We start from the raw sequence: 72089 nt of genomic DNA, 5'->3' as shown, positions 1-72089 counted from the left end.
AGCTTAGAGAAGAACAAAATTTTTTAAATGACAACATGGGAATGACATTTGACTCCCGATATCTCTCGTTCGATATCGAATTTTAAAATTTAGCCTCCGTTAAAACACGCCATTTTATTACTTCTGTTAACGTGCAAAATTTCCTTCAAATTGTCGATTTGTTACTTAGTTCCTCAGCTACTCAAATTGACAATAAATTTACTGTAATGTAAAAAGTTTTCTTTGCGTAAAATCCCATAATAACATTCTATATATAAGCAATAAACATCGTTTTAAGAAGAATTTTTACCAAACTAGAAATGATAAAAATACATAGAAGCAAAAGTTTGTCCTTTTCAGCTAAGCGATTTTCCTTCTTTTCAGTCAACATAGAGTTGTTAGAAGTTACTGTTCTGTGAATGTTTCGCTTCTCTATAACTCTCTATTAAAGTATAGACAAAGCTTTGGTTTTTGCCAGTAATTTATAATCTTAAATGAAAGGAAACTTTAAATGCAAAGTACAAACAAATTATAAACACTGATATAGTTGAGGTACAACAAAAACAATGCAAAATAGCATTAAACGAACTCATCATAACTACAATTTATTTATCTTCGTTCCTATTTATCTGTAAACTTTGTTACGATTGATTTCTTCAGCTGCAAGTATATCCTTTTTGTATTTTTAATTTGCAAACGTCTTTCGTGCACAACTGTTAAGATGATGCCAGTTTTTAGACTATTATCATTAGTTACCATTCAAATTGCTAAATTGATATAAGATTACAAGATAAGTGAAGAAAAAACTCGGATGGTCAGTACAAGGCTTTTGTTTACATAAAACATATCCCAAGCAGAAAAACGTGGTATTTCTTGAAAAGATTTTACGTACATTCTAAACATATAGTCCATAGTTTTATCATCGTGCGGATTACACACTTTAAACAATGAGGAATAAAAGTTCTTCGTTTATTTCGAAACACGAGTAGTGGAGAAGCAAATTTTGATATAAAAGTAAACTGGCAAGCAAGAAATAGTAAATGATTCTAAATATTGAATCCAAGTTAAAGAATCTAACGAATACATGAGATATTGAACAGGTATTACAATATACCCTACAATTAAAATCGTCCACTAAAATAATAGAAGTGAATAAACGTTTTGAATAACGTTTGCACTTTCAATTAATTCGCTGGCTCTTGAGATGACACGATAGTTGTTTCGTTTTTTGTCATTTATTTTCAGTTCATTTTAATTTAGTTGCTTGAAAGCATTTTCTAACTCCTGGCAAACGATATCGAAATTCGTGAACAGCAAATTCTGTGGCATGATAAAGAAAAAATTAAATATTGAGCCTGTAAAAATAGCAATACAAGTTATAAGAGTATCGTCTTTGATGAGTTCTCGAATAAACAATGAGAATATTTCTTAGAAGAAAATGAAACCAAACTAAGCCGATATTTATGGTTAATTTTCCATAATTCACTCCGCTACTTGACGATATCCAAAATAATATACCCAGCTGCTTAAGAAGCGTTTGTTTGTTGAAGTGAAAATGATAAAAATTGGTGATAATAATAATCTTTACAGCAATAATAAATATAGCAAAACATACAGAAATAAAGTTATATTTTCTTATTATTACAAAAAAAAAATGTGCAAATATCAAGAAATATTATTTCTTTCATTAATATCAACACTACAACACCATGAAACCGAAATCCTTTTTGCTGAATTCTCAATCCGTAAATACATAAATTTCATAATAATGGATTCCAGTTCTTTAAATACCTTTCTGTTAGGTTCATATTCGGCTGAGGAATATCTCAAACTGTTGAAAAAAGACTCAAATTCTTCGTTATAAAACGTTAAATTTTGCAACTTTTCTACAGCAACATTCACATGGAAATAACAACGTAGGTTCGAACGTCTTTGTAACATAATAATTATATATATAGTTTCTTGAGATAAAAAGTCGCTTCCGAGACATATATATGAGATGAATCGATAATTATATAACATACTGTTATGAAAAACAGATCAATAATATTCATTATCCTAGTTACATATTCAGTTTACAATAAGGCCACTAATAATGTTTGCTTCCAACAGATCAATTTTTAAAAAACCAACATTTATTAAATATATACATTTTAATTAGTTGCTTTAAATATCTCAGAAATATGCATCCTAAAAGTGTTCTGGGCATAAAATGTTCTGTGCCAAGAGAGAAACAAAATGGCTCTATTGAGTTTTTTTATAAACGGCGTTAGTATCTGTGAAACGAAGAATGTCTTAATACTTGGAAATGGATGCGCTCATTTTTTATTACATATTGGAATGCTAAGATATACGGAATAAATAAGATATTTTTATTTAATTGCTTGTAAATACTATAAATTTAAATATGAAACATTATTTACTCATAAATGACGTTTAATATCAACGATTGTATTAACTGTCACTTTAATGATTTAGAAACTAAAACTAAAACTACCACTTTACAAAACGGTTTTATAAATAAACTCTGCCAAGATAAAATATAACCAAATCAAGAAATACATTAATCAACATTTCCCAAATATTATGTTTCATTTGATTTGATTTTATTTTTAATTTCAGTTTCAGTTTCTGTGTAAAAACTAGAGTTTTGATTATTATTTTATTATTTTTAATTTTAATTGACTGGCTACCTATTATTAGTACATATTAAATTGAATATTAATATTATAATCTATATATATAATCGAGACGAGTTGATAATAATAATAATAATAATAAGCCTGATTGACATAGTTAACCTTCACTACAAACAAATACAGTCACTGCGAGAGTATAAAAAACAAGAAACATCACAATTACATAAAGCAGTAACTCTAGCAGACTAGAATAACACACCATTAAACTTACACTCACATCATATGGACACAACACAACATATAAAAAGCATAGACACCATTAAGCAATCGTGGGCTCGAAAGGCACTCCATGGCAGGCATCCTTATGATCTGGCCCAGGATTTTGTTGACAAAACTGCGTCAAACAGCTGGTTAGCTCGGGGATTCCTCTTTGGGGAGACGGAAGGATTCATGATCGCCATACAGGATCAGGTCATAAATACTAAAAACTACAGAAAACACATACTCAAAGATACAACACTCACAAATGACACATGCAGAAAATGTCATGTTATGCCAGAAACTATACAACACATCACCTCTGGTTGCAAGCTCTTGGCACAGACAGATTATCTACACAGACATGATCAAGTAGCAAATATAATACACCAAGAGCTTGTAAAGAAACACAAATTAGTAGACATCCACGAGCCATACTACAAATACATTCCACAGACAGTATTGGAAAACAACACGCACAAAATGTACTACGACAGAGCCATAATCACAGATACAACAATTTACCACAACAGACCAGACATTACACTCAATGACAAACACAATAAAATCACATACATTATAGACATATCCATTCCAAACACTCACAATATACAAAACGCATGCACTGAAAAAATTAGCAAGTACACAGAACTCGCCCAGGAAATAAGGCATCTGTGGAGGATGGATAGGGTGCTTATTCTACCTGTCGTTCTCTCTTCTACAGGTGTCATACCACACACACTACACAAAAGCCTGGGCACATTAGAATTGAATAGAAACACATACATCACACTACAGAAGGCCACTATATTGAATACATGTCATATTGTGAGAAAATTCCTGAATACAGACACACACACTGATACATTTCTTTAATTTCTGTTTTGGTTACTATGCCTTGACTTTGGTTCGGCATAGTACACAGCCACCGGTGTTAACCGAGTATATCTCACTTAACCCAACATGATAATAATAAGCGCAGAGCCCAAACGATTAGGAGTTGAAAGTTGAAATTTGGTACACAGTTAGGGTACGTCATGAGAACATACACTAAGAAGAGATTTTTCGATATTGATTTTTCGATTCGATTTTTCGATAACCTCATCCCCCAGCGGGGACGAGGTTGTTAACACTTCCCCCTTGCGGGGGAATTATTAACAATGGAAGTGTTAAGAGAAAGCGACGTGCAAGATTTACAGGCACAGATGCGGTTTTTTGCGATTTTGTGGAAAATTGAACATACATTTGGACTTATGTAAAAATTCTCTAATAAGCCTGGAAACACGGGAACCAAATTCTTCTATTCTGTGAAAATGGGTAAAATTGGTTATAATGTAATAATCTTAATCTTCGCAATCGTTACCTTTTGCCCGAGCAACGCCGGGCTTATCTGATAACATTTAAAGATAATAGAAGTCTTTAAACATATTAAATAAAATAGAACTAATTTATATTTTATTTTTTGAATTTTCTTTATTTAACTTTTCGTAATTTATTAAAGATGGTTGTTAAAGACAGATGAAAGTGTTTGTTCTTATAGTAAATTTGGTTCATTTTAACTGTATTACAAGTGTTAGTTCATGCTTTTAATGAAATCTTATCCAGTTTTGGAGTATTTATTAAAATTATTTTTTCTATTTTTCCAAATTTATTTCTGTAATAAAACAACAATAGTAATAACACGCGAATTGATTATGGCATAATTGTTATTGTCTGAAATGGTCTGTGAAAAATTATCTTTCGATTTTTTGTTTAAAGAAAGTATACTTGGCGTCTAAAACAGATTCATAATTTAAATTTATGTAATTGATGTATACTATGGGTTTGAATATTTTTTCCATCGGATTCGCATCAAAGTTTGTATATGGACTACGCAAAGGATGCCAAACCAATTATTTTTTGAGGTTTGTAAAATAAACTTTTGTGTTTAAAATTTCGATATTTGGCTGTAATTTACATAAAGGTTAGGAATCAAATTGAAACTGTTTTTAACTATTATTTAAATATTTATATATTTGTTGAAACTTCTTTTATTGTATTTATTCCTAGTATTATTGAAATTGTTTTTAATCGTAAAGAGAGAAAATCATCCCAGTGAAAGATTTATTAATAAATATTTGCAATTTGTAAAAGATAGTCAAATATTCCAGACCTTATAAAAAAAGAAAATATATATAGAAATTCAATTTAGTCGTTGAAATCTCTATTATATATAATAATAAAAGAGTATGAAAACATACAGAAGAAAGGTTTAAACACGGTTCTATCAACATCGTATCGTCGTCTTTGGAAGGAAAAGACAAAGATTTGCAGATTTCATATAGAAAGAAAAAAATGAAATAGTGTAAAGAATTAAGAATACAATTTAAAGATAAAATTTAGTTTGTTGTTTAAAGAAATCGGCATAAATTTATTACCGATCTTCTTATTGTTATAGTGACGACTGTGAAAAAGTATTTGCCAAAATATAGGCAGCAAATGTAATTTCCCGTATATTTTATTGTTCATACTTTGAATGCCGTTGCACATGCTGTAACTAATTGAACAATTTAGCCTGATATTATAAATAATACGATAATAATTATTATGATAAAAGTGAATATTTTAGTAGCGACACGCGACAGAAAGAAATTTTAACATGGAATAGATTAATTAAACAAAAGAAATTAACTCTTCCTGAATTTAAATTAACCCCCTCCCTCCGGGATGCTTTTCTACACATACTCATTCTTCGGGAATCCTTTGAAATTTTTATGTGTAGAAAAACATTTCGGAGGGAGGGGGTTAATTTAAATCTATTACATGTTGAAATTTCTCTCCATTGCGTGTCGCTTTGAGTTGAATTTTTGTCAATGTTAAGACTAACGAAATTTTTTTAAAAAATTATTTCTTTATTTTTCACAAACAAAATAAATATATTGAAAAATATAAAAACAAAAAACATTATATTTTGGAAGTTAATCTAATCTCAAAACGTTCCGATTCAGCAAAAAGTTCCGATTTAAAAAAAAAAGTCTTCTTTGTCATTCAGCGATGGAGTCTCGTCTTTTTATTTTAATATCGATTGAAAATAAGAAAAAATGGGGAATTGTTTAAAATCCGTGTCATCTGACGATATTTCCCTTTTGAGGGAGAATCAAACTACAAGGGAGTCGTCGTCGTCTGCTGACCAACATTCGCTTCAACCACCCTATGACAACCAGGAATCGGCTGTAACTGTGCCTGTTTATTATCCATCACCTAATGTGAGTCGACCAGCTTCACAGTTAACTGAAGAGAAACAAGTTAAAATTGCCAAAAGAATTGGTCTTATTCATCATCTTCCAACTGGTATTTATGACGGAAGCAAGAAGAACAGAGAATGTGTTATTTGTATGGGAGAGTTCATAATAGGTGATCCTGTATGTTTCTTGCCATGCATGCATATCTATCACACTGACTGCATTGACGATTGGCTGATGAGATCATTTATATGTCCATCCTGTATGGAACATGTGGATGCTGCTCTTTTAGCCACTTACCAAAACAACTGATGAGTAAAATGCTATAAAAGTGATATTAAAAATATCAATCATTTATTTCTTAATGTAAACCCATAGACCACATGATGACACAGTCTTCAGAAAAACAAGCAAAACTTACCACTCACGATGCGAAAAATGTCTCGTTCAAATACTGGCGCGTCCTTAAGTAACCTCTCATGGCGCGCCAGTGCTGCCAGCTAAAAATGCATATCAAGTAAAATAGTATCGGAGTATCCCAAGACATAGCCAAATATTGCAGCGCCACAGCACTAGCGGAAATTCGAATTTGCCAACTGAAACGCTTTCGGTTGTTCGGTTTTCGGATGAACGACGCTCTACTGTATTTCTAACGCGACTTGCCTACAGATGCAGCGCTACTAGCGAACACCGTTCCAAATGACATCGCTGTTCTATTATAGTTTAGGCCAGTGTTTCTCAACCTTTTTGGACCAAACGCCCCCTTTGTAAGACCCGCTTCTTAATTCGCCCCCTATAAATTTTAACTGATAAAAATTGTACGATAATCCCTAATATAAGGTAGATTACATTAGGCGTTAGTAAGATATATCCAAAGAAATTTGAAAGGAACAATAGTAGAATAACATTTATTAGTTATAAATTTAATTTAATTTACAAAAAAAGTAAGATACATAAAGTAATGTGTTTTAATTTTAACATAACAAAGAAATAATAAACTAAATGAAATTTTAATGAGAACCTTGAGGTTGGCGATCTTGACAAAGTTTAATAATATTGGGTTCTAATTTTGACAGATATAATCTTAAGTCACCTTGTTGGCAATTGTTGAGGCGATTTCTTTGCTTAGTCAGCATTTGAGAAACCGCACTAAAACCCTTTTCCACTAGGTATGACGTTGGAAATTTTTTAATTTATTTAATTTTTTAGGCTCGTATTTAATTATTTATATTGTTTTCATTATTTATATGTGCAATTTATTTAAGTAAAAATTATTTTATTTATTTTTTATTTCTATTATTTCTAAACATAAATCCGTAGTAAATTTATAAAATATTTGAAAAAAAATTGACCTGGAATCAATTTTTCAGCGACCCCCAAATATTTTTCATGACCCCTTGGGGGTCGCAACCCCCACTTTGAGAATCACTGATCTATGATATGTCCATTTTATTTTATTTAAATAAGCCTATATTAAAAGTGAAATGTTCTGTCATCGCCAACCGAAACTAAAACTACAACTTTACAAAACGGTTTTATAAATAAACTCTGCCAAGATAAAATATAACCAAATCAAGAAATACATTAATCAACATTTCCCAAATATTATGTTTCATTTGATTTGATTTTATTTTTAATTTCAGTTTCAGTTTCTGTGTAAAAACTAGAGTTTTGATTATTATTTTATTATTTTTAATTTTAATTGACTGGCTACCTATTATTAGTACATATTAAATTGAATATTAATATTATAATCTATATATATAATCGAGACGAGTTAATAATAATAATAATAATAATAAGCCTGATTGACATAGTTAACCTTCACTACAAACAAATACAGTCACTGCGAGAGTATAAAAAACAAGAAATATCACAATTACATAAAGCAGTAACTCTAGCAGACTCAAATAACACACCATTAAACTTACACTCACATCATATGGACACAACACAACATATAAAAAGCATAGACACCATTAAGCAATCGTGGGCTCGGAAGGCACTCCATGGCAGGCATCCTTATGATCTGGCCCAGGATTTTGTTGACAAAACTGCGTCAAACAGCTGGTTAGCTCGGGGATTCCTCTTTGGGGAGACGGAAGGATTCATGATCGCCATACAGGATCAGGTCATAAATACTAAAAACTACAGAAAACACATACTCAAAGATACAACACTCACAAATGACACATGCAGAAAATGTCATGTTATGCCAGAAACTATACAACACATCACCTCTGGTTGCAAGCTCTTGGCACAGACAGATTATCTACACAGACATAATCAAGTAGCAAATATAATACACCAAGAGCTTGTAAAGAAACACAAATTAGTAGACATCCACGAGCCATACTACAAATACATTCCACAGACAGTATTGGAAAACAACACGCACAAAATGTACTACGACAGAGCCATAATCACAGATACAACAATTTACCACAACAGACCAGACATTACACTCATTGACAAACACAATAAAATCACATACATTATAGACATATCCATTCCAAACACTCACAATATACAAAACGCATGCACTGAAAAAATTAGCAAGTACACAGAACTCGCCCAGGAAATAAGGCATCTGTGGAGGATGGATAGGGTGCTTATTCTACCTGTCGTTCTCTCTTCTACAGGTGTCATACCACACACACTACACAAAAGCCTGGGCACATTAGAATTGAATAGAAACACATACATCACACTACAGAAGGCCACTATATTGAATACATGTCATATTGTGAGAAAATTCCTGAATACAGACACACACACTGATACACTTCTTTAATTTCTGTTTTGGTTACTATGCCTTGACTTTGGTCCGGCATAGTACACAGCCACCGGTGTTAACCGAGTATATCTCACTTAACCCAACATAATAATAATAATAATCAGTGCAGAGCCCAAACGGTTAGGAGTTGAAAGTTGAAATTTAGTACACAGTTAGGGTACGTCACGAGAACGCACGCTAAGAAGGGATTTTTCGAAATTCCTCCCCACGGGGGAGAGGGACAGGATTAAGTCTTAACACTTCCATCAACAATAAAAATGTTAAGTAACAATGTAAGGGTTACGTAACAATAAAAGTGTTAAGTAACAAGGGAAGGGTCAACAATGGAAGCGTTAAGAATGGAAGAGTCAACAATGGAAGTGTTACGTAACAATGGAAATGTTAAGAGCACAAACGGTTAGGAGTTGAAAGTTGAAATTTGGTACATAGTTAGGGTACATCACGAGAACGCACACTAAGAAGAAATTTTTCGAAATCTCTCCCCACGGGGGAGAGGGACAGGATTAAGTCTTAACACTTCCATCGTTTATGGAAGTGTTAAGAGAAAGCGAAGTGCAAGACGCAGATGCAGTTTTTTCGAAATCGAACATATTTTTAGACCTATCTAAAAATTCTGTAATAAGTCTGGAAACAGGGAGGACCCAATTCTTGCATTCTGTGAAAACGGGTAAGGTTGACTATAACGTAATAATCTTAATATTCGCTAAAACGGTTAGGAGTTGAAAGTTGAAATTTGGTGCACAGTTAGAGTACCAGATATAAATTCCAAAGTGTTAAGTAACAATGGAGAACAAGACAAAGCGACGTGCAAGATTTACGGGCTCTGGAAAAAAAGAAAAAAAAAAAAAAAAGAGTAATATGTTAAAATATATTCGATTTTCACATTTAAACAGATTAGTTCGGTTTTTCTCGACCTTTCTTCTTTAGAACATTCGATGAAAATCGAAGGATATAATCAGAACACGTCGTGAAAATCGAACAATATTAGAACATTCGATTTTCAAATTCGACCTTTCTTTAGAGAAACTTAGTTCGTTGAAGAAATTACTCTCTTTTTTGTGACTATAATGTCTATAGTGACTATCTTAATCTTCGCTATCGTTACTTTTGCTCGAGCAACGCCGGGCCTACTTGCTAGTATACAATATTACATTAATAAATTTTCGTTGTTTAATTTGAGTTAAGCACCTTTAAACACGGATTCGTGGATGACATTTATATTACGCGAATGTCATTTAACCGGTTTTTAGTAATTAATTTGATTTAAATTCAGTTATGACGACTACAAAAAAACGGAAGTAGTATCTTACCGAGAAAAGCATTGAAATCTGAAATCTAATTTGAATAACAACGTCATCGAAGGTTCGTGTCGTGTCCTCTAATGACGCCTGGCGATCTCGGGGCCACTAATTTCTGAATCAGTATTCCCCTCATTGATTGGTCGGGTCTTTGACTTGCTTTAACACAAGAAGTATATGGGGTTGATCCTCTGTGTCTCTTTAATCTGTGGCCAGCTTATGCGAAGTAGCTTTTTCAGAACTTGGCGCAATGGCTGCACCTTTGATCGTTGGGCATGGTGATTATACCCGCAAGAAGCCCAGGTTAACTATATATAAACTTTCTATGCAAACTGAAAGTCACTTTATTTCAATTCAAAAATTTTCTTTTGAAATGTGTTGGTTAGATGTCCGGCACGACTCTATTGCTAACGAGAAATTTGATGTACAAAGCTAAAACATTACTAATTAGAGGGGGATAGTATATATTTTAAATTAAATTAATTAAAAAAGTATGATTAATAATTTCAGCCCGACCGACATTGTGACGATGTCACAATAAATAATTGCTCGTTTTCTATGCGCAATTGCGTGAACGTTGCTCATATTCACATTTCCTGTTATAATAATTGTGTTCCACTATGTTACGAAGTGAAGAAATGCCTACTTTTATAGTTAGTTCTAGAAATTAAGTTTCTAAGTTTACGCCGACCTGTTTATATCTTATTTCACACTTTCAGGCAGAGTTTAGCGAAGTGATTTCACAAATGAACATCGGCACATTATAATTACAGTCAAACTTCACTTTTCGAATAATTAGCTTTACGAACAAAATTTTGAACGCTTAAAAAAGGCATAAAGATTAGACTCAAATTTCTTTTCTTTAATTCTAATATTACTTTTAATCTCTTCAGTAAGAGCTGTATTTTCTAAAGTATTGTGTAGAGTACAGTAAGTCCTCTCCTTACAAACTTAATCCGTTCGTACAGGTCGTTAGCAAGTCGAAAAGTTCGTAACTCGAAAAAACAATGTTTGGCGCAAAAACTCAAATACAACGTTGTTTTTACAATTATGTAAAGTTTAGGCTACTTGAATGATGTTGAATTAAGATTGTTAAAAGGAAGTATAAATTCACATGTACCGTACATTATTAATTAAAATTAGTCATTTAAAACAACTACAAATGTACGTATGTATGTACTGTTAATGTTTTTAACGTAAAACTTCAAAAATAAACTTGACTGTACTGTACATAAAAAATAACCAACTGCACTTTAATAGAAAACAAATGACACCACACACGACTGCAGTCCAAACTCAACTAAGAGCCTCTCACTTACCTCTCTCGCTTACAGTACCTAGATATCAGAGTAGCGACAGACGAGTCATCGCCACCATGTTCTGTCGACTGTCATCACGTGGTCTATGGATTTACATTAAAAAATGACGATTTTTTTTAGTTTAATAAAACATTTTTACGAATAAAATGCTTTATTAAACTAAAAAAATTGTTATTTCTTAATGTAAACCCATAAACCACGTGATGACAGTCGATCGACAGAACATAGCGGCGATGACTCGTGTGTTGTTACTCTGATCTCTAGGTACTCTACTCACGCTATGGTTAACCCGCCATCTGTCGGCTTTGTTCGTAACTTCGAAAGTTCGTAAGTCGAATGTTCGTAAGTAAAGGACTGGCTGTATTTCTAAAGTTTAAACAAATTAAAGCATCGATGCTTTAATTTGTTTAAACTTCCCCAATAAACCTCTTATCGATACAAAGTATTTTCATCTTGTATTTTTGAGAGAAAGGTTTTTCCACTAACTATACAATTCTTTTCGTTTTCGAAAGTTGGAAGATATTTATTTACAAATATAATAATATCACTTAAAGGAAATTGGTCAGTTGATTAATCGAAAGTTCACTAGTATAAAACTAACTCCACGAGTAACAGGAGTATAACGCCTTAAGTAACAGAAAAATAGAATGATTATTAGTTTTTCGACGATTAGAAAACTTTACCTGTCGTGAGTGATCCAGAAATATTTCTTAGGAAGAAAGATACCCATTGGTAACTGATTAGATAAAATTCTTGAAGTGATAAATTAAAAAATTCAGACCTACTGACAGTGGTTACTGGGTAGTGCAAGGTGGGAATTTTTAATTTATCAATCAAAGAGTAAGTCTTTTCAAATCCAGTTAGTGAGTTCAAATCTGCAAACGAAATTTTCCCATAAATTGGAAAAAATGAGATAGTTTTGGCATCATTACGTAAAGCAGTTAATAGCTATAACAAATAATACAACAATATTATAATAAACAGAAAACCTTTTATTAAGCAATCTTGAACTGTATTTTGACAATCTTCCTCTGTATTTAACTAAAATTAGTTCATATAAAAGAAACTAAAATATTCTATACCACTGGAGTACAAAACCTTTCCGTGAAAAGTAAATTAGTTTATATAAACCAATTAATATGTTTATTTGTCTATGCTCAAACCCTTCATTACATGTTATAAAATATATTCCTTTTTCTTCTTTTGTATTTATATATACAACACGAAATGATGAAAAATACGACAGGCATTAAGAGTAAAGCATGAAACATAGTTTGTGCCGCAATTATAACGATTATTTTAACGAATACTTTACTCAGAAACACAGTTTTGTGTAAAAGAATCAACACACCTATACCGGTTGAGAATGCGCCCTGAAATATCGGAAATCCCACATTATATAAACTATGCTGTAATTTACCTTTTATGGTTTTATCTGACGAAGTGAGAAAAGAATAACATATGTGAGTGGGGTAATTAACACAAAACCCCATACAAATTACAAAACAAGACATAGTGGCAACGTCCAAGTCGACACTCCATAACGACATATAACCAAGGGTTTGTATCGTAATAGACGAAATGCACAGGGCAACAACAACCGTATAGATAATATTTGGGTTAAAAGAAATAAAAATAACAAGATTTATTAACGACGTAATCCAAAAAAATTGAAAGACCACTTCTCTAATAATGATACTTTGCTCGACAGCAGGCGATATCATGGTGTGTATAAAAACGTCAAAAGGAAATTCTTCTGCCATCTTTTGTATATCTTTAATTAATTTCGACTCCGTGGTTCTATCCGAAACATTTCTTGCTAAAAGAAAGAAACGACTGCAAATAATATTGGTATAATTATGATTGAAAACGATATCATTCTGGTAATGTTTGGCTCCCGAAAATTTCAGAAACACTTGTCGTAAAGCATCGATGAAATCCTGTTTTGTGGATAAATCGTATCCCATGAAAGAGTATTTTGCTGCAGAATGTTGTTGAAAATCTTTATAAAACTTCAACCAAGAAATGTCCATATCTGCCACGTTCGGGTGGGACTGGAACTTCTTAATCATGTCGTCTAATGATTTCTGAATGACTTCGTTTGAATAATCCAAAGTTCCGTTAATCACTATGTGAATAGTAAATGGATATTCAGTAAAATATTTATAATATATTCGAAAAGCTCGGGTAATATCGGAATTTTCGGGATAAAAACGAAAAACATCAAGACCTTCGTTCAAAGAAGTGACTCCCCATATACCAAATGATAAACTAATGACATAGACAAGTAATATAATAATTATGCTTGACGAATAAAAAAGAAACGACGCAACTTTGTCCTTGAAGAACTTCATGAAAATATCATCTCGCATCTCTTCTTCATAATTATTTGTTATGCCGCATTCTGAAAAATGTAAAAAAGAAAATTATTGCATTTATTACGCAAAATGAAAGAAAATTTAATTTGACGAAACTGTAAAAAATTACAAAATTTCTTATAAAAATAAAAAATTCCAAACTATTAGATTATTGGCAATTTCATTATCATATTAATATTTTGAAGTTTAATGTTTTGTATATCACGCGCACTTAATACAATAAAGCAATGATGAGCAACTTTTTCTGGCTGCAACCTTTAATGAACCTTGTAAGCGTCTGACCTGTCGGGTGTATTTTTTCATACTTGCAGATTTTAAACAGGCTAAATAACAAAAACTCCACAATATGTGGTCCTATAGGCTTATAAAATATACTAACGTATAATGAAATATAATGTAATTGAAAAAAATGATAGGAGAAATTGGCTCAGTACCGGAAAGAGTTACTTCCTCCAAATCCATTTTGATGTGATATAGGTTCGAATTTTTGTAATGACATTTCAGTAAGCAGAGGCACACCAAACAGTTTTGGCGCTTGAGAAAAAGCTCATAACTAGCGCTCTTGTTGGTTCGCATTCAAGACACCTATGTAATTAACTTATAAATTACTGACAGATTAATCATAATATCAACTTTTCAATGCCTTACTTGCAGCGGCGAAACTGAAGGAAGCGAGTGTGTTCACTGTTGCTCATTTCACTCTCTTTAATTACGCCACTGCGAGTAAGGCATTCAAGCCAAAACCTTCTGTTAGTCAGGTCAATCGCTAAGATTGTATCAGTGTATGGATATATCAATTCGGCTTTAATTTTTTTTTTTTATATATCAATGTAATAAAATATACTTTTAAAATACGTACTACAAAATATTTCTCGAAGGGTTACTATACTCTTGAAAACTGTAATGCCTGATACGCCTATTTATACGTTACTTCATTTATAAAGTATTATAATTTTTAAGTATATGATAACCTTTCAAATAAATATTTGGTACTACGTACTTGTTAAAGTATATAGTATTATACAGATTATGAATGTGCATTTCGTGTAGCATCCCCGCAGTGTTTATTAATTTTACGACTCTTACTTATCACAACCAATTTACACACACACATTAATGAAGTGTGAAATACTGGATGAAAATCCACTAATATTTAATAATGAAAGTCGCTTCCATTAAATTTTTCACTTTTTTTGTTTGCTTTTAAACCAGGAATTTTATAACGTGCGAATGAAATAAATTTGATTCCTATATAACTAACTTTTCTTTACCTGAAACAGATTTACAAGGAATGGGATTAAGACCTTTTCCCTCTCTGTATCCACTCAATGCCAGACAACCTCCGAAAAACGTCAGCTGAAAGAAATACGTAAAACAGATGCAGGTAGCAGCATAAATGCCAAATATTCTAATTCCCGGAAAAGGGCAATTCATTGCAATGCAATAAGAACAAAAGTTGGTTAACGAAGTTATAGTTATGGATACTGCTGCATTGGAATATGTATCCTGCATTCGCTTTTCAACTGGATCGCGAGTATGAGTTGTTCTCCAACACGCAATCACTACGAAAGAATCGTCCACTTCTGTCACTGAAAAACAATTTCAAAACATTAATCACAAAATAAATGTACACATTATATAACTTATTTTATAACCTACCCAAAACAGCAAATGGGAGAGCAACGTTATAATATGTGGTTTCTACACCACACGCAAATAGTAAGCCAAACGAGGCAGCTACAGCCATTCCGGCTGACACGACACTGGCTACACCCATCCACGGTTTGCTTCTAATCCAACTATTAGTCATGTTGCTCAGCATGCTGAAGAGACATACTACGATTATGGTGACGCTTATAAATGGTATTATCTCGTGCATATCTAATAAAACATTATCATCGGTGGCACTGAATGGTTCGGAAAAAGTCTCGACATACTTCAAATTACACTCAATTATTCGTCTGTAAAATGCTTTACTCCATGCTTTATTCCAATTCGCTTTACTTGTGTTAGTATCGTCCAATGGATATGTTAAACGCATGGCGTATACTTCTTTTATATAACCGTTATCGTCAACGATGACACCTCCTAAATTGAATATCATTATCTTATATGAAAACGTTAAAGGATCCATATCTATGGGATATTTGAATTTAAGTCTCCTAGAAACCACATCATCCGAATGATTTAACAAAATAGAAATAGAATTTTCGAAACACTTTTCATAGACTCGGCCACAAACATCGTTGTATCCAATTTGTCTTCCATCAATATACACTGTGACGTTATTTGCTATTTCGCTTAACATTTGAACTTCGAGTAAAATATTCTTCTGTAACATATTTTTGTCTTCTTTGTGTTTTATGTAGATCGTAGGTATGACTGGACGATGAGTTATCCTTTGTAAATCGTAAAGTTTCGAAGTGTTAATTGGAAATGTTTTTTCTATAAATTGTCGTATTTCAAAAATATTACCTCTGTCAGCACATAACAAATAATTGGCATCATGAGTATACTTCATATTGAAGAATCCAATACACAGTAAAGAACAAACAACGGAAGGAATAACGATGTAATGATACGGATGTTGTGCAATGTTTATTCCAAGTTTGCCGAAACACTTGCGTAAACGTTCACTTAAACACGAAAAGTTTGAGTTTCTCTCCATCTTTTAACGTTATACTAAAAATATAATTATTTTTAAGAATGCATCAAATTAAAAGTTTATTTAAAATTATAAATTAGAATAAATTATGCTATTTAAAATACTTCCAATTTATTTTTATACGTGTTTAATTCAAAAAGTTTGGAAAATATTGAATTTTGTTTTTACATATTTTAGTAAATTTGTTTTAAAATATGCATTTTATTTTAATTCAAAGTAAAAATATTTATACTATAGTTTAGTAAAATTTTTAAAATTCGCATTTAATGCTGCATCACACGTTTAGCTATAAAATAAAAAATTAATATGTAATAAAAAATTTTACAACAAATAACTAAACAAACGATAGTACATATATGCCATTCCCTTATATTAAAAATATATACGAAAAATATAAAAATGTCTTTAAGAAATATGGAACAGTACTTGCAGCCGATCTAAAAAATAAAATTAGAAATAAAGAAAAACATGAAGAAATTGGGGTAATATATAAGGTAAAATGTACATGTCATTTACATAGGTGAAAGCGGAAGACAGCTCCGAGTTAAAGTTCGAAAACACGAGACAACTATACGATTAAAGAATAACCAATTACCATGCACAAACCATTGTAATCAATACGGATTGATAAAAATTATGTTAAAATAATTTATAAACAAAAAGATATGTATTTACGCAGATTTAAACAACGTGTAGCAATTGTAAGTGCACGTAATACGTATTAATTTGAATAATGGTATAAAGTTAGAGGACGCGTGGATGAATGTAATAAAATATAAAAAGCGTACAAATAGAACAATGTTGGTAAAACGACGATTCGTTTTGTACTGTCTTCGTTTTTTTCTTTTTTAGTCTTGTACTTACCTGAACAGGGGTGTCAAAAACACAAAATACTAACGTTTAAAACACATTATTATTATTTTTGTCAATGATTAAATGCGGTTACAAATAAAAAAAAATAGTTATGTACTTTTTAACCTTTTTAAAGTTTCAATATTTTTCTAAAAGTTATTTAAATTTTTAGCTTGTTTTTTTTAATATCAAAGAAAAAAATGAGTTGTTTGTGTTGGTCGTTTTCTCATTTGTTAACTTTAAAGTATGTCTTTTTATTTTAAGCCTAAAGAGGGGTTAACTAATGTACAAGTAAACAATTAGCCGAAATGCATTGCTTTATAAGAATAAGAATTTTTCTGAGTATTTTTCGTGTTAATTTGCTAGATTATAATTTGTAAAACATCTTGATTTTTCTTTTTTACATAAAATCTGATAGATTCATTTCCGTGCTATAAATTTATAAATCTTTAAAAATTGAATCTATTTAGGTAGTGACTTTTCCCGTAGAAAGATCCATAGAAAGAAAAGAAAACCCAGCGACAGATTTCCGGTTTATTTACAGGACTGTCACCAACGGCAGTGACAGTGGTGTATAGGAAAGTTGGAATAGAAAGCATGTAAGACGAATCGGTTCTCTTTCACGCGAACTTGGCAAAAGGCAGGAAAAATTAAAAATTTTAATATTCTAAAATCCATAAGCAAATATCACACAACATGCATGCTTGCTAGAATAAAAAAATATCGAATGACATATTTGTAGTTGAAAATTGTGACGTTCTGTATGTGAATTTTACCATTGTCGTATTGTGTTGAAGCTAAACCGAGTTGTAGAAATGTCATACTCTACGTTAGATACCTGTATATACGATTGTAACTTTTGTTTCCAAAATATTTAAAGGTCTCTCTTTCTAGAGACGAGGATCGTCGTTATAAACGTTGGAAAATAGGCAGCTGGAAAATGTCTACAGAAATTCAATGGATGAGTGCATGCTTCATGTGTTCGGAATGGTTATAATGAAACAGGAATTCCGTTCAGAAGATTTCTGTTTATTGTAAGAGTGATACAAGAAAAACAAGTAAAATACCGTAAATAACAAAATAAATTCTTACCTTGATACTATTCTATCAATTTATGCGTTATTTCGAATAAATGAATGAGATCGTATATCTTATGCGCTAAATGTCGACTTTCACTGCGATGGTCAACTTGTATACGAACGGTTTATAAAACGAAATGAAAGGTGTTTTAATTGCTAATCGAAATTTCCTGATACGATTGAAGTATTGCTTAGGTTTCTTTTAATTATTACGTTTGATTTTTCCTCTCGCGAAAGTAATAAATTGTTTACTGAAAAACTAGTTTTTGTTCCATTAGAAAAGTAAACATCTATAAGGAAATACAGTGAAATTTTGTATGTAAATTTATATATGATTAATGGTTTAATGAGATAAAATATACTCCAATTTGGTATCTGAATTAATGTACAATAATTATGTACTAATTATTATTCACTACTCTCTAATGCAGATTACGATTAACTTATAATATACTACGCTATAAGTATCATACATAAAATTCTCTATGAAATTTTCCAAACAAGAAACAAATATTAACATTATTTGAAGCTTGGAAAGACTTTTTCTACAGTGATGCACTCGGTCATCCACACAGAGCCCGTTAGGACACGTCTATCTATACGGATGCCATTCGGAGTCCGTGCCAATGAATAAGATTAAGAGAGAGAAGAGAATGTGCGTCTGCCGCTTAGCACTACAATGTAGCAACGTAGTCACACAATAACGTCGTCACGTAGGTAGTGTTTATATAATTTTCGAAGTTCATCCCCATATTTGTTCAAGTTTTTTTGCCCATTTTCTGTTAGGCGTACGCAATTCTTACTTTGTATTTTTCTCCCACACATTGCATCAGGCGCGCTAATTTGCGTCAGAAAGTATGAACGTTGACACTTTGATGCCAAAGTATCGCTAAAACGAAGTCATAGACCTACATCTTTATTACATTGTTGATAACAAACTGAATTATACGTCATACAGAAGACATACTAGCGACAAAGTGGCGCGAATTTTACGATATCGCATTGTCGTTTGCGCTGGTATTTCGAGCTTGTAACTCGAGAACAATTTCATACACTACCCATTGTTTATTACATTTTTAGATTCATTATCGTATTAAACGGAAAATAGCAAGTTTTTATCAAAATCAATCAATTATATACGAGAACGAGTACCTTTCCTAAGGCACCTAGAAAGGAAATCGCAAAATTTTCGCATCAATTATCGGAGACAATTCAAGGTAATTGTGCTTGTTAGATATAATCAGTCATATATTATTTACACATGTCCTGAGTAGACATTTCTCCTGACATTTAGATGAAACGTGTCAAGAATAAGAATAATATTAATTATCATTAAATTTCTCTAAAATAAACGAAATAAAGTAATTGTTTCAATCGTAATTATATTTAATTATCAACTTTTAACATCTTACTGAACGTCTTATATCTTTCATTGTGTTATTTAACATACAGGAATTTGAGTAAAAAATAACATTTACGAGATACTATTTTAAATATTTTAGATAGTTATGAAGAAAAAATCAAATTATAATGTTAAAGATTTAAATTTATTTATAACATTACACTTTGTTTTACTTTTTTGGTAACAAAAAAGACAGACAAAATGTTCGAACGATGATTTTTTCGTATGCTTCACTTATTCGGAATCAACTAAATAAAAAAAATGAAATGAAAACACTAAAATATTTTACTTTGTAACGACGTTTTCGCTTAATTTACAATACAAAGACGTAAAATGTATATGATAAACGACTTATCAAATGATTTTCAACTTTTTTTCCACTTGTCTAACACGCAAATAACACTAGTCGGTTCACGTAGAATATTCTCCCGGATGGCATTACAGAATAATAATTATTTGAAATAATTCTAGCTAAATTTACGTTTTATCTTTATTTAAATTAAGTTATATGAGAAACTTTAATAATTAAATATTATCTAAGAATCGCTAAGAATTTTTGTTATAACTGTTAACGTTTAAATGTTTAAACACGTTTAAATTTTAAAAAACAAATTTAACATTTTAAATTTTAAATCAAAAATTTAATTTTCTCATTAAAAAATTACATCACTGTTTTGTTCTACAAATTTCTTCAATGTTAATTTAATTGAGAACGTTGAAAAAATACGAAAAATAATGAAATGAAAGTAGAAAAAAAATGTGAATGTGTTTATTATTAATTACAATAATTACTTATTCTGTTAAATCGTTGAATTTTTAAAAATTTACTTTAATAATTTTATTTTTTCCTATAAAGTTCTGCTTTTTAATGAAGTAATAAATAATGAGCTAAAAACCAGTTCTTCGAATGAAAAACAACTTATTTTCGTGAGAAGTGCACATTGGTATACTTAAGCAATATTTCATTCAGACAAGAGAATTAAACAGACTTTGGATTTCTAAAAAAGTCTCAAATAAAGTAACAATTACGTCGTTCTTTAATCAAAACGAATAGAAACACCACAGTAAAAGATATCCTTTACTTAAGATGACTTTTACTTAAGGTATAAATATATTTTGTAATTGCCTGTATTTTACTCCTTATCTTCATTAATCTTTTATAATACCAGGAATAGGAAGGTTCCTGATTATTGCGAAAGAGTAGGCGAGAAGTAAGTTTAAACACTCATAAAAAATAGAAGAATGATCAGAATAAAATGTCTTCATGATAAGTATTCTCATCACGGAAATTTTAGTTACCAGGTGAAAAATTAGTTCCAAATATCATAGATACGTAGCATTGACATACCAAAGTTAATGAATAGACGCGCAAACAACAACGAAAATAACTTTTAATATGATTAAACTTAGTATGAAATAATTGTTGATATTATCTCTACGTTTCTTTGTGTCCCTGTATGGAACGGATGTAGATGATAGCTCGGGCTAGAAGGAACAATCGTGAACACTAACAGTTAAATAAACATATATATTTCTTATCCAAATTTTTATTATTATTATTATTGTATGAAAGGTTAATTATTATTATGAAAAGATAATTAATCGATTATTTATCAGCTATTTTATATTAAATAAATTGTTTTTCACTTTGAGGTTTTCTTATTTTCTATATTTTTATTTTTAAATTTTATACAATAAACTTAAATAGAATAATTCAAAAATACATTTTATAACGGTATAATCAATTTTTCAAAGGGAATAATTACAAAAATCTACAGCTAAGTAAAGGCATAGAAAAGTCGAAACTTATTTAAGATAATAAATTAGGAGAATTGAAAGCTTTAAACATCAAGAAACTATCTTTAGTTACTTTATAATAATATTGATTTAATTTTATTCTCTTACAATTTATGATAAGTCATTTTCTCGTGTTTAATTTCTTTTACAAAACTGGATGAATATTTTCCAGTTACCATTTGTTTTTCCTTTTTACATAAACAATAAAGGTTTTAAATAGCATAACGTCAATTTAAATCAAAAAATAATGTGAAAATTATAACTTTGCAGAAAAAAAAAAATACAGATACATATCTGATTACGTTCATTGTAAAAAGCTAGAAAAAGACTGGATGGAATTTTTTTTCCTAAAATATAAATTCAAGGATAATTAAAACTTTTCGCTTTACCACCATAAATAAAGTTTTATATTCTTCTCATGATAAAAAACATATTTTTTTATATTTCTTTATATAATAGTTGCATTATTCATGTATATAGTTTTTCAAGGAGATTAGACTTTTAAGTAGAAACTTTTTCTCTTAACCTGTGAAAGGTTTTTTATATTTCATCTTTTAATATGTTAAAAAACAAGTTTTTCATATTGTCAACGCATAATAGTTTTTTCTTATTTGTAATTAAGTAATAGTTGCTTTTTTAAAGCTATATCAGTAGACTGTTTAATCAAAGAAGACACAGTCTGTCCAAAATATTTTTAAAACCCGCTTTATTTCATATCACGTGTTCCAGAACACCCTTTGACGACCAAACTTTTCCTTCGAGGCTACTAGGCCGTGATGTAAAAATCGTTCCTTTAAAAACACATAAAAAACATCCAATTAAAATAATAAAATTATAAACCGGACTGGCGGGTGTTACAGACATCTTCAGGACTATGTCTTCTTTGTTTAAATAAAAATTGCCTGAAGACGATACTCAACAATTAAAAATTTATACGTTACTTTGTCACCAAAGGGCTATCGCCGAAATCGACATTGAACGGCTCTCCTCACGTAAATATAAAGGTGTGGAAGTCCCTTACTGGATAGGACAGTACCTGAAGATGTCTGTAAGACCCGCCAATCCGACTCTTAATTTTATTATTTCAATTGGATATTTTTTATGTGTTTCTAAAGAAACGATTTTTATTTGATGGCCTTAATGGTAATTATGGTAATTATGGTAACTATCTGATGGTAATTATATTTAATTATCATCTTTTAACATCTTACTAAACATCTTATATCTTTCATACAGGAATTTGAATAAAAAATAATATTTACGAGATATTATTTTGAATATTTTAGATAGTTATGAAGAAAAAATCAAATTATAATGTTAAAGATTTAAATGTATTTATAACTTTAGACTTTGTTTACTTTTTTGAAACATAACTTTATATCCTTTTATTTTTTTGGTAACAAAAACGACAAACAAAATGTTCGAACGATGATTTTTTCGTATGCTTCACTTATTCGGAATCAACTAAATAATGAAATGAAATGAAAACACTAAAATATTTTACTTTATAACGATGTTTTCGCCCAATTTACAATACAAAGACGTAAAAAAATTAAATTATAATAATTTACGAGTCTTCGCAGTAGTTTCTTTTCCCCTTTGTTTATTTTATTATCGTTAAAATGTTTTACTTTCTTTCTTTTAATGGTGATAAATGGATAAAGCAAATTCTGCTCAGTCGCTTGTTACTTACCCTTCATTGTATATTATCTTAAATTTTTAAAGTAAATTGTAACAAAGCATGCGCCATCGCACGCCACACAATACTCTACAAAATAAGGTAAGTATAGTTAAGTTTTTTACATTCAGTTATAAAGGACAGAATTAAACTGTATTGACAATTTCAAAACAACTTTTAATAATGAACTAAACCATGCGATATATCGTATGGTCCAGGTGTTGTCACCACAAAGTAAACATTGTAGACTACGTGCACTAATACAAATATCGATTTCCGATAGTTAATCAAAATTAATGAATAAAAATGAAATAAAATGTATTAGAAATATCATATAACAACAAACGTAAAAAATAAATAATTAAAATAAAGTATATGATATTGTAATTTAAATGTATTATTTTAATTACAATATCTTATAAAACATCATTAATTTCTGCAATGGATGTCACCAACACTAATGACGTCACAGGTCTACTAATGGCCGAGTTTATAAAACAATGAAAACTGATAGTAATTGCGTGTTTGTATATGATGAACAACTTATCACATGATTTTCGAGTTTTTTTCCACTTGTCTAATACGCAAATAAAAGGCGGTTTCACGTAGAATATTCTCCCGGAAGGCATTACAGAATAATAATTATTTGAAAGAATTCAAGCTAAATTTACGTTTTATCTTACTTTATATTAAGTTATAAGAAAAATTCTTAGCGATTCTTAGGTAAAAATGTAATTATCAAAGTTTTTCATATAACTGTTAAACGTGTTTAAACATTTAAACGTTAAATTTTAAAGAACGAATTTAACATTTTAAATTTTAAATCAAAAATATAAATTTCTCATTAAAAATTACATCACTGTTTTGTGCAACAAATCAATTATATCAATTATATTTCGAGAACGTGTACCTTTCCTAAGGCACCTAGAAAGGTAATCGCTAACTTTTCGCATCATTTATCGGAGACAATTCAAGGTAATTGTGCTTGTTAGATATAATCAGTCATATATTATTTACACATGTCCTGAGTAGACATTTTTCCTGATATTTAGATGAAACGTGTCAAGAATAAGAATAATATTAATTATCATTAAATTTCTCGAAAATAAACGAAATAAAGTAATTGTTTCATTCGTAATTATATTTAATTATCATATTTTAACATCTTACTAAACGTCTTATATTTTTTATTGTGTTATTTAACATACATGAATTTGAGTAAAAAATAACATTTACGAAATATTATTTTAATTATTTTGAAAAGTTAGTTAAGAGGAAAAAATCAAATTATAATGTTAAAGTTTTAAATTTATTTATAACTTTAAATTTTGTTTACTTTTTTGGAACAAAAAGACAGACAAAATGTTCAAAGGATGATTTTTTCGTATGCTTCGCTTATTCGGAATCAACTAAATAAATAGATTAAATGAAAACACTAAAATATTTTACTTCATAACGACGTTTTGGCCCATTTACAATACAAAGACTATTACTCATAAGACAGGGAAAGTATGGTTATCGCTCGAAAAATGATGATCAAGATTTTCACAATTTTTGACTCGGAAACTAGAAACGTCTAAACATGCAAAAATTGCAAGATTCTTTTCTGTATATATAAAAATATTAGTGAATCTGAGACACGAATTTCTTCAGCCAGTTTGAAGTTTAATAACGCCTATATCTTTTGTGAAAATTTTCGGAAATTATACAGGGCGATTTGCTTGTTAAGGAGACTGATGCTACTAAAATTTGCTAGTTATATGTAAGATGTGAAGAGAAAGAAGAGTCGTGTGTCATATCATTAGTACGGTCAGACTTCGATAATACTATTAAAACATTTATTTTTATTTTTTTAAAATAAAATTTATCTCTACACACTAAATTAAGTATCTTGCAATTTTACAACAATTCAAAATATATGAAGTTTTTAATTAAAGTAAAATTCTTCATACGCTTGATGCAATACGAAATTTTAAATGTTGTTATTCGGAAACTTATGCAACTCGTTGCTGGATTTATAATCGATTATTATTAAGTCTTTCATTCATACTATTATTCAATGTCTGCTCTAATATCGAATTATAGTTTGTAATATCCATACTTATTATTTGCTTAAGTTTATCAGCTTTAATTAATTGTAATTTATTATTATTCAAAAAATTTATGTCCTCGATCTCTACAATTATTTTTATGTCGTTCATTTAATTTGTTTTCTAAGATTATTTATTTTAGATTTATACTAACACTTGTGTGCTTATTAATATAAAAGTGTTATTATTAATGAATGATAAGTAGTAAGTATTAGTGTATTTTGTTGTTTTATTCAATAAAATAACAAAATATGAATTAATCAAATAAAATGTATTCGATAAATTCGTAACTTTGATGTAATTAATAAAAAACGCGTTCATTTAATAACACAAATGTATTTCAACTCGTTTTCTACATAATTTGTTGAATATTTGCACAAATAATTGTTTAATAGAGTATTGAATGTTCATGATAATTACGTTTTAATTAGTAATCACGGGCTGAGTAACTTACTGCAATACAAGTTTAGTATAGCGTACAAATAAAATTTAAATTAAGACAGTGTCAGCAATTGCAATTAATTATTATCTTTTGTCATTTCAGGATCCAGACAAACGTCTTTCAGAAATGGATATCAAAAGACACATGTTTTTTCATGATGTTTCTTGGCCATAAATTGAGTTGATCAGTTAACAAATATATTCAAAAATAATATGTTAATGTATATTTGAATAATATTGAATATATAAATATAGTCAAAAAGTTCTTGTAATAATTATTACTTGTTTGATTCTGATAATTATAGTTAATTTAAGTTTGATTGTATCTTGAAATGATTTAAACCAATCGTTCTGAATAAAAATTAATTCTATTCAATTGTGTGTGGTCGTTTGTCTTTTGAATATTGTACGATAAGCATTCGTGTTGTTTGACAGATATTGGAATTCATCACGTAGGATTTGAATGATGAATTGTCTAAACCAGCGGTTCCCAACCAGTGGTCCGCGGACCACCAATGGTCCGCAAGAGCTAAAATATGGTCCGCGAAAGATTTAAAACTTTTATTCATTTTAAATTATTATTCCCACATTGATACAAACTGAATTTAATTTTTACTAAAAATGTTATGTTTTCTATTATAACTAGTACTGTTAAAGCATGTTACTCGAGTTTAACGATTACTTGTGTAAAGAGGTTTTAATTAAAGTTTATTTTTGGATTGACACAGTTTATTTTTCTTAAACCTTGTGGTCCCTGCTAACAACAATAAAATCAAAGTGGTCCCTGATCAAAAAAAGGTTGGAAACCGCTGGTCTAAACAATCCCAGGTACAGACGAGGATGAAGGATACAATATTTGTTAGATTCTGAATCAATTACACAATTCATGCAAAGGATATGTAATAAATCAATAAACATACATGTTAGATCGTTTATTTATGTATAAAATAGTAGTTAGTATTTTTATATTGCTGGAAAAAAAACGAAGTGATTGTCTTTGTTAGACACTACAACTTACTTCACCTCAAAATACTAGATGCTAACATATTCAGATTATTTATACATAAACACATCGTATCGAATCTAACGTCTTATTAAATTAAACTAGGTTTTATCAATTGGGCTACTACAGTGCCACTGATTATCCAAAGATAAATTTGAGAAGCAAGATGGGTCTAATTCAATTGTTTGTGAAACACAAGCCACGTGCCTTCTGATTATTCGATGCATGCAAATTTCTTTGTTTGTCACAGGGCGAATAACGAGGTGCGTAACAACTTTGAGATCATTTCAAAATCAACGTTGGTTTTCAAAATAAGTGCTTCGAAGTTTTGAATTTGCTTTCGGCAAAAATATTTACAATAGAACGAAAAGTAATTTATTTTGTGAGATCGAATTCAATCACACACACTCACAGGAAAATATTTTATAAGTAGTTTTACTTAAAAGTATAGAGACTCTCAATGTTGTATCGTAATGTTATCATAATTTTAACTACAACCAATATATTAACAAAAAATTGATCTTTGCTCATTAATTAATATAAAAGCATTCAGATTTTTGTTAACTGTTATGACCGAATTATTACATACATCATTTTATGTATGAAATAATTTTAAATAATATCACTATTAACATATACTGTATTGTAATGTTTACAATTGTTCGCCATATATTCTGTTTCTTGTATGTCATCCAATTTATATGGGCCAGTAAGACCGAAATGGATTTTGGTTAACTCATTGTAGTCAGTCGGTGTCATGGGATGTCCGTCGGAGAAAATCCGTCACTCGGCTTAACGATATTGTGTACGGACATTTTGGACCACGTAGTGGACTCACGCAATTTGTTTTTATTCGTTGTATTTATTCTTCGCTGCTGGCCACATACAATATTTGGAGATTATCGATGTTACTACGCGACGGCAGTCTTTTTCGTATTTAAAATTAAACCATGAAATGTTTTATATGACGTAGAAATGACGTCGCTAATTTCATAATCGATTTGACGCGAAGCTTTTCTGTTTTTTAAGTGAATAAAGCGTTTTTTAATGAAAAATTTATATAATTGTGTACAAAATGGGCTTAAATATACTTGGCCGAATATTATATAATAAAAATGGGAAATGCAGAGATGTTAATAAGTCAGGGAATAATGTCACGGATCACAGATGGAATTACCTGTACGGACCCTGCTATTAGCAAAGTTTATAAAATTACGTTGGATTCCGTCTAATTTTTTCAAATGTAACTTTCATATTATTAAATATAATAAAAATGCAAAAGGCTTAATTTGTGTGTATAGGTTAGTTTTTCTTTCGTAAAGTAAAAATTTGTACGAGCAGAAAAATTTCATAAGTTAAAAGGTTTTTCATGTGCTTCCCCTATAATATATCATTTTTATATACCTGTTTTTAATTAACTTGTTTTGTATCATATCTCAAATCTTACAAATGAAAAATTTAATCACCTGTAAATAAGAGAGAAAAATGAGTCTTTCAGGACGACTATGAACTTTATGAGCAGTACATCGGATTTACAATAAATTACAATAACACTGAAATATTAAAATAAATAGGCATCGCAATCAATTATGTCGGCTATCTCGTGTTTAGTAAATAAATCGTTCAACACTGGGATCTTTCCGAATGAATTCTTTTGTCTTACCAATCGATAAGAATAAATTATCTAAATTCCATATCGTGAATTACAAACCTACTATTATTATTTCAGATTTATCGAGGATTACTAAAAAGTGTAATACACGGTTTAGCCATTATGTTAAAAAAGTAAAATAATTAATAGAGTGAGTTCTTACAGTACCGGTAATAATATGACAATATTGAAACTGTCGTTTACTATAAAATGACATCTCAGAAAAGTGGGATGGATTCGACTATTGTCTCTTAACAGTAATTCCTTTTTATCTAAAATACTGCTATATCTTTAGACAAATATATTAAATCAACATTCAGACATTTATCCTGTTTCCTCGTTGGGTCTTCATTGAAAACGTGGAATGCTCTTGTTCCGTAGTGTTTACAAATGTTTAGATTAACAAAGTCTTATACTCAGCTTGTAAGTCACCGATAAACTGCACAATTTTGCGGTAATTGCAGGTACTTTTAGGACTTTTAATGCAAATCTTCACTGACAACCATTTACTGTAAAAATCCATCTCATAGATACAGAAAATCTTCTTCAGTTCACAGCCATTCCTGATAAAAATAATTAGCTGTTCTGTAGGAATGTGTAAGTTGAAATTTACTATGCATTTGTACATCCAAATTATTATTATATATCATATTTTTTAATCACAGTGCTCAATCAGCCAGAATTAAAAGAAATTTCATTTGTGTAGTGGAAATAAATGCCTGCTGAAATGAGGAGATAGTTGATATAAGATAGCAAGTAACTAAACTTTACCCTTGAACAAAATTAATCTTATTTATTCGAATTCGTTCCTATTTATCCGTATCATTTATTATGATTAAATTTTTTCAGCTTCAATACCTGCATGCATACTTGATGCAATAGTGTTTGTATGAAAAAGATGATGCCAATTTCTGAACAATTAGTCGGTAATTATAATTCAATTAATTTTGCTGAATTGATATAAGATTACAAGATAGGTAAAAAGTAAACTCACGATGGTTAGTAGAAGACTTTTGTTCACATTAAACATATCCCAAGCAGAAAACACGGTATTTCTCGCAAAGATTGTACGTATATTCGGAACATATAGTCTATAGATTTAGTATCGTGCGGATTACACACGTTGAACAATGAGGAATAAAAGTTCTTTGTTTTCTTTGAAACACGAGTAGTGGAGAAGCAAATTTTAATAAAAAGGTAAACTGGGAAGCAAGAAATACTAAACGAATCTAAAGATTGAATCCAAGTTAAAGAATCGGGCCTATATATAACATATAGAGCAGTCATTACAACGAATCCTACAATTAAAGTCGTCCACAAAAATAATGTAAATGAGAAAATATCTTCAATAACGTTTATACATTCCATTAATTTGTTGACTGTTGAGATTGCACGGTAAATGTTGTTTTTTTTTTTTTTTGGTCATTTCTTTTTAGTTCATTTTCATTCAGTCGTTTGAAAGCATTTTCTAACTCCTGACAAACGGCATCGAAATACATCAACAGAAAATTCTGTGGCATAATAAACAAAAAATTAAGCATTGTCTGTAAAAATAGAAATACAAGTGATAAAAGCTTTATTTTCAAAAGTTTTAAATTTTGATTATTATCAAAGATTTTTGAGAAAGCATGAAACATACTTCTTACAAGAAAATTCAGCCAAATTAAGCCGATATTCACGTTTAATCTCGTACTATTTACTCCGCTACTAGAAGATATTCGAAACACTGTATCCAGCTGCTCAAGAAGCTTTAATTTGCTGAAATGAAAGTAATAGAAATTGGTGATAATACTAATCTTGGCAGCAATAAAAAATAATACGAAACATGCAGAAATAAAGTTATACTGTTTTATAAGAATAAAAACAAATATGCAAAGATCAAGTAATAACATTATTTTCATTAATATCAACACGAAAATTCCACGAAAACCAAATTCTTTCTGGTTAATTTCCAATCCAGAAACACATAAATTCTGCAATAATGGATTCCAGTTCTTTAAATACTTATTTCTTATGTTCCAGTGGCGTGCCGTGACATTTGATGATAGGGAAGCTGTGTTTCTGTAAGAAGCCGACTTTCAGGGGCAATCAATTAATTGCGCGTCAGGGCCCGTTCGTATTCGTTTGTTCGATAAGCCAGTAAAAACCGTATACTTCTTTAAATGTATTTTTAATAGATTATCTGACGTACTTAATAAATAAAAAAGTTCAATATAATTACCTCCGTTATTAGATTCAATAAATTCCCTACGCCCTCTAAATGCCAATTCTCGCTTTGAGAAAAAACATATAACATCTATTAATTTAGATATATCTATTAATCGTAATTATCTCGTTATAATTTTCAATATTTATTTTATATTGTCTACCAATGTTAAATTCTATTCCTCTTTGATTTCCAAATTGCTTCAATTTTACGAAAGAATCGTCATTCGTCATAAATTTTATCGTCAAAATGTCGAAATTTTTTGTTGACGTATTTATATTTAATTTAGGCATTGGTCTTTCTCTTTTAATAATGTTTTCTTTTTCATTATATGGTCTCGAGCCAAAACTTTTTTAAAATAAATTTTTGAATCACTAGCCACGATATAAGGGCTAAAATTAAAATTATCAGAAAAACTTACTTGGTAAAACAAAATGTGTGACGAATATACATGCCTAGTACAAAAAATTCTTCAATTGTATGAATATACTTTTAATGAAACTTATAATTAAATATAACTTTGTGAAGAAACGTACATAAAAATAACAAAATATTCTTTACTTTTTAAATCTTAAAACAATCCACTTAGTGAAATACTGTAGCTCCCTACGAGTGGCTAATGAATGGAATCAGAGACGGTCCAGGTAGGTGTGTCCGTGCCAAATCCCGAGGGTGCCGATACCGGTCAATGTCAAATGCCTCTTTTGTCGCGTCACTAGTATATATCAAAGGACGCGACGGGGTTGTTGTAGATTTTAAACGTTTCTCACCATAGCTGTAAAAATCTAAATATGTTAAACTTAACAGATTGTCCGTCGTTCGTTTTCTAATTAATTCGTTTTAGGGCCAAGTGTTCACGGAAATTTCCAAAATTTACAACTTTTCGGTCACTCTCATTGAACTGGAGAAATTTCTGTCTTTATTACATCTAATATTACGAAGAGATCAGACCCCACTGTACTCGGCAAGAGATTGGTTCGGTTAAGCTTCTGTTTAAGTAAAATTTCGGCTCTTTCATCGGGGTTTTATTTATGTTTCTAATTCCCTAATCGCTTAATTATTTAACTACTTCTTAAATAGAAATAAGTCGAAACCGGTTACTTTGTACTCGAATATCTGTAGTCTTGGGAAAGAAGTGGAAAGAAATTTTTATGACAACCAATACATAAATCGTAAATTTAAGGAAAATAAATTCTAGAGCTTTTTTTGTACCATTGTACGTCTCATTCATTAAATTTGGTTGTAAATGATGCAGCCAAAGTAACAGTTAATTTTTTATCACTGTACTAGAATTGTACACGTTTTTTCTGCATCCCCTTACAGATGGGACATACTAAATCGTAATATCACCGGTTTAACATTGAAATCCGTAAGTAATATAAGATGGGAGAGCGGAATAAACGCGGAATAAATGTATCAAATATTTTAATGGATTTTTTTAAAACTCCTGTCAACTATACAGAACTATCATAAAAACATGCCAGTAAATTCCTATCGGTTGGGTTAAGTTATAAATCTAGTCTACAGTGGGCAACCTATTTTATAACGTGGGCTAGAATAAATTTTACGTTTTTTTCCGCGGGCCGTAGTAGTTAATTGACGCTTTCTTGTGACTCGTAATTTTTTTAGTCTGCAAATATGAAATAAATAAATAAAAAGTTAATTACTACATTTATTTCTCTTATCGTTTTCGAAAATTACAAAGAATTGGAAAAATAACTATTAATTAGTTATTTTTCCAATTTAATAATCTATTAAAGATTTCGCGGGCCGGATAGAAACTTTTCGCCAGCCGTAGCTGGCCCGCGGGCCGGGGGTTGTCCGCCGTTGATCTAGTCTGCTCATGATTCACATAATCAGGCGAGGGCGGCCGAATATCTAGCAGGCGGCTAACAGCCCACAACCGCTCCGGGATATAAAGTCGAACTCTTTACGCGTGTGTCGCTTCTACCAGCTATACCGTGACGTTGGTGCTCTGTAAAGCGCATGCGCCAATGCCTATAATTTGGCTGCTTGGAAGTTGACAGGCAGGTGCTAAGAGCCCACAACCGCTCCGGGATATAAAGTAGGACTCTTTATGCGTGTGTCGCTTCTACCAGATAAACCGGGTGAGGTTGGTGCTCTGTAAACCGCATGTGACAATGCCTATATAATCTGGCTGATTGGAAACTGACCCGGTTTCGACACTCTTTCCGCCACCGAATCATTCGAATATACAATAGCAATCTTATCGTTTTTTTTCACATGTAGTATAGAAATTTGTAAAAGATACATAATGCAGTTATAATAAAATATTAATTTTAATTAATGCAAAGTACGTTAAAAATATGAAAATTTATATTTTATAAAATACAAGGGAAGGTCATTGGAAGGTGGAATCGGCGCTTCCATCGCTTCCAATGACGGCACGCCACTGTTATGTTCCTATTCAGTTGAGAAATTTCTCGAACTGTTGAAATAGCACTGAAATTATTCATTTTAGAAATTTAAATTAAGTGACCTTTCCACAGCAAGACTAATGCCCATGTAACTGCTTAGCCTTTGCAAGAAAAAGCATCTAATTATGTTTACTTTCTTTAGCGTTAAATTAAGCTTCCGTGAGATAATTCGAGATGAGCCGATAATTTGTTTACATCATCATATCAAAAACACATCAATAATATCCTTATCTTTGTTACATATTTGCTTTACGAAGATGATCACTCGCGATTAAACGATCGAACTTTATTAAGGAAACAAAATATGTACATAGTCACGTTAATTTGCTTTTTATCCTGTCGTTTGTGACATTTAATTCTATGACGATAATGAAATTCCAGTGAATTAATTGGAGCGTGTTAGATGCAAAACTGAGTCACGTTTTTTCATGAACCATTTATACTGACATGTTGAACAAGGTACCGAAATTCAATGCAATAAATATAATTTTTTCTACCGACTAATAAATATATTTTCTTGTATAGTTGCAAACTATTTTTTTTCGTTAAAATTAGGATTATTTGTTAATAAAACTACGGAAATATATACTTCACATTTATCGCCATATTATCTCGACAGACTAGGCACTCCCGATAGTTTGGTGGAAATGTCTGAACTATTTAATTGTGTACTGTAATCTACAATTTTTTATGGGAACAAAGTTTCTGCACGATGAAGCATAAATGTGAAAGAGCACTGACAAACACTTCTCAGTATGAAAATTAAAATACATTCCGTTCTTCATCTAATATCAAAAGAATTCACGCAGAATGAGGGTAAGATAAAGTTTTACTAACAACACGTTGACAGATAATAGCTCCGGTGATTTGCTTTACCTTCTTACTTTTCCGGCTCTGTTACAGCGAACGTAAGAGTGAAAATTTTTTATACGTCAAAAAGTTATTTCTCCAAAGATTTTAATATTATTGAGCTCAGGAACGTTGAGACATGGAAATACGCAGAAAATCGAGGGTGTTTTCTATATTTTACTTATAGTCGATCACCATATTTTCGATGTGTTATATGTAACAGTCGGAAAAGTAGAAATGGCTCTGCAGTAAATACTACTTTTGTTTTTCATACAAACCTTATCTTTATCAAGTCCAAACCTTTTTTTCACTAGGTTAGCAGACAGAACGTCAATATTATTCAATTTTCATGCTTTCTCAAAAATTTCAATGATAATTCGAAGGATAAAATCGAACTTGAATAAAGATGTTTATTAATTCTTTGCAAGTGATTTTAAAGCTAATTATAATTGCCTTACAGTCCTTATTTCTAAAGTTATTTTTAATTGTTTACATTGCCATTACTCATTAATAGGACTATACACTGGTGTTTAGATTTGACACAAGAATGAGAAATTAGTTCAGAAAGAACAAATTTTCTTTTATTATATCACCTGTAGTAATTTTCCCTGTATACATATTACACGTGTTTCGGGCAACACCGTCGATTTTCTGCACTTGTTTCGGCCCTCATTAATTTCGTGTTTTAGCTTTATTATATAAAATCATAGAAGTGTTGAACACAAAATCGTGTTAATAACAATCACATGGCTTTTTCCACCTTTATTCAACACTTCTAAAAACAATACAACACGGTTTCACAACAAATAAATATATATATATATAATCATGTTAAAACTTATCAATTCAGTATCCATGTGAATTTCATTAATAAATACACGATTAATTTGAAATAGTTTTTATTTGAAAATATATTTTCAAAATAGAAAGATAACGTTTTTATCCGTTACACATTTTATTTATTTTCGATTTTAAATGGATAATACAAACAATTCTATAAACTAAACATCACTTTTCAATAAAAATATTTTTATTTAAATTACAATAAGATAATGTAATATCATGAACACATAAGAGATTGAGTTACATTTTATACTTAGTATTTTTTTTTTTTTAACTCTTTCCACCCTGTGGGCACTAAGAGGGCCTCTTTTAGAAGGCCCATTATGGGTTCGGCACAATAGGGCGACCGGGTGGTGAAGGACGGGGCCCGACATATCCGAACGGACCACCACCCGAAAAATTCCTGGGGATTATACGACCCGTTCGGATTCGATCCCGAGTCCCCCAGAGCAGTAGGCTGCCACCTTGACCGCTCGGCCATCCGGCCTTATACTTAGTATTGTGACTTGTGAGTGTATCGAACTGTACAGTACATTCAAACTTTCTATTTTAAAATGTACAGAACAAACTAATTTTAATAAAATTTTTACAATTTAGAGTTCGTAACAATAATACGAGTAGCCAATATTTAAATCTATGAATTTCTCATTTGATATTGCAATATAGAATAACCGAATGCAATGCTAATAATATTAAGAATAACATTAATATCCAAAGGATATACTCTCCAAGCTGTACATTGCCGCATGGCAGCGCTCGGACAGTCCGCCGTTTATGTTTTGCGCTGATACGTGCGCCGCAACTTCTTTATTTTATACTTCTAAGAATAGGGTAGGTTCTACAGTCTGTTACAAAAGTATAAGAACACCATAATTTTTTTTTAATTTTTTTTCAAACTATTAGTGAAAATATTAATTAATTATTTTTTAAAACATTATTTTAATTATTTTATTCAGGTTTTTTACATTTCATAAAGCAGCATAATTTTTTTTACACAAATATTTATTTTTGATATATTCAACATATATCATGTTTAACATCCAGGAATGAAAGAGACGTTTTGAAGCTTATAAATAAAAAAAAAACATGTCAACAAGGCAAGCTGCTGCTGAAATACCAATACATGTATCTCATGCACGTGTTTGGAGAACTTTAAAAAACAATGACAATGTAAAATATTTAAATATGAAGTTGAAATTATTTTTAACTGTCAAACACATATCAATGCATTTAAATTGGCCTAAATACAAAATGGTATGGACTGAAGAATGGCAAGAAATAATGTTTAGTGATGAGAAGTTTAATTTATATGGCCCTGATGGATTTTCATATTATTGGTATGATGTAAGAAGAGAAAGCAGAGTTAAAATAAGCCAGCAACAAGGGGTTGGATCTGTAATGATTTAGGGTAGTTTTGGAGGTAAATATGATGAATGGGAAAGTAAAACTAATTTAGTATTTGTTGACAGAAATATGAACTCAGAAAAGTATCAAGAATTATTGTATAATAATATCATCGCATTTGGTGCATTAATTGGAGGTCATAAATGGTAGTTTCAACAAGATAATGCTTCCATTCGTGTCTCAATGTCAACAAAAAATTGGTTTAAAATCAAAAATATTGATGTAATATTGACTAGCCTTCATGTAGTCCAGGTGTAAATCCCATTGATAATTTATGGAGGATTTTAACAGCCATATTTTATCAAAATGGAAAACAATATGGATCTGTAAATCAATTGAAAATTGCAATAATGGATACATGGGATGAAATTAAGAATGAATAATTAAAAAACTAATAAATTCCATGCCTAACAGAATTTTTCAAGTAACTGTAGCCAAAGGGGGTGAAATCAAATATTGAAAGTGTTTAAAATATATTTAAAATTTATTTTAAAATAAGTTTAGAAAGTGTACCTATACTTTGGTAACAAGTAAAAAGTGATCACTTCTATTATATTTATTAAAAAATAAAAAGCTCGAAAATGATATTTCTGTAATTGTCTTATAACGTAAAAAACTGTTTTCGAATAAAAAATTTAAATAAATTTTGAAAAATCACAAAATTTGCGGAGTTCTTATAATTTTATAACAGACTGTATATCGGGGAGGCAAGATGGCTGTCTACTACTTTGTCATAATACTATGAAAGTAAAAAAGTTGTTCTTTCCCGGCATCTTCTACCGTCAACAGTGTAATACGTCCGTAAATTTTCAGATACTTTTCCAAGCACCTTTCGGATTTTCATACGCATAGGGATTTACAGCTACTACTTCTCTCAACAGAAGTATGTCGTGATAACATGAAAAACGCATTGGAACTTTCAAGTGGCGTGCTATTCGAAGCGGTAGAAGCGCCGCTTTCACCTTCCAATGACCTTTCCTTGTATTTTCTAAAATATAAATTTTCATATTTTAACGTACTTTGAATTAATTAAAATTAATATTTTATTATAACTGCATTATGTATCGTATTACAAATTTCTATAGTACATGTGAAAAAAACGATAAGATTGCTATTGTATATTCGAATATCAGTGGCGGAACGGAAGCGCTTACGAGACAGCTTCCACGGCGAGAATAACTGAATGGTGTAAAGCAGCCAGAGGGCATTGGCGCTTGCGCTTTACAGAGCACCAACCTCACCCGGTTTAGCCAGTAGAAGCTACACACGTATAACGCTTCCAACGACTCTCTCCCTTAGCCACTGGGTAGGAAGCTATCTGACTAAGTGAATCGTTTAAGATTTAAAAAGTAAAGAGTACTCAATGTTATTTTATATACGTTTTTTGCAAAGTTATATTTAATTATAATTTTCATTTACTTGAACTGTAATTATACTGACAGATTTTCAGACATAAATTCTTTAGAATTTTTATCACTTTTAGATGTTAATAATTTTAATATTATGAAAAACAATTTCACAAGCGAGTTTTAATTCTTTAAATTAAGTAAATTTTATGAGAAATTTTTTGATTTATCTAAATTACGTAGTGAATCGCAATATTTATATTCGTGTCCGGACTATATCGACAAGTAACCCTTAAACATAAAACATACTATAATTAAAGTCGATCCGAACAAAGACGTACTAAAAGAATTATATGATTTAATGTCATTAATTTTTACTGTACCATCTACCAGTGGGTCTGTTGAGCGCAGTTTTTCGACCACGAAGCGAATTCATACATTGGCCAGGAACACTCGGTCGGAGGAAAAATTGTCGTCGCTAGCGTTGCTTTCGACAGAAAAAGAGCTTTCAAATACGTTGATAAAGTCGACGACCAGCGACTTTTATGATAAAGTAATTAACGACTTTGCGGAAAAAATCGCCGAATAGAGTTAGTTTATAAAAAATTAAAAACAACATGTTTTTCTATCATTGCTTGTATCATATCAATTTGTATTATGTATTACAGTAGAGCATCGATTATCCGACCCCCGAATAACCGACTTATCGGTTAACCGACCGCGTTCTAGTCGGCAAATTCAAATGTCCGCTAGTGATGTGGCGCTACAATATTTGGTTATGCTTGGCTACTTTAATATTATTTTTGTTAAATTATTGCATGTTTTAGCTGGCAGCACTGGCTCGACCCTGAAAGTGAGGCTAGTATTTAAACCAGGTCTAATACACTATACTAATAATGTATTTTTTTCAATACTTTTCGGTTATCCGACTTTTCAGTTATCCGACAACCCCAGTCCCCAATTGAGTCGGATAATCGATGCTCTACTACAGTGATTCCCAACCGGTGGTTCGCGAACCCCTGGGGGTTCGCAGTGTTTGCAGAGGGGGTTCGCGAAAATAATATTGTAATGGCGGATTTTTTAAAACGCCATTAAAATCAAAAGCAAAAAAAAAACAAAACAAAAACACAAAAATTAAAGAACACACCCACTGTAAAACAGATTGTTCGCTGCCTGTTTGTTAAGAAATCTATAATAAATTTCAATATTTTCATTTCTTTTTTCCTTATTTGTTTTTCAAAATTACTTCATCAATATCAAATTATATCAACAATTTTATACATTATAATTTATTCCTCTTATTCAAGTAATCAAATACTATTCTCTTTTTATTACAAACATTTATTTATATTTAAAACATTTTATCAATGTGATTAGTATCATGTTCTGCTTTATATTTAAAATCATTGCAGCAGTTTTCCCTTCTATGTAATATTTTTTTTTACAATACAATTGGAAATAAATATCAAATTAAGGCAGTTTACTACAGATTTTAGAATTAGATACTTGTTCACAACCGGAAACTGGGAGAGTAGTGTTGTATTAACCGACGTTCATACATAGGCTTAGCACTTGTAAAGCTTGAGTGATAGTGATACTGTGACTGTCAAGTTCTCGTGTAAATGATTTAATAATTATTAATTTAATTATTATTATAGCTTATTTTTATTATGGATCGATGGTTAAAAACGGGTCGTTTAGAAACGAGACATGATAATCGAGATGATAGTACTGAAAGCTGTAGTGAGGTACCGTTTCACCAGACGAAAAACAAAGGAAATGATGATAGAAAAGGGAAAAAGCGAAAATATGACAGCGACTATCTACAATTGGGTTTTCATTTTACTGGGGATGAGTCAGAACCTAAACCGCTTTGTGTTATATGTAACGAAGTTCTTGCCAACAGCAGTTTAAAACCATCACTTTTTCGTAGACATATTGAAACAAAACATCCGACACACAAAGATAAACCTCTTGAATATTTCAAAAGAAAATTAGCAGATATCAAAAAGTGTAGCCTTTCTTCTTTCTTGACTTCAAACGAAGATAGTAAAATGGCCCTTGAAGCACCATTTCGAGTAAGTTATAGAACTGCAAGATCTGGACAAGCGCATACAATAGCAGAAAATTTAATTGGACCATGTACGAAAGATATCGCCAAATGTATGCTTGGGGAAAAGGCAGCAAAGAAAATTGAGCTAGTTCCCTTATCAAACAACACGGTGTCGCGTAGAATTGACGACTTGGCTAATTATGTGGAGAACGAACTTCTAAAAAGAATAAAATTGAATTATTTTGCAATTCAACTTGACAAATCGACGGGTGTAACAAATGCCGCAGTCTTGCTTGTCTACGTTAGATATCTTTTTACGAATATTGTTCAAGAAGATGTACTATTTGCAAAACCTTTGAAAACCTACACAACTGGAGAAGCGATTTTCGATATGATCAATGGGTATTTTGAAAAGAATGGAATAAGCTGGTCTTATTGTGTGGGTGTGTGTACAGATGGTGCAAAATCAATGACAGTAAATTTTTCTGGTTTTGTGGCACGGGTGAAGAAGATCAACGAGAAAATTCAATGGACTCATTGTTGTATTCATAGACAAGCTTTAGTATGTAAGCGTATTCCTGCAGAGTTATCTACTACTTTAAGTGATGCTGTGAAAATTGTGAACTTTATAAAATCGCGTGCTACAAATTGCCGTCTATTCCGTACGCTTTGTGAGGATTTTGGAAGTTTCCACGTTTCTTTACTACTTCACACAGAAGTTAGATGGCTTTCCCGTGGTAAAGTTTTGACGCGTTTGTTTGAATTGAAGTCTGAAGTTCAAGCATTTTTTATTGATCATCCGTTTCATTTGTCTTCTTGTATATCCGATGTTATTTGGCTGCAAAAGCTTGCGTATTTAGCTGACATTTGTTGTAAACTGAATGAATTAAATATGTCTTTACAAGGCGAGGGTGTCACCATTTTCAGTGTACATGATAGAATTGAGGCTATGTTGAAAAAGATCAATTTTTGGATTCAATGCCTGCAGATGAATGATATGGATGTTTCGATTCTGTCAGCACTTTTTTTATCAGAAAATTCAATTAAACTTGACGAAAACATTAAAAGAGTTCAGATGTTCACATATACTCATCTTCGATTAACTTTCGATGACTATTTTCCCAACAGATGCAATATATCCATCTCAAACAACTGGATACGTAATCCATTTCAAGGAAATGTAAGTTCAGAAACCTCTCTATGAGTTTTTCTTTTTCCAGTATATTTAGAGTTATCTTGTGACAGTTCTCTAGAAGCAATTTTTAAAGATCAATCTTTAATTGACTTCTGGCTCAGTATACAAAATGAATATCCTGTTCTGTCAAAAAAAGCCATTGAAGTTCTATTACCATTTTGCACAACATATCTATGCGAGAAAGGATTTTCAACATATACTTATCTGAAAGATAAATACAGAAACAGGTTAAATGCAGAACCTGATCTAAGACTGAAATTGTCAGATATTGAGCCTAACTTTGAATTGCTTTGTTCTATCAAACAGCCACAAATATCCCATTAAGAGTTTTTCCAAATGTAAAACATAAGACCAGTTTGTTAGATTTATCTTGTTTTCAACTTTTATAGCCATCATTTTAGTCTTATTAATGTTTTATTTAAATGTTTCACGATTAATATAATCAATTATTCTTCAATATGTAAAATATATATTCTATCAAATTTTACTGCGTTTTTTTACCTGTCATTAACGACTACATAGGGGGTTCGTCAAATTTTTTCGGACCTTTCTTTTGGTTCGCGAGGAAAAAAAGGTTGGGAAACACTGCTCTACTGTATTTGTATTTTAGAACTAAAATACATAAATTGTTTATTTTTGTCATTTCCAGCATTTGTTTAAAATTTTTATGAAAATGTGATGTACCGGACAAGGCGTCACAAAAGAGGCAAAAAACGATTAATTTAGAAAAAAATTTATTAATTTAAAAAAACAGGAAAAAGTCGTTTGTAGTCGGACACCCATTGTTTATATCAAACTGCCAGGAGGAAATAAATCGCGGAAGGAAGTCCTCCTACGATCGGTGGAAGATCGAATTCATTTTCGATTTTGAGTTTTCTCTCGCTCCAGGTAAGAGTCTTGTTACGCTTAGTAACCAGGGACCAACCCTCGGGAAGCGTGATTGAGGGAGAAGGACCAATCAAAATGGACGAAAGAAAGAACGGAGATTGATATAATCCCCGACAATCGAGGACACCCGGCACTCGGTTAAACGTTCCGAATAACCAAAACGCCGTGTGTCAACGCGCAAAAAAAAGTTTCTCGTCTATTGTGCCAACCTGTAACCTGTGCCACTTCGGACTTAGACCGTGTCTCGACGCCAAACGGACGAAGTCTCCCCGTGCCTTACAGACTTGTCAACGCCACTGTTCTGGGGCCACCTTCGATCGACGATCAAAGAACCACATCGACGCCCAGGACGTCCGAACGGCTGATTGTCTTAAAACAAACTATTTCGTACATACTGTATGTTTATTTTATGTTAAAATAAACGGTTTTTGTCAGATACCTTAGACTTTGTCTCTTCCGCCAACACGCATGTACAGTACTAATCGACCCTAGACCATCACCGACGCGCAATTAAGTGATTGCCCCTGGAAATCGGCTTCTTACAGAAACACATCTTCCCTATCATCAAATGTCACGACACGCCACTGATAGCAAATTTATAACTTTGAAAAATATTACATTAAAAAAGTTAATTTTTTATAGTGTGTCTTGGCAAGATCATTTGTTGCATAAATCGTATTCGTTACAATCCACTTTGCAGTTCACCTGAGTGTTCTCGACGTAGTAAATTACAGTGTATGCATGTATTCTGTGTCTTGCGATGCTTATTTCCGATCAGTTCACAGGCCTGTAAATTGGCCGAAAATATTATGATTAAAGTTATAATAAAGTTATTTCTGGAAACGTACGAATGGTGTGTTTTTTATTCTATTGTCATATCTCGGGCTATTTAAAAAAAATTTTTGTGTTGGCTGCTTTTCGGCTACTTTTTAGAAAATTTTTGGCTAGAAACACTAAAAACATCTGGCAACTGTGACGAAACTCCTAGAAAACTGCATATACCGTGCAGGACTTTTCACCTAGTTACGCGGGCTTGTCGGGAGAAAAAGCCGAAACATGGTTAAAATCTCCATATAAACCCCGAAAGAAAAAAAGGAACGAAGACTTCGTTTTTAATGTCGCCGCTTTTTCTTGTAGATGATGAATTAAAGTAATTAGTCTACGACGTACTGTACCTTCAGCCGGAGACCTTTTGCTTGAGTCTAAATGCGTTTTCTGTAAGTATTACGCTCTTTCTAGATGAATACTTTTGTAACATTTTAAAGTAATTTGAATAAAACGGATTTATTTCGCGTCGTAAAGTTGTCGAAATAACGGAGAATGTCCAATTCCTGATAAGATTCTAGCATTGAATGAGGTGTTACTAAATAAGGACACGCGAGAAGTCGTTAATTTGAAGCGGTGTTGTCCTATGTTATTCCTTCATTTCGACGCCATGTTTGAGGCACACGATACGAGACTAATTAAATTATCTTACGCCACAAAATCTGCGTATCTGTGTTTAAAAAAGGCAGATTGTTAAACGCATTTGTCGAGAATTGTAGTAAGAGATAAAAAAGTAATCGTATCTCCAAGTGTGAACCGATGTAAACAGATTTGAGCAGCAACACATTTCTTACACGTTCGTGATGGCATCGAAATGATGGTTGAGCACAAGCTCTGTATCAAGGGTGGCCAACTCGCGGCCCAAGGCAAGTTCCAATGAGGCCTAATAAAGAAGATTCACAAAGCCGTAAGCCTTTATACATATTTTATTTTTGAGTGGAAAGGAAATATTTTCAAATACTTAGAAATGTGTGAATGAGAAAGGAATACCAAATAAAGCTGGAGTTGTGACTCAAAGGATTATAGACTCAAATTTGAGGAAAGGAGAGAAAGACCAAAAGATAAAAAGTATTGAGTAATGTTAAATAGATCTTTTGTTATGCAAATATTGACCCTTGATCTTTAATTTTTCAACCTTCCTCACTCCATCTTTTGTCCCTTCTCTCCTTTCTTCAAATTTGAGTCTATAATCCTGAGTCTCAACTCCAGCTTTATTTAGCATTCCTTCCAGCATCGCAAGATTCGGCTACTTTGTGACAGATTTGACTACCCTTTTTTTGTTCGGTGTAAAAAATATCATTTGGTGCATTGGCTACTTTTTGGGACGCACATTATATATAAATATATTAGTCGAATAAAAATGCACTTTAAAATGGTGTTTTATCATTTTTAATTAATTAGAGACCCAAATAAAACAAATATTTGTGTTTTCAAATAAATTTTTGTCTTTTATAATAAAGTAAATGAATTTATCTACTTCTACGTAAAAATTGAAAGTGTATGCAGAAGAAATTTTTTAAAATTTTTTTTTGTGTTAAGTTTTAATACTTATTACTATATTCTAGACATGTTAAACATTCCTTATATATACTTGTATATTTAAGGATTGGCCCAGAAGTATATATAATATACTTGCAGCCCAAAACTCCATGACTTCTTCCAATGTGGCCTAGAGAGAAAAAAAGGTTGGACATCCGAGTTAAAGCATACATCTCTTTAATATAAAAAACTATATATATTACAGTAACTTAGCAAATAGTTGATAAGACTGCATCATTAGGACAGCATGCTAACATATACTTTTTTAAAGAGCTGTTATTTTTACAACAAAAATTTTCATGTTCATATTTAAAATCTTCATTACTTTCCATAATTACTGTATCATCTGAATGATTGTTTGGGGAGTATTCAAATTTTTTAAAAACTCTTTATTATTTTGTTCTGTGATGTTAAGATGCTGCAATTTCTTTAAAGTGGGGTATAGTATTTTCTGAAAAATTACTTGCAAAATGCATTTTTTTTTTCTAATTACAAATTCATTTCTACAATTACTTACAAATGCTGGATGAATAGTTTAACACATACAACTACTAGTTTTAAATCAAAAACGTTTGTTGAAATTGAATTATTTTTATCAAAGTTGTTAATTAATGCTCTAATATTTCCTCTGAAATCATTAGTGCTGGTACTTAATGAAATGCTGTTTTTTATTTACAGTGATGACTTTTGAAGCAGTTTTCCTGTAACAATAATTTGGAACAATATAACATATTTAATTTTTTATTGTTATATTTATATTTAGTTTGTAAATTTCTTCCTTTACTTATCTTTTCTTTAAAAATTGGTAAATTTGTACTTGATCTAATAATTAACTGTATTGGAAAGTGATCTGATAAGTCGTTATCAAGGACCTTGAAACTAACACAATGGTCCAAAATGAATTCAGAGCATAAAATATAGTCAATCACTGATGCACCTTTTGTTGAGATACAGGTATGTCTACCTGGATAATCCTCTCATACAGATATTAAAAATAAAATGATAACCTTGGCAAATTTAATTAGTAAATTTCTGTTCTTGTTGATTGCTGTATCACGACTTATTCTTGTATTATAAACTATCAGATTATTCCTGTTATAATTAGAATTACATTCATTTCTTATTCTGTCATTGAAATCTCCAAGAATTAACCACAATGATCTAAAGTGTGAGCAGTTTGAGAAAGTTTTGTCGATTTTCTTGAAATGGGCCACGGAGTGTATCGTAGGGAGGAGTATAATTAACAATTATTGCCAAATATCCATTAGGATACTTATCAAAATTATAATGTTCCAATTTAACCATTACAAATATTCGGTATGTACTTCAATAAGAATAAACCAGATTTTCCAAGGATTTTTTTTCTTAGCAACATAATTTTTCTCTTCAGGGTACCAACTCCTGGTTTTTTATTGCTGGAACTAAAAGATAATTAAATGATGCTTGCAGGAGATCTCCTTTACAGTTAGTTTAGTAATCCAAGTCTCTTCCAGTCCTATAATTTCATACGTCTCAGTTTCTTAAAATAATTAGAAGAAAACTTATTTCTAGTATCTTGGGTATTCCAATTAATGACGTTAATCGTAGTATATCTGTCTAACGATGAATTTAATTCATCAATATTATTTTTATTGTTGTTGTTACTATTGGTATTTACAATACTAGTAGAAATAAATTGACTAATTTATAATCTAAAAAAGATCTAGTATTTACCAAGCAGTTCTTTATAAAGCTATAATTTTCTTATTCTTATAAATAACATAATCATTTCTTATAATTTGCATATCTTTTTTTTTTTTTTTGCTTCTATATAAAATGGAAGAATTTTAGCTCTACAATCCCTAGTCTTCAGAGTGAGGTTAGGAAATAGTTGCAAATTGCTAAATTCTCAACACAGGATACTTCTTTGTAGCTGTAATAGACTGATATTTGATTTTTCCTTTGAACAGTACTTACATAGGGACTGTCGGAGTGTCATCTAATTAGATTTTAAAAAAATTTCAGTTAATAATTACGTTAAAAGTATACAAACTCTATATTAAGTTTGTAATGTTTACTAAAAGTGTTCACTACTAAAAATTTGCATATTTGTGTTGAAGAGGTCGCGGAGGAAGACAGCGCTATTACATTTATGAATGAATTCTAGTTTTCGAAAATGGGAGAATTAAATGTAAATATTCAAAACATTATAGCAGAATTTAAACGTTTATGTGATAATGTTTGGCCTAACAGAAAATATTTGTAGGCCTAATATTTCAGACGTTGATAAATAGGTAGCCAAACTGCTTTTTAATGCATTTAGCGATATTTTAAGTAGTTATGTAAGTAGAGATGACAAAGCGTTTTGTCAGATGGAAAATAATAATTTGATTATAGATAGGCCTATTTCAGATAATAAAATAACTCGTCTGCTTCAAGAGAAAGAAACTGATAACACAGACACTGACTGTGAATCGGGATATTTAGATGATGAAAAATTCGATAAGAATATAATCTCAACAAAACGAAAAGAAGAAATTCTTAACTTGCATAAGAAACACCCAAAATGGAAATTACACACATTACAGCGGAAAGGAGCTAAAGAATTAAAACGTTTTAGTGATTTATATAAATGGGAAAAACAATTTAAATCTCGAAAGCATAGAATTGAAACGTTAAAAATCATTAAAGAACATACTAAACAAATGTTTGACGAAGCTTGAGGCAGCTATAAAATTGTTAAAGGAAATCAATTAAAAATATGGGCATTACAGAAATTTCTTCAACTGAATAGTTCAATTAAGTTTACAGCTAGTGATTCTTGGGTTGCAAAATTTAAAAAAGAATATAGATTAGTATCTCGAAAGATTACAAAACTTGTAAATAAAACAGAAATAGTGAACGAAAAGGATATATTAGTAAAAGCTGCGCAATTTCAAACAACAGTAAAAAATTTATTGCCGTCTTATTCACGTAACTTCATATTCAATACGGATCAGTGTGGTTTTTCATACGAAATGATTTCACCAAGAACACTTTCATATAAAGGAGAAAAAAACACTATTGGATTTGCACATTCTCCAAGTAATAAAGTAATGCATTCCTACACTGTTCAATATTTAATTAATGCTAACGGACAAGTTGTAGGTAATGTATTTATTTGCTTACAAGAGGCTCATGGAACCTTTGGACGTAGAGTTCAAGCATCGCTGTTCAATGCCCCAAACGTAACTGTTACAGCTAGCTCATCTGGCAAATTATCTACAGCAATTATTACAAACTATGTAAAAGACGTATTATCTCCAAATATAACAGAAAACTCTTTATTAATAATTGACTCGTGGAGTGGACAAACAAATATTAATATTTATAATACAGTATTTCAAACATCTACAAATCAAAATTCATGCGAAATATTAATTATTCCACCAAAGTGTACGTCTATATGTCAACCTTTAGATGTCGGATTTCATAGACAATTAAAACTTTTAGCTAAAGAAATTTTAAATGCTATACAATTCTGTAATGATTCTTTGATGAAATTGTTTTGGACAACTAGAAATGGCATTATAAAATTACATTCGATTCTTTATCATCAATTATCTGCACCAATATTTAATAATTTGATTAAACATGCATGGTTTGCTTCTGGACTTGTAAATGAAAAGTGTCAATTGTTAAATGTAAAAAAAGTTTGTTTTTCTTTTTTAAACACTGACAGTTTAAATTGTGTCGAGAGTACACCCAAACCTGTTTTTGTGCGGTCTTTTTTTGTGCGATTTTTCATTTGTGCGATTTGTTTTGTGTGATTTTTTTTGTGTGTGGTATATGAATTTCAATCAAATTGATATACTGCACAAAAATAATTGCACAAAACACATTGCACGTATAAAAAAATCGCACAAAAACAGGTTTGAGTGTAATTGCGAAAATCTTCGATTTGTTAAATGTGCACGATGCCAACAGATTCTTTGTTTATTTTGCTTTGTTGAAAAATATCATGTAAATAGTTGTCCATCTAATAATTTGTGAATATAATAACTTTTAAATAAATCTATTAAAATGTATTTATTTATTACGTTTCGATTGTTTTCTTTATATTTATTCTATCAATACTTTTATATTAAATTTCATTGTTAAACTAGTATATATATCGAATCTTTTATAATATTTATTTGAGTTATTTCTTCTTCTACTCTGTAAATGTAATACAGTGATACCTCTGTTTTTGTAGTGTTTAATACTAAAAAAATTAAGAAATTAATATAAAATGAGTATAAAAAAAGTAATACAATGGTCTCCGAAACAGAATCACCATCTAACTGTTTTTGATTGATCAAAATTAATAATAACTGTTCGGCCTCTTCAATTGTTTGCGGTCTCTGTTTCATTAGCACATTTACGCCTTTTGCTACATTAGTCTCCTTTTTGCTTCCTTTTTCGCCACAACGAAACATCGTGGATGATGACTTCTCGAAAAGTACAGTACATGCGACCGATTTCAGCAATTTTAATGCCAGTCACGTATTTTTTAAAGATTTCCTTCAACTCGATCGTGTTCCTGGCCTTGTTCGAAGGGCTACTGGCTCTGGAAACTTTTTCTTTGGTCCCACGATGGAACTAAAAAGAATGGAAGCAATGGAATTGTTTGGCTAGACGCGCGGAGTAATGCTCGTACAGCAAAAAACACCGCCACGAGGACTTGTGAGCAGAAAAATGCGTGGGTCGCTCTTTGTTTTCGCAAAATTAGCAACGAGATCATGTGGCACGCCGATGAAATCCGAGGCAAATTTTTTGCAAAAAATCGACGAAAACCAAAGTCAACGAAAATCGAGGTATTACTGTATCTTCCTCCGCGACCCTTTCACTACTAAAAATTTTCATATTTGTGTTAAACTACTATAAAATAGTACGACATTTGATTGCTATTAATCCTGATTAACACTTTTAGTGAATACTAGAAATTTGTCATAGACTTCGTATACTTTTAATGTAATTATTAACTAAATTTTATTAAAATCTATTAGATGACACTCCGACAGTTCCCTTGTTAGTGATTTTTAGGATTGTGGGTTCATCCTCTTTTTAGGCCCATCATTTTTCCCCCCCAAAAAAATTGTCATTATATATATATATATATTGACTAAAGTGACTAAAACTAAGTGACTATAAAGTGATTAAAACTAAGATTATACAGATAATGTAAACAACAATTCACTATATATATATATTATTAGTGAATTGTTGTTTACATTATCTGTATAATCTTAGTTTTAGTCACTTTATTTTAATCTTTTTGCTAATATAATGTATTTGCTTTAATTAATCACATTTTCTTTTGTATTTTAAACTCTGTTTATTTTTTAAGCTTTTTTGTTCTGTATGATTGTATGAAAAAACAACTGCTAGCATTCAGACAGGATGCCCTTTAGACCCACATGTGGAAGATGCAAAGATGTGTATGTAAACATGATATCGAGATTGCTTATCTATGAGTCAGTGGCGTAAAGGAATTTTTCCAATTTTAGGGAGCCCTATTTCCAAATTTTTAGTAAAATTGACATAAAATAATTTAGAGAAACAAATTAGAACAAAAAAATTATCAAGTAATTGTTATAAATCTAACATGTGAGGGGAAAAGATGAGGGGGATGCCTGTCGTTTCCCTCTTTTTCGATGGTGTTATATGACGCATATCATTCTTCATTGACAAGAGAGGAGGAGGACCACTAGATGACCAATTATACATTTTACAAATTTGTTCACTTTTTTCCAGATCTAAGGCATGATTGGTCAAAAACAAAAAATAAAGTAGAAAAGTGACGAAACTGACAGAGAGAGAGAGGATTAAGAGAGACTGACTGACTGGCCGTTCAGGGGATTGACCAGACGAGACAACTGACCTAGTGAAGGGCCAAGTAAAGGAGAGAGAAGACAAAAAGGAAGAAGAGAACAGAGAGAGAAAGTGAAGAAAGAAGAGAAGACAAATGTTTTCCTGGTATGTTGTTAGTTGTGCACTTTGGATACCCCTATTAGGTACCCCCTCGTTTTTATAGATAGGAATAGGCCAATTTCCTAAATCGGATTTTATATTTTTGTCTAGAACTTTTTTCTCGATAATAAACTTGTTATTTGTACTTGATTCAGCATTCATCCACTTGAGTGGTTCATTCCTGGACGACTTAGTGAATCCAATTGGAGGTGTGTCCAACAAACACACCTCATGGCAGTACTCTACCCTAAACTTGTGTAATTTAATTTTTGACGGTTTCCGACCCCCACACTTTTTTATAAGTACCTGTAATATCAAATACGGCCTCTTCAACCTTCAAAATTCCGGTACACAACGACGAATGTTAACGAACTAACGTTTTCGATTCTCCACCGAGATCTTTGTCAGGTTCATTGACGCTTGCAAAATGGAATGCGATGAATATAGAACGCTTTTGAAATTCAAAACATTGAATATCTCCAGCGTGTAGTAACGATCAAAGATATAAAATAAATTTAATAGACAGGAGTCTATCGTAATAATGACGCAATCTATCTATTCAGGAATAATACATAACTACCAATGTGGATGCACCTCAGAGGTATAGTGCCACGCATATGATAAGACATTACTGTCCTTGAAATTAATACATTTTCCCCAATTTGGTTGCCTTGTAAATCTCAAGGGTCTCCAAGACCCTGATGTGGTCCATTTCGAATGACTTTTTAATGAGGCTGGTGTTATCGAAGTCTGCTCTCACATCGGGGTTCGTGGCGTACGTCGACAGGGCGGTGGAGTATCTTTTTTTGTCCACGTCATACTTACGCTCAGAAATTCTTTTTTGAACGGACCTCTTGGTGGATCCAATATATTCCAAGTCTCTTTGGAACCTGTGATCCCTTATCAAGATACTATACACCCCTGGTGTTCTTAAAATATCTGGTTTGTCTTCAGTGTTTCTGAGGAGCAAGTAGATAGATTGCGTTCTCGAGTATGCCAACTTGATGCCCTTCTTTAGTGCTATTTCCTTGTACAGGGAATGCAGATCTTTGTCGTATTGTACAACAGTGTGTTGGTCAAGACTCAAATTGGACTCATGCGTTAGTTCGTTAACGTTTGTCGTCGTGTACCGGAATTTTCAAGGTTGAAGAGGCTGTATTTGATCTTATATGTACCGGTAGTCACTAGTGAAGATTGTTTTCTAGTACCTGTAATTTTCTGTGTCTTGAATTCAGTCAATTTCAACATTTCCTTAAAGAAATTTATTAAGCTTTCTTTAATGTTTATATTATCAGTCATCAGGTAACCAAATAACATGAAATTAAGTTGATTAGTTATATTTAAAATATTATTTGTGATATATTGTTGAGCTTCCAAGTTCCTGTCTAAATCAGATAATATTGTTTTTAATTTGTTAACCTTCTGTTAATAAAATAAAACACTTACTGGAATATAAACAGAATGAAAACAAAACACCTTGGTATTTCCAGCAAACAAGTAAAATTTAATAAAATAAAAACGTTTTCGACTATTTTTAATAGTCCTCTTCAGTTACTCTTTAAATTGAAAATGGAACAATTCTTTAAACAGAATTAGAACAAAAAATAGAATGCCAGCAATAACATAATTTAAATTTAAAAAATAAAATAAAAATAACATGAAATAAAAGTAACATAAAAATAGTACAAATTAAACAGTAAAATAAAACAAAGTATTAATATAATTAATTGTAGTAAAAAGATTTCCATGCACTAGAAAGACTATTAGCATCTCTATGGTTGATGCAACCTTTGGTATTATGTGCCTTGTAAATCTCGAGTTTTTCAATGTATTTAATAAAATGTTTGTTAGTGGCAGTCTTAATTATGGAAGCTTTATCCCAATAAATATTGATATCTTGTTCTTTTGCAAAGGCTGCCAGTACAGTACTGTCCAAGTGTTTAGTAATTGAATATTTATGCTCCTGCAACCTCTGTTTTAAAGACCTCATGGTAGCACCAACATAAACTAACTCTGAATTAAAACGGCAGTCAGTTAATGGGATTGAATATACTCCTGATGTGTTGTTTCGATTTAGTTTCAACTTATCGTTCCGTAGAATTCTGTAAATCGTAGGATTACGTCGATAGATCATTTTAACATTGTTCTTGCGAGCTATTTTCTTAAAGATGGAATGTAGGAAAGGAATATAGTTGAGAACTACCTTTCGGTCTTGGCTGGTGGTAGTAGGATGTTTAATTGTTGGCTTACACAAATTTATCAATAAGAGCGTTAACCAGTTGTTTGCGGAGTACAGCTATTGGAGTAACCGGTTTTCGTTAAACTGTTGCGGAGTACTCCAGTTGGAGTAACTGTCAATTTTCTTTCGTAATTAACTAGTTGGTGGCGATTTAAGCACTGATTGGCTTTTATCTACATAGACTAAATCTGTTTCAACGAATAAGATATTTGTTACCACCCCGTATTTTTAAATTTAGGCACAAAACTCCTCCATTCCATGTTAAGTCTATGGGAGACCTTTCTTTTGTTCATTTGACAATAAAATCCTAGTTAGCATGCCCGTTAAGTTCTAATTGGTATATTATAGCTAAATGACTATCCTTGGACCAATAAGCATTGACTTGGGTTTGTGGGGTGGGAACTTTCTTGGAAAAAGTTATACCAACTTCAAGCTACATTGTCAGCTACAAACGTAAACAAACAATTATAAATCGTTATTCTTATCTATTTTTAGCATCAATTTAATAAATATGGATAAATATACATAAAAATTTAACAAATAAGCTTGTTTTTTAAGCCATTCAGTCATAAATCTTTCAAAAAACAAAGTACTTCCGGTTATGGTGGTACTTCCGTAATACATAAGATATACATGTATAGTCGTTAATATAATAAAGTAATAATCGCTTATTATAGTCTACTATTAGTACAATAAATTAAATAACGTATAAATAGAATCAAATACACATCATCAGTAATAAAAGTGTATTGACCTAGATTTAGAAAGGCCACCACCCCCCCACGCCGATCGGCGTTATAATCTATAGGCCATATTATTTCTCTACGTTGATTTAGAAAGCTGCAGTTTTTTTTATTTGACAGAAAATATACATGTCTAAGTAACGTATGTAACAAATTAATGGAAAATTTATAAAAAAACGATTTTTTTAATATTTTAAAATCTTAAATTTTATTAATTTTTTTAAACGTACATAATATTTTGAAGTTAACAATCGTAAAGTGTAATATGTACGTGATAGAAAACTGAAAACAGATTATATCTACTACAATTTTTAAGCGAGATATCGCAAATTGAAAAACCACTTTAAAAACCACAAAACCTGTACGCAACAGCGGTGTTGTTTCGGATTATCGAGTGCGCAGCTGACAGGTTAATCTCTGTAATGATATCCTTGTAGTGTGCGTATTGTGCGTATGATATCCAGCGTATTGTGCGTATGTAATTTAGCTCTCTATATGTGTCATAAATACTTGTACAGTGGGTATAGGCCCGTTTTATCCAAGATCTAAAGGCTGCATGTTTAAAGTTGCTGGGATCGAAAGAATTCTTTGGAATAATAATAGGAAGATAGCTAGGCTTTCGATAAATGTTCGTCCATATTTCACCAAATTTACAAGTGATGGATAGATCCAGGAAGTTTACATTCAGGTCACTTTTTTGTTCCAATGATAGCGTCAAACCATATGGGTTGTTATTCATTTTGTTAAGGAACTCGCTAGCGTTATTAATATTCCTCCAAATGATGAACACATCATCCACATATCTTGCATATAAAATTATGTCGTTGTTGAAGATAGGCAGTACTTTATTTTTTAAACGTCGTAATACTAGTTCACATAAAATTGGGGATATTGGGCTTCCCATTGGAACTCCTCGTTGTTGTAAGTATGTGTTTGCCTTCAAATGCAAAAAACGAAGTATAACAAATTAGGTGTGCCAATGGGAGTCCCAATATCCCCAGTGTTATGTGAACTTGTATGTAGACGTTAGAAAATAAAGTACTGCCTATCTTCAACAACGACATAATTTTATATGCAAGATATGTGGATGATGTGTTCATCATTTGAGGAATATTAATTGACTTGTCTATCTTGGCTGCTTTAATTCCTTTTTGCTTGATTCGATTCAGAAATTTTTAATGTTATTAAACATAAAACTGAAAAAAACGAAAGAAATGCGTTAATTTTGAAGAGAAAGCTTCAAAGTTTAATTTCCTGTCTCACCTTTGTGTGAAATTTGACATCGATGAGTTATTGTGTTTACAGCTAGAATACCTTGAGAACAGCTGGTGTTGTCTTTCGCAGGACATTTTCATAGAAGTCTCAGGAGGAGAAGGGTAAAAAGTGGGCGAATACTAGGTGGCAGTATATTTCTAAATATTTTTAAAAAGATTACAATTTCAATTGAAATTTCCGACCCCCCGACTTAATTAAACGTATATATAATAAAAACTATTAATTGAAAAAATTAAAAAAGCTATTGGATGTCATTTTTGATATCAGAAAATAGCTTGAAATAACTTTACCGAAGTAAAATCTGTGCACTAGAACTTTTTTTTAAACTTTTTTTAAAATTTTTTTAAACAATTTGAAGACAAAATACATTTGAAAAATGGAAAAAAAAATTTTTTTTTCTGAGGGACCAAAAATTCGTTTCTTTGTAACGTTATGTAACTTGCTCGAACTCAGTTCGAGCGTGGACAGAAAACGTTTAATAGAAACATCAATCTTATAACCCAATAATTCGGCACGTTGTTTGTCTTTAATAATCAGGTTTATAAATACTTGAAGAGTTTGTACTTGTTTGCACAACCTGGCATTATGCAATTATTGAAGGTACTGGGCATGGTTAAAAATTAAGATGCCATAAGCACAATTATTTCAGATATTACAGGAAGAAAAAAAGTAAGAAAATAATAAATATAAGAAAAAAAGTGAACTTTTAAGAAATTTGGGGCATTTCTCGGGATGAGAAGAATTTTCCAGGATATTTCCTTTGTTAAAAAAACAACTGGGATTCTGTTTGAGAAACCCTAGCCTGTATGTTATTGAACATCCTCTATAAGTAGCAATTTCTTTTGTATAAAGCCTTTGATCTCTGGTCGTAATCAATTAGTATGTTTTCCTGTACTGTTCAAACTCTTATTATTGCCCTTGTTAAAATTGGAAGTGGGTGATCACTTATTTTTTTAATATAATTCTTTCCTAAACTTGTACTACTGTTCCAGGGGAAACGTGCGCTACCGCTATTTTTTTTTATTTGCTTTAATTCTTGCCTTGTGATTACAATGCTTGTTTCTCCCTGATATATTGTGTTCCAAGTTGTGTGTCACTTGTTCTCATAGGTCATCTGATAGGGGACTGCTTGTAGGTATTCCTGATTTCTGCAAGTAAATTTCATTATCGTATTGAAAACACTGTGTAGCATAGTATGTGTTCCAATTCTAAAATTTGATGGTGGTGTACAGTGCCTTTCACTACCTGGAATAAGAAATCCCAGTACAGAAGCAAGGCTTTAATTTAATAGATGGATATAAGGATATAAAATCTAAAACTGAGATGTGTTTATTATTAGTTAGTCCAATGTTTCATAATTCTACCAGACGATCTTGCACGTTTGAATTGTAAATTCATAATTTTTTAAATGTGATGTTAGTAAATGGTGTACTGTATCCTTTAAACGTCTTGTTGGTGATCTGGCTTTGTCTACTATTGGTTGTAACGATTTACTGGTTTGTGTTTTGGCAAAAGCAAACAACCTAGGGGTATCTGGAGCACAATAATATTTGTGCCATTCAAATTTAATTTATTTTGGGAAGGGAGGAATGTGTAAATTTGGCAACCCATGCTTGTAATCTGTCTCTATACTTTTCGCTGATTAGTTCACATTCTGTGTCGATAATGTATTTGTTTAACATCCTGCTGTATGTAGTCAGTAGAGGTCGTTAATCGTCGTAATCCGAATCGCCGGTTATTCAAACGATTTTCAGTCGGACTGTGTCGTGCTGAATCAAATGTTTTTGATACTAGATTTACTTCTAAAGTATAATTCTCATGTTTTTATATTCTTCAATATATTTTGTTTGTACGAAATAAAGAAATAATTTTTAACGATACAATATCCTTTATTATTATTATAAAAATTTTTATTAGGCTTAAAATTGAAAATTCAACACGAAGCGATACGCGATGGAGAAAAATTTGAACATGGAACAAGTTAATATATTTTTTGTACATAATTGGTTATCTGAACAAATCACTAATTCGAACAACCCCGGTCTCCAACTGATTCGGATTAACGACTCTCTACTCTATTTAACTTTCTTTCATACTGGATCTATATTTGGTATCATACATTAAGGCTTGAGTGCTGCATATTCTGTAGCATACATGGAACCTAGTTTTATGGTATTGGTGAGAAAATTTAGAGGAGAGATACTGTCCCAACAAATTAACAGCATATCTGTGATCACTTTTTCTGTTTCTTTTCTGCTTTGTGTAGATCCATCTCAGCTTTTTGCCATATCTATTTCATAGGGTGTTAGGTTATCAGCGCACAAGACATATTATCAGTCTGACTTGATACAGTGTGTTTGGGTCTTGCTCAAAGAGATTGTTCTCAAACATAACCAAATTTTTGAGCATGGTGTACTGTACATCTCTTATCTAGTTGTTCTAATGGCTTTGCTTAGGCATAATACGCTTAATTTTGGAAGGAGAGATTCAAATCCATTTGTAGACATATACGTAAAATAGACGTAGGAAAAACTTTGTTTCTTTGGCATTCTAATAAGTTGAGTCTAGCCTTTACCCCTGAAAGGTCTAGCACTAATCTTTGTTGTATGTTAACCGTCGTTGCTTACAGAGTACTGAATTTTTCTAAGCTGGTAATAGATTATTAAATAACTATTACCAGCTTATTAAATACTTTGTTTGTCATAACTCATTTTTTGCTGCTATAGTTTAAAGGTTTTAGTGAAGGTATTTGTCTATTACCAGCTTAGAAAACTTCAGGAAATGCATATATAACCGGTTATTTTAACAGGTTAACATAGATAAATGAAAATATGTTGTTATAATTTTAACATTTATATTTTAGGATAGCTAAGATTTTGATTTTATTTCATTCTTTTGTATTTATTGATGATATGCTTACTATTATTCTTAATTTAATTTAAATTTATTCTAGATTTGTTTGAATTTCTTTAATAAACTATGTGGTAAGATTTAAACCATTCATTTAGAATCTTATAATATACTTGTTCAAATAATAATTGAATTATAATTTAATACTGCCTAAAGATGACATTTTGAAATGTTAGAAGTATTTTCTTCTAGTTAAAAACTTTTGAAGTAATGATTTTAAGTTTTGTGTACCTTTCAACTTTTTCACTAGTCAATTTCGTGTAGACTTGTCTAGCTTAGCAACTCTCACATATGATTTCAAAACAATTTTCTGTTTAGGAAACAAATTCAATGATTATGTTAGAATGTTTTCAATACTTGTAAGAACTGAAGATGGAACTAAAAGTGAAAACTGAACACTTTACAAGTTGTAGTTTTTCTTTGACATTTAAAATTGAACACACTTGTATCTTTCAAAAGCATGATCAGATTATGTGATTTCAAAACTGTTTTGAATCAAATTATCGTCTTTGTGAAGAATTATTATTTTACGATCGTATCTAAAATGGATTCTATTGAAGAATGTTTGACAAAGTGAATTCTAATATTACAATATATATTTCTGTCTGGGGAGCAGGAAAGGCCAACTTCAGGTAGTTGATACTATTCAACTTCTTCCAGCAGAAATAACACATTAGTAACATGATAACATGTTACTATATAGATTTTTTAATATATTATAAAGTTAAAAACTTTATGAAATTTTCAAGAAACAATGCATTAGATGTCTTCAATTTGTCCTTTTTCATAGTGGAGTTGTCCACTATGAGACTTGCCGTGTAATCTGGTATAATACTAATACCAGATCGCTTGTGAAAAATAAAGAATAACCTAATTAGTAATTCGGATGAAATGAAACAGTACATTAACTTTTCCAAGTTAATTTTTCTTGAATATAACTAATCCAAAACACTTTTACATCATGGCATTTATAGACAACTGAAAGAAAATTGTAAAGTACTATTTTTAGTATCTTTGGAAACCAACACTAACTGCGGTCGGTAAAACTTTCGTTAACCTAACAGGTACTTTACGCAGATTTAAGATTAGTTTGCCAGGCCTGGGCTTTTAAGCGTGCACTGAAAAATTAGTAATAATAACGATAAATATCAAGTCAGATCAAAAAGTTCAAATATATTTAATTAGTAACTAGAATGTACTACGTACAGATATCAATAATCCAAACAAAATTTATTAACGAAAATCAACAAGTCAACTTGACAATAAACTCAGCTACTTAGCTTAACTTAATATTAATTCCCCTTTGAAATTCGACAAATCAAATACTTAGAAACTATGAACAAAATCTCTTACTAATTAAACGTCTATCCGTCACCTCACTATACGAAGAAACTATTTCCTCAATCCTTTTGATATCGTCAATCGAACTCCTCTTTAACCCCTTCCGCTGCGTTTTTTTTAAAATTTTTTGAGTTAATTATGTTTAATTACATTAAAAAATATTAAAAACGAAAAAAAAACGAAAGAAATGTGTTAATTTTGAAGAAAACACTTCAAAGTACAATTTCCTTTTTCTCGCCTTAGCGCGAAACTTGACACTGATGAGTCATTGTTTACACAGCTGGATGACCTTGAGAACAGCTGGTGTCGTGTTTCGCGGGACATTCTCATGAAACTCTCGGGAGGAGAAGGGTAAAAAGTAGGGTGAATACTAGATGGCTGGATATTTCAAAACTTTTTTTTTTAATTACGATTTTTATTGAAATTTCCGACCCCCCCGACTTAATTAAACGTAATTATAAAAAAATCTATTAATTAAAAAAATTAAAAAACTATTGGATGTTGTTTTTTACATCAGAAAATAGCTTTAAATAACTTTACCGAAGTAAAATCGGTGCGCTAGAAGTTTAGAAGGATAAATAAAGTTCTATAAAAAAATCCCATAAAAAAACAATTAAGCGTTAATTGCCCGTCATTAAGGGTTAATTAAAATCGCAATAAAATTTTTTCGCGCGGGAAAAAATTTTTCAAAAAATTTGGGGTCTGAAAATACATCCGAAAGTCCAAAAAAACATTTTTTTTTCGCCGATTTTTTTTCTCCGAGGGTCTAAAACACCATTTTCTGTGTAACGCTATGTAAACCGATCGAACTCAGTTCGATTGCGTGGTACGAAGGGGTTAACACCTTGGATCGTCCAATTATCAATCTGGACTTCTATCAGAAAATACTTCGCTTTCGAATTTAACCTCGCTCTCAGTCACCTCGATTTGGAAATCACCTCTCCTCCTTTGGTTAACGTACGGGTTTTATACTGTGAGGTGACGTCACACTTGAGCTGGGTTACTCCCCTTATTTACATACATAGTTGCTAACATTAATTTTCTTTTCTGGCAGCTTTAAGTTTCCGACAAAGCTTATAAACCGTTTACAAAATATTTATCATAATTTTCTGGGATGTTAAGACGGTTTATCAAGTATTTCTTCACTAGCGAATGTGGGGACTCCCCCCTCTATTTTTTTTCTCTGCAGATCGTTACTTCTGCTGGGCAGCGCAAGTGCGCAAGATTTTTCCTACAGCGCTTATTTCTCTGTGAGTTGTTTTATCTTCATTTTTTTTTCACTACTAACAAGAGTGGTGGGGAACCTTCATCTATATATATAAAAATGAATGCGTGTGTGTGTTTTTCATGCACTACCACACTATTTATCCGATTGCCATGAAACTTGGGAAGTTGTTTAATACACTCCCGCGAAGGTTTCTGGCACATGTAAAGACCACCATTTCCCCCCCTTTCAAAAATATATTTATATATGGATTAAGGCTTTTATGTCCAACAGATGGCGCTAACTTCCGACGACCCAAGTTTGCTTTTCTGTGAGGCATTATGCTTCTCTGTGAGAATGGACTAAAGCAGATCGTTTTTCTATCTATATAAATAAAATATAACGTTTGTTTGTTCCTACCGATTTTTTTGAAATTTTGACACAACGTTGCATTCAAATACACACATGTTTTTATATAATATACATGTCAAAATTCCCCCCTGGGGGGTGAGATGGACAGGATTATGGATTACTGTGAAGAACTTGGCTTCTGTTATACTATTTTAGATGCGGATTTTTGGGTTTTTAATTGCGTTTTAATAGGGTATGTCAAGAGAATGTATTGTACAGTTCAGTTCAGTTTTATTAAAAGGTACAAATTAATGTACATCCTGGCTCCGAATGTACTGTACACTAAGAAGGGATTTTTTGAAATTTCCCCCACGGGGAAGTTTTACACATTTATAAAAGATACATTTTGAGCCACAACAACACGTGGCCGGGTCAGCTAGTCCTAAATAAACATAAGCCCCAAACAAAATATAATAAAATGGAAAAATTAATAATAAAATAAAAATAACGCTCGGACTCAGTTCCTTACAAAATGAGCACTCGCTACACTCCTCACCCACAAGCAGTGATCTTTATTGCTGAGGGCTATGTAGCTTCATGGCCATGCTTCATAAGATTTAAAAATGTAAACAACAATAAATGCACAGATTCCATGAGTATTCTAAGGTAATATGGGTTTGTGACCCGAATTTACATACTGTTCTCAGCATTCCGAGAAACACTGTTTACTTGATTCTATGTCGTATCTAAATTTCTTAGCAGGTTATTGTGGAAAAATAAAAAATGCCAATAGTAAAATTTATTTACATGGAGACATAACAAGGAGTAAAGAAAGAATTTAATAAAAAGAAAAAACTTAATAATGAGAACAATTAAGATTGGCTTTAAATAATCACAATTATTAATTAAAATTTTATTAAAAATAAATTTTAGATGAACCTTTGATAAAAATTCATAGTTATCCTTTTCACTTTTTTGACTTTTTGTCTGAGGTGAATGTTAAAATAATTATAAATCGGTATTAAAAAAACTGTTAAAACCATTACTTTGTTTTATTTTTTTCATAAATACATTTTAATCTTTTGATTGCCATCAGTATGTCCTCATACATGTCAGGACATAGTTTTCACTATAAATAATAAATACTATCCTATACAGTTAAAACCTTTACAAGACTTAGGACAATTGTTTTGTGATTGTTATATATTTGTATAATATAGAATACTGTTCTACAAGGAATTTCTGTGTGCAATTAAATTAACAGTTGGATTAAAATTTTACAGTTATGAACGATCAAGTTGCAGTTTTCTGACACTTGAAACATGATAATACAAGTAGTATCGGAAAATTACAGTTTTTGTTCAATTTAATAATTTCAACCAGTTCACGAATATTTACAACACTCCTTGCTTTAAACACTGCATAGAAAGTATGACATACTTTGCTATTTCTTGAGCAAAGTAAGTTCCAATTGAAATAAGCCTTAGCTACAGCTCCGAGCAAAAAGGTTGACTATGCGCGAGACGATTGCGCAGCTCAGGAAATTGCTTCTCCGTGACGTAAGAACGTGCTACCTGTCATCAATGATGCCCCAGGTGGATTACTCCGATTTTGCGCAATAGGGGTGCGGAAATCGATCGGAGGGACGTGTTACAGCACCGTAGATGGATTATACTAATCGCTTATTGCTTTTCTAATGCTTAGCATCGGCCGTTTTTATTTTAAAAGCGTAAATGTGCTTACAACTGATTATAAGAAATTATGATCGAATCTGTTATTTCCATACTTTTCTTTCTTTATAATGTTTTATTTACGTTTATTTCTCCGTAATTAGAGACGATACAGCATTAAAATAAACAGATCAGGTTCCATGTCTTAATAGATTATCTCTATTGACATCGGTTTCTTTGTAATCGGAGAGGAAGAGATTCTGTGTCAATTTCCAGTGTTTATTGCTTTTGCGGTAATCTGAGAAGTCGCTTGATAAACCGCCAAGTGTTTTATTACTGTTTAAATAACTGCTCCCCCCCCTCGATGTGGGTTCCTGTCCGTGGTGAGGGGACCTCCCAGAGATGGTTTAGAAACTCTTCTTTACCATCCCTGGGATCTGAACGCCCACCCACGTGTTTGCCGTGCGTGGTGTCCCGTATGCCGGAAAGGGGGATCCTGGTAGTTGAGGGGCAACATAACGTCCCCAACACACTGCTTTGGCCTTTGCTTCGGATAAACGGGAGGCTCAAATCAGGCTCCGTTTGAGTCAATCGGCTGGTCGTTGAGTCATTGTTGACCTCGGCTTGGAGTCAACCGATCGATGCAGACCGGGCGGACACGTCAGACAAGATGTGCTTTTCTTGACTGCATTGTGAGGGTATAGCTCCTGGGAAACCCTGGTGTGACGGTCTATGGGAATCTCCCATGTGACGGCATCCCCTTGTTGGGCCCCATGGTGGGTGGGGTCACCAGGAGCTGAATAATAATTTTTCAATATGGATTCACTAAAATCTAAAACACCATGTACCAATGCATCACCACCAAGCGATTTTATTTCCACCAACCAACCAGCCTACCTTATTGTTCATGCTACGGGAGAAACATCTCTGTCGAAATGTTCTCCTTTTCTAATACAAAAATTATTTGAATCAACCATTGGGCATCTTAAAAAAATCCAAAAATTGAGGTCAGGAGATTTACTTGTAGAGGCAGCCTCTCCTCAACAATCAGCAAAGCTTTTAAAAACTAAATCTCTAGGAGACATAAATGTCACCATCACACCACACACAAGTTTGAACTCGTCACGTGGTGTGATATCTGAGATCGATCTGATGTCTGAAGATGAATCAGATATCCAGATCAATCTTTCAGATCAAGGTGTCACTGCTGTCCGACGCATCTCCATTCGTCGTGATGGCAAGTTGATACCAACCAAACATCTCATTCTCACTTTTGGAAAGCCAACATTACCATCATTTGTTACTGCAGGATATCTGCGCTGCCCAGTTCGACCATACATTCCAAACCCGCTGCGCTGCTTCAAATGCCAGCGGTTTGGACATTCTCAAACATCCTGCCGAGGAAAGAGCGTATGTGCACAGTGTGGGACTGAAGGTCACGAGAGTACCGATTGTAAAAGTATCCCATGCTGTGTGAATTGCAAAGATGCCCATCCTTCCTACTCCCGGAAATGCCCTGCATGGCAGAGAGAGAAAGAGGTTCAGCGGGTAAAAACTGTCAACAATTTATCTTACCTAGAGGCTCGTCGCATGGTCACTTCAAGTGCACCAGTGAAACAGAAAACATTTGCTGCTGTTTTGAAGTCCACAAACACACGTGGGGTTCAGACAGACATTTCCGTTTCACCAAATGAATCTCTCACTTGCCATGCTAGATGTTTATTAACTCAATCCAAAGAAACAGAAGAAAAGGAGAGTATAAAGAAAAGAACACCCCTACCTAAAGCAGGGGTAGTAACCAGAAATGTGGGTTCAAAAAAAGCTAATAAGAACCCACTCAACAAACAAAAATTAAAATCAGCCCTCTCTAAATCTAAAAGATCAGAGACTCAGTCTATGAGTGAGTTCTCCGACTTCTCAGATGAGGAGACTAATAAGGTGGTTACACCACCAGCCTCACCTCCAAAAGGCAAATCGGCTGTAAAATTAAAGAGGGATACCTTTACAAAGAATGCTGCTTCAAACACATAATGGATTATAAAATAATCCAATGGAACTGTCGTGGTTTTCGCAACAACTTTTCTGACATTAAACACCTGACATCGTCTACTTTATCTCTCTGCGTGGCACTTCAGGAAACACATTTGAAATCTGGAGAAAGAATTTCTTTAAAAGGATTCGATCTCTACCGTAAAGATGATGACAGCCACACCCGCGCCAGTGGAGGTGTGGCTGTACTGGTTTCAAACCGCATCCCGTCTTTACCGGTACAAATAACAACAGAGCTGCAAGCCGTGGCAGTCAGAATTTCAATCGGCGTTACTGTCACAGTTTGTTCCATATACTTGCCACCAGATGTCAGAGTCAATGATGATGAATTGGATGCCTTGGTTGAACAGCTGCCAACTCCATTCCTTTTACTCGGTGATTTCAATGGTCACAATCCAATGTGGGGCAGTCCCGACATCAATCGTCGTGGCAGGGCCATTGAGAGATTTATAGGCAATCACCAACTGTATATATTTAATACCGGAGAAGTGACATACTTCCATGCCCCAACAAGAACATTCACTGCCATTGATTTATCATTAGCCAGTCCGAACTTGTTTTCAGCATTTACATGGGGGGTTGGATCTAATCCACTCTCTAGTGACCACTTCCCAATATTTCTAAAATACCGAGGCAGAGAAAGCTGTGAAACAGCCCGTCCACCACGCTGGAAACTTGAAACAGCAGATTGGCCTGCATTTTCCTCTTTGGCTAACGTCACTGAGGAAATGGTCAATACTGCTGATATCAATGATGCAGTCGAAGTTGTCACTTCCAGTATTATTCAGGCAGCCGAAAAAACAATGGGGAAAACGTCAACCAGATATCCAAAACATCCGAAACCATGGTGGGATCAAAATTGCGAGGCAGCATTTAAAAAGCAAAAGAAAGCATGGGGGATTTTCAGAAGATACCCCACTGCTAACAATTTGGTTGCTTTTAAGAAAGCAAAGGCTAATGCCAGAAAAATAAGAAGGCAAAGCCAAAGGGATTCTTGGAGGAAGTATGTTTCTAGCATAACATCTTCCACCAGCTCAAAAGCAGTCTGGGATAAAATCCATAAAATCAATGGAAAATATGCTTCTCACTCTCTGTCCATGCTGGAAAGTAATGGCACAATAATCAGTGACATAAAAGGTATTGCTGATTTGTTGGGTGAAACATTTTCGTCTTCATCCAGCAATATTATGTATACAAGGGATTTTCAGGCTTATAAAGTTCAAACTGAAAAACAATATCTAAACTTCCACTCCCCATCTAATGAGGAATATAATGTGCCATTCAGCAGAATAGAACTATGTACAGCAATCTTTCGCTCGGGGAATACTGCTGTAGGGCCGGATAAAATCCACTACAGCATGATAAAAAATCTGTCAGACAATTCCCTCAGTAATCTTTTGAATCTGTTTAACAGAATATGGACAGAACATACTTTTCCAGACTCTTGGAGGCTATCTATCATCATTCCCATACCCAAACCAGGTAAAGACCACAAGAATCCCTCTAGTTACAGACCAATTTCTCTGACTAGTTGTCTTTGTAAACTTTTCGAGAGAATGGTAAACAGACGCCTGATGTTCCTCCTAGAGGAAAAGAACTACTTTTCACCACATCAGAGTGGATTCCGTAGGAACAGAAGTACCACGGACAATCTAGTAAACCTTGAAACATCTATACGCGAAGCGTTTGTAAGACGACAGCACTTAGTGTCTGTGTTTTTCGATATAGAGAAGGCTTACGATCGCTGCTGGCGATATGGAATACTCCGTGATCTGCATGAATTTGGACTGCGGGGTAATCTGCCAATTTTTATAAAAAACTTCCTGCAGAATCGTAGATTCCAAGTCAGGATGGGCAACACTTTTTCTAGGCCTTTCACACAAGAAGAGGGTGTTCCTCAAGGTTCTATTCTGAGTGTGACTCTGTTCCTAATCAAAATTAATAGCATAGCTAAGTATCTTCCTCCCAGTGTGAAACACTCCTTGTATGTGGATGACTTTCAGATCTCCTGTCAGTCTACTAACATGAGTTTTATTGAAAGACAACTGCAAACCTCCCTAAATCGCATAGACAATTGGTCCAAGATCAATGGTTTTACTTTTAATGCAGAGAAGACCTCGTGCATCCACTTTTGCCGAAGGCGTGGTTTGCACCTGGACCCTGAAATTCACCTAAAGGGGGTTAAAATTCCAATGGTCAATGAAGCAAAATTTTTGGGTGTCGTGTTTGACCATAAATTGACGTTCTTACCACACTTGCGCAATTTGAAGAGTAGATGTTTAAAATCTCTGAATCTTTTAAAGGTATTATGCTGCTCATCCTGGGGAGCAGACAAATGTTCGATGCTCAGGATATATAGAGCCCTGGTTCGCTCTAAGCTGGATTATGGATGTGTTGTTTATGGCTCTGCGCGAGAATCTACTCTTCGGATGCTGGATCCAATCCACCATCAAGCATTGCGTTTGTGCACTGGTGCGTTTCGAACTTCTCCTGTTCAAAGTTTGTACGTGGATGCTTATGAGCCTCCACTATCTCTCAGGAGAGAGCAGTTGTCTTTGTTCTATTACATTAAACAGAAATCTCTGGCTAAACCTTCAGTTTATTGTAGAGTATCAGATACTCAGCTGAAAAGATTATTTACAGCTCGCCCAAGTTGTGTCCCTACATTTGACATTAGAATGGAGAATGTAAGCAGCACGATTGACCTGGACACAAGCAACATTTCACAGGTCGAGGTCGATAATATATCACCTTGGTCAACTCCTGTGATTAATGTTGACTTTAGCTTAAAGCAGTTTCTAAAAGAAATCACCCCAGACTATGTTTATAGACAGCACTTCGCAGAAATTCAACATCGTGACAGGAATTTAATTCCTATATACACAGATGGATCTAAATCGGATGACTATGTTGGCTTAGCCTTTGTTTGCCAGGATGAAATCGTGGCAGAGCAAATAGCACCGAAGTCTTCCATTTTTACTGCGGAGTTGCAGGCTATTTATTTAGCCCTAAAGTATATAAATAGGAAAGGTCATCGTTGCTGCGTGATTTACACTGACTCAGTTAGTGCACTTCAGGCTTTGATCTCGTATGAACCTAGTTTTCACTCCATAGTGATTAAAATTCGTAAGCTGATTTGCCATCTTTTTGCGAGGAATTTCTCTATAAAATTTTGTTGGGTCCCAGGCCATGTAGGTATAAGAGGGAATGAAGAAGCTGACGCAGCTGCAAAGTCAGCAAGTCCTTCTCAGCATACAATGCATATTGAAGGAGGTGACTTGAAGCTAGTTGTTAAAAAACGACTAGAGGAGAGATGGCAAAATGTGTGGAACGCACAAGTCCACAATAAACTACACGAGATCAAACCTGTGATAGAAAATTGGACACAGAAGAAACCTTATGACAGGAGATCTGAGGTCATTCTTACTCGTTTGAGAATTGGACATACTCGACTGACTCATCAATACCTTTTGAAGGGTGATGACCAGCCTGTATGTCAGTATTGCAACTGTAATGTAAGTGTTAAGCACATACTGAGCAATTGCATCGCCTCTGAACGGATTCGTAGGCAGCATTTTGGAAATGCAAGTTTTAAAGAGATTTTGGGCCAGAGGCCAAATGTTGATAAATTATTGAACTTTCTAAAAGTTACAAATATTTATAAAGAAATTTAATTATTTATTATTTATATCATATACATGTTGTTGTTATGCACAGTTTAACTGTTGTATATTTTTGTTATTGGTTTTTGTTTTGTTCATTTTTATTGTTATTTATGTACCTATATATACCATGTGTTGTGGCGCAGCTTGGCCTATGTGGCCCTTGTGCCAATAAACTTTAACAACCAACCAAGTGTTTTATTACTGTTTAAATAACTGCTCCCCCACTTGTTATTCTTAGTAATTAGAGACGGGTAAGATTGTCTGTCAAGGTCGGTGAAAGTTTATTGCTTTCACAACAGGGTGTCATATGAGCTGCCACCCACTCCCCGCTGTTAATGACAACAACGCGCTAAGAGTTTTATTACTTTGTAAACAAAAACTCCTTTCCCTGTCAGAACTGGGTCAGATGTCAAGGTCACTGATTAACTGATTGAACAGAACATTGTCCTTGATATTTAAGAATCCAGTTTTGTCAGAACTGTTTACTTTTAATACATTTCTTATAATTTATTTCTGCTTCGTTTATAAAATTGTTTTTATCATGTTTTAAATCGATTTGTTTTAAATTATACTTGTATAAAGTTTATGAATTAAAGTGTAAAAACAGCAATGAAAATGTCGTTATTTCAAGATATATTTATTGATTATACAGTTCAACTTTGCAAAAAATGTTTTCATATCTCTTCGTTATTATATATATAATATCGCCATTTTATAAAAGAGATGTTATTGAATCGTATATTCAATTGTTATATTGTATTGTTTTTATATTTATATTCTATTCGAATTGACCTTTTTACAATTTGTAATTATTCGTGTATCAAATTATATTTCATTTATTTAATTCTATACTACTTGTAATTATGTAAAAACTATTTTTATATCGTTAAATTTAGTTTCCGTTTATGTTTTGTCACGTTTACGGTGTTTAATTATTATTTTAAGCTAATGCGACCGAACCTACGAATGGCGGCTTCTAGCCATCACATAGGATTTCTACGGGAAAGACATCATTGCAGGCATAAAGTTGCCTCTGTCAAGTTGTTTATCTGGGAAAGATGCCATTCAGGAATCATTTTCGACTTATTAAAACAAAATAAAAACACACTTTTTAAAATTTCTAATGAATATATATTTTAAAATAATCAAAAGCTATACTTTTTTCAGCGCATGATTTCGAAAGAAGACTTCTAATGAAGGAGTTAAACTATTGGAAACAATGTGACGATGTTTTCTAATAGAATGAAAAATATTTTACAAAGCATAATTAAGAGCGATACATCGCATTATCACCATCAACTACTTTCGGGTTCTGAATCGAGGAACACACGATTTGTAATGTTCACGAAGGTAATGAATCCTTCACTCTTACATTTCGGCCGATGAATATAGAACATTGTCCTTTCTTGGAACTGATATAGTCTCCCGTTACCTGCATATAGAAACAAAATGAATTGGAGAGCAACGACAGGAAATAGGGACAAATCGGAATGGTTAATTCGGAGACCCACTCTTTAAGATTCCAATTTGTTTTTCTAAGTAGACAAGTTCAACTGAAAAGGTGACATTCCTCACTGTTTTCAACACCTACGTTTCTCTCCTCAACATTTTTTCCTTCTGAATTTGATTTCCTTTCCCCTTTTCGCAAACTCACCACTTTATTATTTACTGGTTAAGTTTTGCAAGTGCAGAGACAAAACAGGAAGTGTATTGGTTTGTAATTATCCAATAAAACATTGGAAAATTCCCTTGAACCTGATTTGTTAAGTGGTGTTAGCCACACCTTGTTCTACTTGCTTGATTGGGCATTCTTGTTGGTCACACCCTGCATAAAGCGTATTGGCCGTAAATCGTTACCGAACTATATCACAATCGCGAATCACATCACAAACATTTCTAAGCGACCAATCTGCCTGCAATGCACATTAATATCAAGTAACAGTTGTAAGAACTATGATAACGTTTAATTGTGCACCGTTTTCATGACTTGTTTGAAAAACACACAGATTAGAAATGGCTAATAACATTTATTAACAACTCGTTAACTTACAAAAACAGAAACACCGTTAACAACTCGTTAACACAAAACAAACACCGTTAACACCTTGTTAACTTACACAAAACAGATGGAGGGGAGAGGGTCAGTACCTGGTCCATGAGCCAGCGTTCGCCACGACCTCATTCAGTCGTGAAGGCATACTTGCCACAACGTCATGGCAAAGTGTGCCTTCACGAAGCTTCTCCCAACGAGCTTTGACTACTTGCCAAAGTTCGTTGGGAGTCGTCACCTGAATGCGGTCGTGACGAAGCACTGACCACACGTTCTCAATAGGATTCAGGTCTGCCCCTCTCCCCGGCCATCCGATGTCTCGGACGATGTTGTGTTCTGCGATCCAGTTCCTTGTTACTCTGGCTGTATGTATTGGAGACCTGTCGTGCACAAACCAAAACGGCTCGTCCCCATACATCGCAGTTACGGACGGCACTAGGACGTCTTCTAAGATCTCAACGTACTGTGTTGAGTCCAAATGGCCGTCCAGCAACACGAGCTCTCCTGGCCCTGCAGAAGACATCCATCCCCAAACGCCTGCAAACAGAAAAGTCCATATTCAGGGTGTAATGTATAACATGACAATTCCGGTTGAAAACAACAAAAATATGAACAAATTAAGGACCTGCAAGGCTCATGACATAAATACACAAATTAGAAAAACTCACCGACAGTGAAGCGACCGCTTCGTTGGGTGCGCCACACATACTGTGCATCGTATCTCGTGGAAGGTGGGCGACGCACCCAAACGGTCCCGGAGTTGTCTGAACTGAAAATTTTCTCATCAGAGAAAATGACAGGTTCCCACTCATTTGCCGTCCAACTTTGGAACCGTTGGGCAAAAGCCAAACGGTCCCTCTTGTTCGTGTCCGTTAATGTTTGTTTTTTCGCAGCTCGGCGTCCAAACAGACCTGCCTCTCGCAACCTATGAATAAAAGAAAAATATATATTATTCTGCTACCTACATTTCTGTATATGCAAGAACACGTTAATAAAGTTGTCTTTCTGGCGGTTCGTTATATCGATAGACACGTATTCGAAGGACGTATGAGTACTACAAATGTTACATACCGTCTCTTCACTGTATCTACGGACACATCAAGATTTAGTTCTCTCCGTAAACTGTTCGCTGTTGCGAACGGGTTTTCTCGACTTGTTGATGCTAGCTGGTCATCCTGGTCTGCAGTTGTCAGTCGTGGTCTCCCGGATGACTTACCGGGAGCCACGGAACCCGTGTCCCGCTGCCGCTTCACAATTCTGGACACTGTTCTCTCCGATATTTTTAACATGTCGCTAATCTCAGCGACTGTTTTGCCTTCATCTTTGTGGCGAATTACCAGTTGGCGAACGTCCGCACTCGTCGGTTTCGGCATGGCGAAATGGTTTCCGCAAGTCCCAAAAAGAGCGATAGCGAGATCCCTAGATAGAACCGATCCAACTTTTCCTGCCAAAAACTACTTCTTATATAGTAGCCGGCGTTCGAATTCTCCGCCAATCAGCTTCGCTGTCTTCATAAAGTCCGACCAACGGTCATTCTCCGACAGCCAATCGTCTGTCGATCGTCGATTCAAACCACAACGGCTTTCCCAACGGATCTTTTCTAACGGTTCTTCCGTAACGGTTATGACTTTTGAATTACAAAAGTTTCCGTTATGTTACAAACAGCGGGAATCGCTCACCTGGGCGATTCCATACACTACAGATGACTTCAGCACTGTACCAAAGGCTTTATATACTCTTGCTCCTCATGACAATTCAATTTAATTTCATGCTAAGAGGCATAAATAATATAGAGAAAAATCTGTCATGAATTACTGGCTATGTCTCCTTATAATTGCTGCAGGTTTTGACCTCTAATCTATATATATTACAGTGACCATATTTTTTGGGGAAAATAAAGGACATATCGAAGAAAATAAAAAAAAAAACCTTATAAAATTCATAAGTTTATAACATTTATTACGAAAATAGTAGCATACAACAATGCATACATTAAAATTTTAAACAATCTTAATTATTACACATACACACACTGTAAAAATTTAAATAACATTAATTTTGATACTTTTCAGTAGAACTAATTTCCTCTTACCATCCCTGGGATCTGAACGCCCACCCACGTGTTTGCCGTGCGTGGTGTCCCGTATGCCGGAAAGGGGGATCCTGGTAGTTGAGGGGCAACATAACGTCCCCAACACACTGCTTTGGCCCCTGCTTCGGATAAACGGGAGGCTCAAATCAGGCTCCGTTTGAGTCAATCGGCTGGTCGGTGAGTCATTCTTGACCTCGGCTGGGAGTCAACCGATCGATGCAGACCGGGCGGACACGTCAGGCAAGATGTGCTCTTCTTGACTGCATTGTGAGGGTATAGCTCCTGGGAAACCCTGGTGTGACGGTCTATGGGAGTCTCCCATGTGACGGCATCCCCTTGTTGGACCCCATGGTGGGTGGGGTCACTAGGAGCTGAATAGTTATTTTTAAACATGGAT

The 72089-nt window shown here is 32.6% G+C and overlaps 3 protein-coding genes, 1 long non-coding RNA gene and 1 pseudogene across 4 annotated transcripts; 4 read left to right on the top strand and 1 right to left on the bottom strand.

The window, feature by feature from the left end:
- Positions 1–5956: 5956 nt before the first annotated feature.
- LOC136982430 (RING finger protein 11 pseudogene) lies at positions 5957–6409 on the top strand (annotated as a pseudogene).
- Positions 6410–12822: 6413 nt separating this feature from the next.
- On the bottom strand, positions 12823–16557 carry LOC136982428 (patched domain-containing protein 3-like). The gene is made up of 4 exons (XM_067278916.1): positions 15549–16557; positions 15161–15478; positions 12932–13915; positions 12823–12884 (listed from the first exon to the last, which is right to left on the bottom strand). The coding sequence occupies exons 1-4, from the start codon at positions 16555–16557 to the stop codon at positions 12823–12825; spliced, it is 2373 nt and encodes a 790-aa protein (XP_067135017.1).
- A 22746-nt stretch (positions 16558–39303) lies between these two features.
- LOC136982427 (zinc finger BED domain-containing protein 5-like) lies at positions 39304–40890 on the top strand. Its single transcript, XM_067278915.1, has one exon. The coding sequence runs from the start codon at positions 39304–39306 to the stop codon at positions 40888–40890; it is 1587 nt and encodes a 528-aa protein (XP_067135016.1).
- A 1911-nt stretch (positions 40891–42801) lies between these two features.
- LOC136982439 (uncharacterized) lies at positions 42802–50052 on the top strand. The gene is made up of 2 exons (XR_010881893.1): positions 42802–42986; positions 49888–50052. It is a non-coding gene; the product is annotated as an uncharacterized lncRNA (long non-coding RNA).
- Positions 50053–62192: 12140 nt separating this feature from the next.
- Positions 62193–63940, top strand: LOC136982438 (uncharacterized). Its single transcript, XM_067278923.1, has one exon. The coding sequence runs from the start codon at positions 62653–62655 to the stop codon at positions 63865–63867; it is 1215 nt and encodes a 404-aa protein (XP_067135024.1). The 5' UTR covers positions 62193–62652; the 3' UTR covers positions 63868–63940.
- The last annotated feature ends 8149 nt before the right edge of the window (positions 63941–72089 follow it).

This window comes from Centruroides vittatus, unplaced genomic scaffold (assembly GCF_030686945.1).
Source record: "Centruroides vittatus isolate TY-2023 unplaced genomic scaffold, ASM3068694v2 contig_828, whole genome shotgun sequence".
NCBI classification, from domain to species: Eukaryota; Metazoa; Arthropoda; class Arachnida; order Scorpiones; family Buthidae; genus Centruroides; species Centruroides vittatus.
Note: the sequence above shows the minus strand (reverse complement) of the source record. Positions and strands in the feature narration are given on the sequence as shown.

Coding starts and splice junctions, on each gene's coding strand:
- LOC136982428 (XM_067278916.1), bottom strand. CDS start 16,557: ATGGAGAGAAACTCAAACTTTTCGTGTTTAAGTGAACGTTTACGCAAG. Junction 15,479..15,548: donor TCTCCCATTTGCTGTTTTGG/GTAGGTTATAAA, acceptor ATTGTTTTTCAG/TGACAGAAGTGGACGATTCT. Junction 13,916..15,160: donor TCCTTGTAAATCTGTTTCAG/GTAAAGAAAAGT, acceptor TACATTTTTCAG/AATGCGGCATAACAAATAAT.
- LOC136982427 (XM_067278915.1), top strand. CDS start 39,304: ATGGATCGATGGTTAAAAACGGGTCGTTTAGAAACGAGACATGATAAT.
- LOC136982438 (XM_067278923.1), top strand. CDS start 62,653: ATGGATTCACTAAAATCTAAAACACCATGTACCAATGCATCACCACCA.